The following is a 72,089-nucleotide window of genomic DNA, read 5'->3' as shown; positions in this document are numbered from 1 at the left end:
TATTCAAACATCTTGTAAAATGTTTGCTAACTATATATGTGTGTATATTTTTCTTTAGTTAAGTGTATAATGCTATTAATATCTGTGTGGACGTGTGACATAGAAATATTTGTTGCTAGCTCAATATATTTATTTAACAATTCACATCATACAATAACCGTAAGTAAGATGAATGAGAGAAAAACATATGTTATCCAATTGAATAACAACTTAAAAATAATCAAAGTATTCATATTTTAGTGTATTTGAAATGAATATATTACGTCAATTTTTTTTTATATATAAAAATGAAGTATTAAATTATCCTGGATTAATACAAAATTTTGTATATATGATCTAAGAGATATGAACTTTCAATCTAACGGTTAGATTTACAAAATTCACATTTAATATAAAGTTATTAAGCAGTGTAATACTTAGTAAAAGTTACATCGGTATAATTATAACCTCCTCATTATATAATTGTGCTATATATTATTATATGATTTTTATGATCATGTGTAATTTTATAATGTTCATCATTGAAGATAATTACACTTCACAAATTTTAAGGATCTTAGATAATATATTTCTCACTATTCTTATACTCAATCATTTTATGAGAAATTTAGAAGACATATTTGGATTCATAATACAATTCAATTTTTTTAATAAGTTGAAAACCCCTTTTAAATATTCTTCACAATTTCCACAATTTTCTTTTCTTTCTTTTCAAAAACCTCCATGAACATAGTCATGAAGAAAAAGAGTAGTCATGAAAAGGAAAGAGGTTGTCTTTTGTAAAAAAAAATCTCTTCTTAACTTCTATAACTTCAATTTATTTATTTATTAATTTATTTTTTAAATTACTTTTTTTATTATCAAAATTGTTCTTAATAAAGTGAAAAGGAAGGGAATTAATTTAATAATTTAAAAATAATATCCCAATAACTTTTAATATATTTTAAATCTAACAACCAATACATTAGACATATTTTTATTAAAAATCATTCCTGAATAAATATTAGATTAAATAATCTAAAGTTGCTAGGAAAAAAAATATGGGACGAAAATTTAATTCATTTTCAATTGGCATTTGAGCTTAAAGCTTTTCTTGTTGGGTTCCCCATGTACGTCAAATATGGTCTGATTGTTAACCATGTAGTTGTCTGTTTTATATTTTAAGAATGATTTTAAATTGATAATAATAGAAAAACTTCATAATAACAAAATGATTCTGTATTTTATATTTAATAACACTTTTAACTGTTGATGAAAACAATACTGTATCGCCTTAAAAATATAATAGTATATAAATATTTCAAACTCTTGTCTGTCAACCCTAATTAAACAGTAAAACACCTTCTTATTACTTGAATATTTAATTTTATTTATTTATAAGAATTACTGACAATAAAATTTAAACTTAAAATCACATACATATTGACAATAATTAATTTTTTAAAAAAATTAATATTTTTTTAAAAAATAAACTAAATCAAACACCCGTTGCATATCTACAAATGTGATTGAAAATAATAGTTGTTGAAAAAATTGTATACCTTTTAATTTCTTTCAAAAAAACATAGATGTTATTCTAACAATAAATTGATCTGAACTTCGTCTGTATCTCATATCTTAATTATTATATTCTCAAGTCAGAAAATATAGCTGTTTACGCAAGTAATAAGGACCAAACTCTGACGGTCATAGGCTTCTTCCTATTTATATAAATACCATTAATTTATTGGTACATACAATAGATACCACTTAATTAATTAAATAACTTAGTGGTAGTAGTACCGGATGAGTTTTTTAATAAAAAATAAAATATTTTATATATAGATTTTGAATGAAATAATTATATTTTTAATGAACTTTTAAAAATATAAAAAGTAACCTTTAATTATAGACCTTAAAAAATTATATAAATATTAATGTAAAATAATTTATTCTGAAGAGGCTCAAAACAAGGCTTTATTGGCCTCATGATTGACACTACTAGAAAAGTGTTATTCTTTTACAAATTTTCTTGCAAAAAAATATTCGTAGAAAGTTTTTGCGAATTTTCCTGCAAAAAAATATTTGCAGAAATTTTTTGCGAATTTTTCTGCAAAAAAATAGTCGCATAAATTTTTTACGAATTTTTCTGCAAAAAATAATTTACAGATATTTCTTACAAATTTTGCTACAATTTTAATAATCATGGAGAAAAAAATTTCCATGGTAAAAATTTGCAAAAAATATTGTAAGAATTTTATTTTGTTTCTTGCAGATTTTCTTGCAAAAACAAATTTGCAAGTAATGTTTACTAAATGGTAGAAAAATTTTGTAGGTAACTTTTCCTGCGAATTTTCCTGCAAATTTTTATTCGCAGGAAAAATAAAAAAAAATATTTAAATTCATAAGTTTAATATTTTAAAAAATCTTCAAGTCCCACATCGATTGAAAATAAAACAATTAAAGAGTATATAAGTTGGAGTAACACTTACCTTACAAGTTGAATTGTATGGTTGAGTGTTAGGCTTATAATCTACAATCTTAGAATTTAAAAGATTATGTATGAGGCATGAAAATAAAAGATTATGAATTCTTAAAATATAGAATTTATAGTAATTTTTTTTATTTTTTTTCATAAAAAATATTCCTGCAGAATTTCTTGTGGAAAAATTCGCAGGAAAGTTTCCTGCGAATTTTCTTGCGAATTTTTTTTTTGCAGGAAAATTTCTTGCAAACTTTTTTTTGCAGGAAAATTTCCTGTAAATTTTTTTTTACAGGAAACTTTACTGCGAATTTTTTCGCAAGAAAATTTCCTGCAAATTTTAAAATTCGCAAAAATATATTATCCACGAAGGTATTACCTGCAAATAGAATCTCGCAGAAAAATTTGCAGGAACAACGTTTCCTGCAAATTTTTATGAAAAATTCGCAGGAAAAGTCGCATGTAATAAGAGAAATTCTAGTAATGTGGGCCAACCTTGATCCAAGTTTCCTATGATCAGGAAAACACTTGTAATTTATCGATTGAAACTGTTAGTTGAAGATTAAATAAATTTCTTTTTTTTTATAAACATATCTAATCTATTGCAGTAAAGACTAATTTTTATTGTGATTATTGCTAACTCAAAGTTTGTAGCATATAACATGAATTAAATACGAGATTTTTCATTAAATAGATCGTTTATTGTTTTCAAGGAAATAGTTTAAGCATTGTTGGAACACAGAATGTATTTTTTTTCCAAGTTTTAGTTCTAATAACATCCATTTGATCAAATTAATTAATTAAGGTTGAATTATGAGGTTGTTTAACATACAAGAATCTCTATGTATTCTTCCATAAATATCATACAATCGGAATCATGGATATAATAATATAAATGCTTAAATGAATTGAATGAGCAACGCATATGTTTGCAACGATCATCATATCCTTAAATTTGAAAATGAGTCATTGACTACAATACACAAAGATCGCAATGTAGTACAGAAATAATAAACTAGACTAAAATTATCCTAATTATGTAAGAATAAGAGAAAGAAACTAAGCTAAGAAAGAAAAAATTGGCCTAGAAACCATACGCAGTCATCTCGTGCACAGAAGCTATCACTACAATAAAATGGACTTTTAGTGGCACTTAATATGATTTTTAGTGGCAATAAAAATTACTACAAATCTTTTACCGGCATTTCACACATTAGCCATTGTATGTAGTGTCGCTAAAATATTTACCGGCAATTATCCTATATGCCGGTAAAGACCCTCATAATGGTCGAGAAAAGTGTACAACTTTTTTGTGTCATTTGTTACTGGCATTTAAAATTGCCACTAAAAGTTTAAGAAAATATTTATAATACTCTTTAATTATCTCATTTCTAGTCGATGTAGGACTTGTAAGATGAGTACAAATACTCTTTAATTACCTTATTTCTAATTGATGTGAGACTTAGAAGATGAAGGTTATCTTTTAAGTATATATTTTTTAAATTTTTTAATTATCTTATCTCCTAAATACCAACTTAGAATAGTAAGTTATAGGCCTAACTCAACCTTATAAAATATACTTGTAAGGTGAGAGTTATCATTCACTTATATACTCTTTAATTATTTTATTTCTAGTCGATGTGAGACTTAAGTTTTTTCTAACAAATAATTGTCGCTAATAGTAAATTTTGATGTGATGTAAATACATTTTTAGTGGCTATTATATAATAGTCATTAATATTTTTATTAAATAATAAAATAGAGACAATTAATTTATTGCCAGTAAATAATTGTCAGTAATACTAAATTTTGTTGTAGTGTATGGATGCAGGCATTGGATGCAAGGGAGTGCGTAAGTATCAAGTTTTTGACCCCTATGAATGAGCATGCCTCATTTATTTATAGAGGATAGGGAAGAATGGTTATTTTTCCATTAGTTCGACGTGGGATGTATAATCGTTCCACAGTCCACACTACGCAACGTAGGTAACCCCTCTTAACCGTTATTAACTTCGAACAACTGCCTACTATGTGACGCCCCTCCCCCCCCCCCTCTCCTTAAGTCTCCCTTTTTCTCTTTTTCCTTCACTCTCTCAATCTTTCTAAACTCTCTTTTCTTTTCTTCTCAAGGCTGAGCATTTAGTGAAGGAAGAATGTAACACCCCAGTTTTCATACTTTTTATGGAGGGTAATTTAGTAATTTTCATAAAATTTATTAAAGGTAATTTAGTAGCCTAGAACGGGTCGTTCCCAAATTGGAACAGGTTGTTCCCAAACTGGAACGAGCCATTCCAAACCACCAAAATGGCCTATAACCCTAGTTGGGAACAGGTCGTTCCAAAGTTGGAAACGGGCCGTTCCAAATATGGTCTTTGTGTGTTAAATCCCAACTCCAGACGGGTCGTTCTGGTTTATGAATGAGTCGTTCTAGATGTGTTGTTAACACATGATGAAAGGATCCAGAGCGGGCAGTTCCAGATTCGAAACGGGTCGTTTTGGCCACTTCTGAAATCTATAAGACAAAGGAGAACCAAGAGAAGGAGATCAACCAGATTTCGCTCTAGCTTCGTCTTCTACTTATCCAGGTAAGGGGGGAGTGAGAAACCTCGCTCGGGGGTGTGAGAATAATTGTTGGGTAGTAGGATTGACCCCCAATCTCTTACTTGATGCATGCTTCTAGGAACAGACAAAATATAAATGTTTTTTGTTTTGTCTTCTGATTTTTCTGTTGTGTTCCATGTTGGATGTAATGTGTAAATATGTAATTAATTTTGGGAATAAATATGTTTTGATATGAATTATAGTGTTCTGTGGGTCCCTGAGAGAACCCTATGGGAAACAGGTAAAATATGAATGTTTTTTGTTTTGCTTTTTGAATGCTCTGTTGCGTTCCTTGTGTGATGTAGAGTGTAAATATGTATTTGATTTCAAAATTAGATATGTTTTGATATAAATTAGAATGCTCTATGGGTTCCTATGCGAAACCCTATGAGGAACAATTATGAGTATGACTATGTAAAATATGAACAAATGACATGAGACACGATGTGAATGAGAATGTGAAACGTGATGAAATGAGATAAGCTATGACTATGAGAATGTGAAATGTGATGATATGAGACATGAAATTCTATGACAAGTGAAATGTTGAGTCAATGAAATAGTGAATGTGTGACATGCATCATGTGCATATATGATCTATTCCAGGTGTGCCGCTTAGGCCGCATACCAGTGATGTAACAAGTAACAAGGTGTACCTTAGGGTCACTAGTGATGTAACAAGCTAACAAGGTGTACCTTAGGGTCACCAGTAATGTAACAAGCTATGTGATGAAATGACTTATTCCAGGTGTGCCGCTTAGGCCGCATACCAGTGATGTAACAAGCTATGTGATGAAATGATGAGAAATGTGAAACTTTCGTATGGCTCCACATGCATGCATTTATGAGTCGATTCCATGACATCATTGCATGATAAATGAGTGTGCATGTGATATTGATTGTGTATGTGTATTGTTTACATGTGACTTATGTTTGTTGTGTGTGTGTGCTATCTAACCTTTATTTCAACACTTGAAATCGAGTGAGATATTTCTCACTCCCTTGTTGTTCTTTGTATGTGTTTAAATTGTGTTGCAGGTGATCATCAATATGAGAATGTTGGTGATGAGGCTTAGGCTTCAGTTGGTGATGAGGCTTAGGCTTCAGTTGGGCATGCTTTGATAGGATATGTGACATCGGGGCTTAGCTAGGTTTAGCATTGGAGTTTCATTAATGTTATTGTGTTTTGGAAATATTGATGTTTTATTTTGTCATCATTTCCTCATTGGACTATGATCAGCGAAATATGAATGTGAACTCTCTATCTATTATTTTGAAACCTTATTTTTAAGAAAGTTTTATTTACTTAGGAATGTACTTTATATTTATCGTGTATTATGTATGTGGGGTAGAGGGTGTCACAAAGAAGAACTCCAGCTCTGGGGTCGGAAGATAATTTCTCAATCTTCTCCATTCTCCTCTTCTTTTCTTTCTCGGACGTGGTGGAGCCAAGGTTGCGGAGTCAAAACTTCTCCTTCTTCCTTTTCGCAACATCTCGGATTCTTTTCCCCCATGTTTCTCGTCTAGCTGGGAACTACGAAGTTTACAAATGAGGTTAGGGAAGCTTAATTACTTGCTAATTGTAGGGTGTTAACTTCATGTTGTTTGAAGTGGTTTTGATGTAGATGAATTAAGTTGAGTTGTGGAGAAGAAGAAGTTGGGGTTTTGGTGTTGTTTTGAAATTTCTAAATTTTACGAAGATCTATGGTTGCATGTGGAGATTCTAAGTTGTTTCCATTGATTTACTTTGTTATGAATGGTTTGATTATAGTTGTATGTGTTGGGAGTCGTTGAGATTGCAAGATTTGAGGAAAAATTGAAGTGGGATTTCATTTTGAAGTTTTCCAGGTGAGTCACAGGTGTGACAAGTGAGTCACGAGCGTGACCGGCAAGTAACGGGCGTGACCAGCAAGTAACGGGCGTGATCTCCTCGGGTTTCAGAATATTGCTAAGACAGAGCGAGTCATGGGCGTGATCAGTGAGTTACGAGCGTGACCGGTGAGTCATAGGTGTGACTGACTCTATTTGATGATTTTCTTCAAGAATTCCTTATTTTAAAGGCAAAAATGTATATTAAAGTTGTTCAAATTGTAAATTCAAGTTGTTTATATGTTGTAAGTTGATTTTTAGTTGTTTTAAAGTTGTTTATTGAAGTTGTTTATAATTTGTAAAGTTGTATTGTGATGTATGTGGAAAAGTTGTTATGTTGTTAAAGTTGTATAGTTGTATAGAAGTTGCTAAGATGTGTGTTGTCTATTGTTGATGATGTTGTGATATATAAGTTGTTTATGTTGTAAAGTTGCTAGAGTTGCTTATGAAAGTTGATTAAAAGTTATTAGTTGCATTTACTTGTTTTAAAGTTTTCAAGATGACTATTGTTGAAAAAGTTGAATGAATGATGCCTATAGTTATAAAGTTGTATAAAGATGTCTATTGTTGTAACGTTGTACCAAGATGACTATTGTTGTAAAGTTGGGGACATATGGCTAAGATATATGTCCTATGTTAAGATACATAGTACTAAGGTGATAAGTTGAAAGTTGTTTTTAAAGTTGAATCCCTTAGTACTGTGTGGGCGGCATGGAAGTAGTCAATCCATGTCATGGTTAAATGACCAATTTGAGTAAGGTATCTAGTTAGAGATATAATCTTCGACTAGGTATTAGAGGGTGCGTAGTACTTGGAGGGAAGTGGGTGGGCTAACTCCATATGTGGATTGGTGATGTAAGCTAAGGTTGTGGTAGGCCCACACTCAAACCCTTCTGCCTTGACAATAGTACTGGACCTTTGAGTCTGAGTGACACACCTGAGCAATTATCTATTATTGTCTATACTCAGTTTTCTTTAAAGTTCCTAACGATGTCCTATACTTGACCTGGTTAAGATAGGTCAAACGTTGGATTTGATAGGGTTTATGCCACCAAGACTGCTCAACCTCAGTTGTTGGAGATCTCCTAGTTGTATATGTGTGACGATGCATTAGTAGATGTTACTTATGATGTTGCCTATGCGATTGCATTGAAGTTGTATATTATGTTAAGTGTGTAGAAAGCGTTGTTGTTTTTAGTTCATGTTGAAAGGCAAAAAGTTGAATTCTATTGTTGTTTATTGTATGTTGATACTGTTTTATGATGTTTATTACTGTGAGCTTATCCTAGCGTGTTTCCCTTGTGGTTAGGACTATGATGACCATACTTTTGTATGCGAGCAGATCAGGAGTAAATGTTATGTTGTGGCGGGTATAGGCAGGCTTTTGGATGAGACTCAACAAGAGAGCTGAGTTTTTATTTTGTTGTATTGAAGTAGTGGCTGCCAAATATTATGTATATTATATTATGTCACATTTTCAGTTGTATATATGTAGATGTGGGATTTAGTAGTCTATTCTCATGGTGTATATAACTGTTTAATTGTGATGCTTTATTTTATGCATTACGTATGGTAAGAGAAATGTGTTTGTATATATGTTTTCCCTTGATGCTATAGATTGTGTGAGACATGGCAGGTCGTTACATATTACATTTTTTTATTATCGAATAATTTCTTCGAGGCCCTCAGCTTTCACTTCGAGAAACGGTTATTATGCATAAGTCCCCTATGATATATAATCGCTCCGTTGTTTACACAATGTGTGTAACTCCCTTGAACTGCTTGAAACCTCCATTCAACTTATCAAAATAAACTTCTTTTTTAGGCCTTCAGATATAGTTTCGAGAGGTAGTTACCACGTAGGTCCTATGTGATTTCTAATTGTTCTGCATTTCATGGGTACCTCTGGATCATTTTATAACTCCCTACTCACCTATCGAAATTGGTTACTCAGGGCCGTTTATATGGTAAGGTGATTGAAATTGCTCCATGTCTTGTTCCACTTGCATGTCTTATTTGACACGCTTATGACTGCTTTCCCAATTATTGAATCACTTCTTGAGTCTGCTTTTCGACCCTTTGTACAAATTCCTTGCTAACATTTATACAATAAGGTATTTGTTGAATATTTCACATAACTAGTGGTATGATCAAATTAATGTATATAAGTTAATAACAACCTTCACTTTACAAGTAAATTTTGTAATGTTGAGTTAAATTTCACTTTACTTTCATATGATGATATTAGATCATATTAGAACTATTATCTTAGCGAATATTAATTATTACGTGCTATCGGCCATGATCAGACCACCTGTAAATGTTTAATCTTGAAAATTTTTGGGTGAAATGTCTAGTCTTATATCAACTAATAATATGACCAAATTCATTAATATAAGTGAAAAACAATTTTCATTCAATAAATTAATTTTGTAAAATTAAGTTAAATTTCTATTATTTTTAAAGATACCTAACTAATAGGTCAATGCATCGATTAAAAAGCTTACATAATATCTCAATGAAAACTTAACTTCAAATCCATTAAAATAGGGAGCATGAGATTTTCATCTAATAATACAGAATGATGAATTCGTAATCGTAGGTTGCTATGTTGGTATAGCCGTTATGGCTAGCAATATTGGTACGGTCTGAAGCCACAAATAAACTCCATGACTTGTGTTTGCAAGAACTGCATGGCTAGGGCTAGCTATATTGATGATCTCATTCTCATCAATTTCATTTATTATCTCACAATTTCACAAGTCAAGAACAGCGATCTCATATCACGCCGTAAGCAGTGACGACTACTGTAGAATAATCCCTTTCAATTCAATATTATAGACAAAGTTTAATTTCATCAGTTTCAACTTAACTTATTCCATACTCTTTACTAATATTTATTGTATATATAAAATATTAATTTATTACAAATTATTTGATCTTAAATTAATTGAGTTTTAATTATATAAGAAAGAAATGTGTTTATTTAAGATTTAATTATATGAAAACCTGATGTCATTTAATTAATATATATTCGACTTTGTTTTGGTTATTAAACAATTTTATTGCCAATATTTTTTTAACACTATTTAATCACTACAAAAATTTTTACATATAATAATATATATAAAAAAAATGTTATTATAAGTACAAAATATATAAGTATATATTTATTTGACATATACAATATATATTATTATATGATAATTTTTTTATAATAACAATTTTAATAATAAATATTGTGTTACTATAATTAGGATGTATGTCATTATATAAATATTCAAATCCACAGATATAATTGAAAGATTGGATAATTTGCATGAGGGTCTTGAATTCAAACTTCATTATCATAGTTGATTAGTTATATGACAATGATAACAACAAATCCTCCAATATACTATTTTTAACACATTAATATTATTAATTAAAATTTATTAAAAATGACAAAATTATATATAAAAAAAAGTATTAAATAAGACGTAAAATAATAATGAGTCGGCTTAAAGAGATGCTCTTGAATATTAGTCAAGAACCGAAAGATTAGCTAAGTCCAAGAGAAAAGTCCATGAACCGTGTTGGTTAAAGGATTTTTTATTGAGAAATCGGACCTAGATGAAAATGATAGATAGTTACTATATTTCTTTTATTTCCCTAAATTTCAGATGTTGGTATTGATCTGCTGTTAGAATTACTTAGAAAAACATTCTAAATGTTTGGTAAATGATTTTATCATTTTTTTTATGAATCGAAAATATATAAGCCAAGAAAAATGATTTTAGAAATGATATTTTGAAAATAAAGGCTAAAATATGATTAAAGGTCCTAATGGGTGAAGTTAGAAAAGAAGTCCAAGATTTTCAAATATATATATATATATATATATATATATATATATATATATATATATATATATTATCGAAATCACGTTATACAATATGGTGTAAGTGAAAATTTTCCCAGTTATATTTATTTGAAGATTTTTTCGAAAACAATATTTAAAAGTACTTTCGAGTATGCAAGACGCATGCTGAAGACGCTAAATATGAAGATTTTAGATCTTTATCAGGGAAGTAGTTATAAATCGAAGATAGGAAGCTTTTAGTAGATTTTGAAAGTTAAAACTTCCAAGAAACATGACAAAAATCATATATAGGCAAATAATATATGTAGGGTTATTGTAAATTGACCGTTTGAGTCAATTAGACTATAAATAAAAATTCATTATACCAATTTTTATTAGTTTAGACATTCACACATCACATCAGAAACATCACAGGGATGACAAATATACCCGTACCCGCGGGTAATATCCGAACCCGTCCCGACTTTGACGAGAAATACCCAGTTTGACCGGGTACGGGTACAAGTACGGGTAAAACCTGATATATTAAATTGCGTATAGGTACGGATACGGGTACGAGTAAGGTACGAGTATGTACTTACCCGCCCCGTACCCGTACCCGTACCAGTCCTCATTCTCATTTTTAATTTAATACTCACTTTCAATTTAATTATATTAAAAAAATTTAATACTTTTTTGTGTGTGATTATTTATTATAATATAAGATAAAGAAATAACCTAATTATAATTATAATATAATAAAAAATATATCATTTTTTTACAAAAAATAAAAAATAAAAAAATTGACAGGTAAGGGTACGGGTACGGGTATACCCGATACCTGACGGGGACGGGGATGAAAATCTATACCCGACGGGTATGGGGACGAGGACGGGAATGGGTTTAACTCGCGGGGACGGGGACGGGTATCATGAAACACGTACCCGACCCGTCCCGTTGCCATCCCTACACCATATAAGCCTACAACTCATAATGACTATTGGTTCAAAAATCAAAATATATGTATGCACCTAATTTAATTTATTTTGCCTTTACTTTCAATTTATTTTATTTGCACGCTACTAGAAAAGTGTCATTTTCCTGCGAATTTTCCTACAAAAAATATTCGCAGAAATTTTTTACGAATTTTCTTGCAATAATAATGTTGCAAAATCTTTTTACGAATTTATTTGCGAAAAATAATTTACTGATATTTTTTACAAATTTTTTTATGAAAAATAATTTACAAGAAAATTTTTGCAAATTTTGCTACAATTTTAATGATCATAGAAATTTTTTCCCATGGTAAAAATTTGCAGAAAATATTGTAAGAATTTTATTTTGTTTCTTGCAGATTTTCTTGCAAAAATAATTTCGCAAGTAATGTTTACTAAATGGTAGAGAAATTTTGCTGGATTACTTTTCTTGCGAATTTTCTTGCCAATTTTAATCCGCAGGAAAAATAAAAATAAAATTTAAATTTATAAGTTTAATATTTAAAAAAAACTTAAGTCCCACATTGATTGAAAATAAAACAATTAAAGAGTATATAAATTGGGGCAACACTTACCTTACAATTTGATTTGTATGGTTGAGAGTTAGGCTTATAATCTACAATCTTAGAATTTAAAAGATTATGTATCACATGTTAGAGGCATGAAAACAAATATTTCGGATGAATTCATTATGAGCATTTGAAAGTAGAAGAATTATTGATAGAATTTATAGTAATTTCTTTATTTTTTTCGTAAAAAATATTCTTGCAAAAAAATTCCCAGGAAACTTTCCTGCGAACACTACTAGAATTTTTTCTATTACCTAAGGATTTTCCTAGGAATTTTTCATTAAAATTTGTAGGAAATAAGTTTTTTGCGAATTTTTCTACAAATTTATTTTCGCAGCTAATACCTTCGTGGATAATTGTTTCTTGCCAATTTCAAAATTCGCAAAAAAAATTCTTATGATTTTTACTAAAAAAAAATCTATAGAAAACTTTCTTGCAAAAAAAAAATGGCAGCAAACTTTCTTGTGAAAAAAAAATTCTTAAAAAATTTGCAAAAAATATTCTACAAATTTTAAAATCCACAAAATTTTTGCAAGAAATTTTCCACGAAAATTAAAATTTGCAAGTAAATTTCTTGCAAAATTAAAATTTCCCAAGTAAATTTTCTGCAAAATTAAAATTTTGTAGGTAAATTTTCTGCAAAATTTCAAATTCGCAAGTAAATTTCCTAGGAAAAATCGCAAGTAATATTTTATAATGGTTTACACTTCTTCCCCTCCAAATTCCCCCGTACTGGAGGGACTAAAATTAGATGAATGCTCCTTTCCTAAAGATTGAACGAAAGAAGAAAAATCATGAAACTGCCTTCCGTCCGCTCCATTCTTTTCCAACTAAAAACCATGACAATCACGATTTTATTCAACTTAAAGAAAGAAATAATTATACTGACCAAGATCAACACTGCACCAATAAAAACAATTTAATTCAAAATGGGGCCCCAAGCCGTATGGACGAACAATCACAAAGCCTTGTGCCATATTTAAAACTACTGAATTGAAAACAAAATCTGAAAAGCAAATTTAGTAGTGATGTTTTTGCATCAATCAGTAGGGAATCATCATCGGTTCCAACAAAAAATTGGTATACCTAATAGGGCATACCAAATGAGTTGAATAAAACATACAATGTGCATTTCGGCTCAAATTCCAAATAGTGAAAACAAAAATATATAAAATCTATCACATTAGCCACCGAATTCCAATTCATCCAAAATATCTCCAAGCATCATCAAAGTACTGAAAGCAGTAGCATAATGTTATCTTAACCAACTACCTGGAAAAATGAAAGACACCAAACCTCCAAAAGAAATTCAGATCATGGCACAACTTATGGCCATTGGATCACTGACAGCATATCAGAAGACTCGGTGACTGTAGGTGACCCAATGGCCTAACAGCAAATATCTTCTTTTTCTATGCCAACTTTTGTGTGAATAGCAGTAGTCCAATATAATTTCAACCAAGCATCAGAGTTAAAAATAAAAACAAAAATGATTCAATGCAGCTGAATGCTAATTAAGCTCAAACAAAAGCCATGCACAGCATTAATAACTGGAGTATCAACATTGATGATGTACTTGATAATGTGTGTCATCACATTATTAACCAAAATCAAGTAAAGAAACTAAACAATGACAAGAACCTTCTCAAATTTGGATGACCAAAACTTTCCTAAACTCTTTAAGTTTAAACCTATTATCATCATAATCAAAACTAAGCAAAACAATGACAATAACCTTCTCAAAGCAGGATGGCTGAAACTCTTCCAGTCTAATTCCAGTCCATGTTAGTTCCTGATTTATAAACATAAAAGGTCAAAGATCTCATTTAACATCATTATAACAATGTCATCATAAAAAAACCACTAAATTAAATAACACTCACAGTTGGAAAAAAAATAAATACTAAAGATTTAATCTATTGCATTCAAGACACAAATCAAATATGTTAGGACAAGAAACTAAATAGAATAAGAGGTAATACACCTTTTTCAAATATCACCCTCCTCATCACTATCTTCTTCATCATCATCATTGTCAACATTTCCATAGCTACGTTCCAGTGATGGAGGTGGATGAGAAGAAGAGCCAACAAATCCTAAATGTGTCATTAAAGCTACTAAATGTTTCCTTGTCTCATTCAACTCTTGTCTTATTTCTAGCTTATCCTTTTCTTGTCTTTGCAACTCTTGCATCATGGCTAACTTCTCTTCCTCTTGTTTTTGCAATGATTCATTTAATGCCTGAATTTGACCCCTTAAAGTACACACATCCTCATATTTAGTAGAAAATCTTGATGGAATCAACATTTTGCCTAAAGATCCAAGACCAGGGATCCTTCCATTTTTCTTTCCAACTAAATCTACCCATATATCCAAGTCAGAAGGCATAGATGATTGGCTATCAACTCCATCCTCCCTTTGAGATGATAACTCAAATTTCCTCTGTTGAAATTTGTCCTGCCAATGAAATTTGTATAATAAAATTAACTTGAACTAACAAAAAGTCTCCACTTCTCCTTTATCCTTACTCCAATATTCTAAAAAATTAGCAACAAAAAACTTACAAATGTTAATTCTGCATGATGACCCACCCAACTTTATCCTTTTTCCGATGTGTACGAAAATAAAACTCACTTAATGATGGATCCATTCCTTTTTCCTGTTTCTGCATTGATAACAAAAAAAAAAAAAGATTTAGTGACATTAATTTCAAGAACTAAATTATAAAAAAAAACAATAAATTAATAATACCATTCTTTTCCAATGCAAACGGTGAGGAATTGATCCACCGGTATGAAGAGATGCACCATTCACAGATTCACGATTTCTTTTATTTACTTCTGACTTTTTCTTAAAACGTAAGGATCTCCAGTGTTCCTTCAAGTGTGCCCATACATCTTCTCCTATCCAAATTGGTTTTCTCTCTAAATCCTTTCGAACTTCTTGCATTAATTGAGACATTTTAGCTGCACCTCTTTTCTCAAAATTACGTCGCACCATGTCATTATATTCAGGTGGCCATGTAAATTTTGACTACATTGGTTTTGATAAAAATGAAAAAAAATTATTAGGCAAATATTCAAAATGGAATCTTTTTAATAAAAGTTTAAAGTTTGATTACTTGAAGCATATCAAACCACGAATCCCTTTGACCGATAGATAGCTTCTTCCATGATGGTTTTTGCCTCCCCCAAGTTACTTCGTATGATTGAAGCAAGTGCCCCAATTACCAACTTGTGTTGATCAAACCTATGTAAAATAATAAAAAATGATAATTAATTAAAATATCAAACAAAAATTCATATCATATGCCAATAAATTAAAATGACTCACCCATCCCCTTCTAGGAGTATCAAGATTTTGTTTCCATTATTGTCTCCATTAACATGACTAGATGAAGAAGATGGAGTTTCATTAACTGTTGGATATTCGGGCATATGAATGACTTGAACAGAGATAGGTTGAGATTAGGTGGGTTGAGGTGGAGGTGGAGGTGGAGGGGGAGGTGGAGGGGGAGGTCGAGGGGGAGGAGGTGGAGCTTGAAATTGATGTTGGAGGTAGAGGTTGAGAATAAGTGGGTTGAGGTTGATTAGCATAAGCTTGTAGACTAGATGATGGTATAATCAATGGTATATTAGCTTGTATAGGTTTTTTTCCTTTAAACTTTTTTCCTTTAAACTTTTTGGTTGAATGCATAAATCTCTTAGAGTCTGACATCTATTTATTAAGTATTATAACAAGAAAAGTTAGTACACATATAAACTAATTCAAACAAGCACTAAAGTGAAAATTTCAAACAAATTAACATCATCCCTATAAGTAATTGTCAATAGTATGCAATATAATGCTAGAATAACATCATCTAAATTCACATTGTGATACTAGAATAACATCATAAAACCAAACCAATTAAAACAAAAACTATCATTTGCTTTTAATCTTCTTCTTCTTCTTCTTCTTCTTCTTCTTCTTCTTCTTCTTCTTCTTCTTCTTCTTCTTCTTCTTCTTCTTCTTCTTTCTTCTTCTTCTTCTTCTTCTTCTTCTTCTTCTTCTTCTTCTTCTTCTTCTTCTTCTTCTTCTTCTTCTTCTTCTTCTTCTTCTTCTTCTTCTTCTTCTTCTTCTTCTTCTTCTTCTTCTTCTTCTTCTTCTTCTTCTTCTTCTTCTTCTTCTTCTTCTCTTCTTCTTCTTCTTCTTCTTCTTCTTCTTCTTCTTCTTCTTCTTCTTCTTCTTCTTCTTCTTCTTCTTCTTCTTCTTCTTCTTCTTCTTCTTCTTCTTCTTCTTCTTCTTTCTTCTCTTCTTCTTCTCTTCCTCCTCCTTCTCCTCCTCCTCCTCCTCCTCCTCCTCCTCCTCCTCCTCCTCCTCCTCCTCCTCCTCCTGATCTTGCTCTTCCATGAAATCATCTTCATCGTTATTGTTAATGAAATCATTTTCTAGCATTAAACCCAAATCAACTTCTTCACCATCAATCTCATCATCTTGTAAGTTATAAATTGGGTCATCTTCAATTGTTGCATTAACTTGCGATTCAGGAACTTGATAAGCAACTTCTAGAGTGTGTCTAGCATCAACAACTCCCCTTGGCTTTGTTTTGATAACTACCAACCAATCAGTCTTATCTCTTTGTTTATTAGGATAAGGAGAATAATAAACTTGAGTTGCAGCTTTTGGAAAAATATACGGATCAAATTTTCCATACTTTCTCCCTTTTTTAACTTCTACAATCTTATACTAGTTATGTATCCTCATCCCCGCGATTTGAAGGATCAAAACCAATCACAATAAAATAAAACTATTTTTTTTGTTGTTTGACTTGGCCATTCAAATTCTAGAATCTCTGTGAGAACACCATAATAATCATTGGAGGATTCATCATGTCCAACTCCATTGGACACATACCCCACAATTATATGTTGTTTTGCCTTCATTCCAACTTGTAGTGTGAAACTTGTATCCATTCACAAAAATAAATTGGCCAAGACCTTGCTAGTCTTAAAGGCCCACTTGCTAAGTCATACAAATCAGGATTTGAAACCTAAACTGGTCATTCTTTTCTCACCTAGTTACATCCAAAAAAAAAATGAATAAATAATGAAAAACTAGTATTGAAATTATTTTTAAAAAAATAATGCTTACATATTCTTAAAACCATCGTGGAAATCAGCTTCTATTTGTTCATCAATGATATCATCATTGAGATTTCCATATGTAGCTTTCAAACTTTGTACATATATACTACACAAGAGGATATTTATTTAAATTAAATGGCTATTATTAGATAAATTAATTAATATATATGTAGTGTTTGATACTTACTCAATGAATGACTTAACCTCGATACAATTCAAGAGAACATGCAATTGAGCAGCCAACAATTCTTTATCATTAAGCCACCTTTTAGTAAATTTACCAGCTGTTTGTCCAAAAGGTTTAAAGATAGACAAAGTTGGATGTATCTGGCCTTGATGAATTTCCTCATTTGAACAAATAGGAGACACAAAATAATGGGAACTAAAATAAGACGTCTCTTGCAGCAAATATGCTTCACATATAGATCCTTCCACATTTTTTTTGTTCTTCACAGTTTTTTTGATTTTATTTAAAAACCTAAGTGAAAAAAAAATGCAACACCAAATTATTAAGTAAATTAAATACCAATAATGTTGACCAAAAAATCTAATATCAATTATATTTATACCTTTCAAATGGGTACATCCAACGATATTGAACTGGTCCACCCATCCTAGCTTCATAAGGCAAATGAATTGGTAAGTGCTCCATAGAGTCAAAGAATGCAGGTGGAAATATACGCTCCAACTTGCATATGATTACGGGAATGTTTTGTTCCATTTGCAATAAATGATCATCCCGTAACATTGTTGAACATAAGTCTCTAAAGAATTGACTAAGCTTAGTTAAGGGCTTCCATATTGGTTCAGGAAGACCACTCAAAGCTATTGGAAGTAGACATTCCATAAAAATATGACAATCATGACTTTTCATTCCAAATAATCTCATAGATTTTGTATCTACACATCTAGAAATATTGGAAGCATAACCATCAGGCATTCTTAACCCTTTCACCCATTCACACACTTCCTTCTTTTGTTCATTTGATAAACAAAATTTTGCTTTAGGTTTTATATATTTCCCATTAGGTTTTGTTTTCAAAAATAACTCTTTTCTATGACAATGCTCTACTAAGTCTAATCGTGCATTTTCATTGTCTTTAGTTTTCTCTTTATTGTCCATAACAGTATGAAACACATTGTCAAAGACATTTTTTTCTATATGCATAACATCAAGATTATGTCTTAATAAATTGTGTTTCCAATATGACAAATCCCAAAATATGCTTCTTTTGGTCCAATTATGGTATCTTCCATGACCTGGAACTTTGCATACCCTCACTTCAGTAGTCTTAGGAATGTTAAAAATCATTTCCCACACTTGTTCACCACTTAGCCTAGAAGGGGGCTCATCTTTCTCAATTCTATTTTTGTAAAATGCATCCTTATTTCTCCTGAAAGCATGATTGAGAGGTAAAAATTGGCGATGACAATCAAACCAAGACAATTTGTTTCCCTTATCCAGTCTAAAAGCTTTTGTTTTTTTCATGCATACTGGACATGCATATTTTCCAGCTGTACTCCACCCAGACAACATCGCATAAGCAGGAAAATCATTTATTGTCCACATCAATGCAGCTTTCAATTGAAAATTTTGCTTTTTTGAAGCATCATATGTTATCACACCATCATTCCATAATTGTTGCAATTCATCTATCAACGGTTGCAAATACACATCAATTTTGCCTTTTGGATTATGTGGACCTGGAATGATCAAGGTTAGAAACATATATGGAGTCATCATACAAAGTTCTGGAGGTAGGTTATATGGTGTTACAATTATTGGCCAACAAGAATATTGTGTTCCTAGTTGGTTAAAAGGAGTGAATCCATCAGCACATAAGCCAAGTCTAACATTTCGAGGTTCATTGGCAAATTCAGGATACAAATGGTCAAAGTGTTTCCAAGCTTTCCCGTCTGAAGGATGACACAACACACCTTCTTCCCTACGATTTTCATAATGCCATCTCATGTGCTCAGCAGTTTTCACAGAAGCATATAACCTTTGTAGTCTAGGGATGGGTGGCAAATAATGCAATCTTTTTTGGGGAACATCTTTTGAATTTTTCTTGTGTGCATTGCGTGCTTTATATCGAGGCTCTTCACAAAATTTGCATTCCTTCAAAGTACTATCATCTTTGTAATACAACAAGCACCCATTAATGCAACAATCTATTTTTTTACTCGATAAACCGAGCCCTACTACAAGTTTCTTTGTTTCCCTAAAATTAAAAGGAATGACATTCTTAGGGTGGCTTGACTCTTTCATAAACTTCATCACATCATTAAAACAAGCTTGTGACATGTTGTTCTTAGATTTTAAACTCAACATTGTAATAGCTGCAGACAACTCAGATGTATTTTCACATCCTGGCCATAATGGTTGTTGAGCTGAATTCAACATTTCGTAAAATTTGGTAGCTTCCATATTTGGATGTTCCTCTTCATTTTGTTGCTCATGATTAAGACCAGCAGCATCAAATACCATGTCTTGATGTCTATTAACATCTCCATAACCCCATTGTTGACTACTGCTAGAAACTGAATGCATATCAACATCAACGTTTGTACGAGGGATTCTCTCTCCATGGGATGTCCAATACCAATATCTAGGTGTAAATCCTCTTTGAAGAATATGAACATTCACTTCATCTAGGGTTAAATAAGCCTCATTTTTACATGACTTACAAGGACACCTTATTTTTCCTTCACTCAAATAAACTGGTTGTTTACGAGCAATAGCCATAAACTCTTCAAGGCCATTTAAAAACTCAGTTGTATATCCCCTTCGACCAGGAAGAAGCCTATTATACATCCATGCTCGATAAGTGGCCATTTCCATTTTCAGCTTGACTCCAAAATGACTAAGAAACATGAATCAAACAATAAAATTAGACATACAACTTATAAGGAATATAATTGAATATTCCTTATATCTAATAATAATAGTAATTAAAAGCAACTAATAATGGAACAGATTTAGTTAGCTTGACAGCTTAAGATTTAGGTATAATTATATCAACATATTGTAATATAATTAAATCTTCTTCTTGATAAGATGGGAACAGATTTAGTTTATGATATAATTATTAAAAATTAAGATTTAACTTGTACATAAAAATTTCATTTATGATTCATTTGTTACATTACAGTAAGCTGTTACTGTAATATCAAAGATCTAGTAGTCACACTTGCTACAACACCAACCTATCATTTATGATTCATTTGTTACATTACAACTTGTACATAAAAATTTCATTAACACGTTCATTATTAGAAAACATATATACAACAGTCATGGGAACATACAAATACACAAGTGATGGCCACAAGTTAGGCGTGAATTATTCTTACTTTGAATTCAAATGAGTTGTCGTGCACCCAGTAGTGAGTAGAACAAAAGCAGCCCACTGAATCTCACTTAATCTGAAATGTAACAAGAACACAATCCAAAACAGCCTCAAGAACCATGAATTTTGGTGATGTAGCAGACCATATTAGTAAGATTAGTACAGATAGTTATCAAGCAATGGTCTCAAAACTTAAAACTAATGCAAATACAAATAAATAGTGAGAAAGCATCAAAGAAAGGAGATTTTGTCTTAATTCAATCACTCCGTGTCTTATATCTGATCCCTAATAATTGGTTCAGATGTTGTTTGTGTCTTATATCTTATATAACGCATTATGCATACTATTTTTACTTTTTAAATAAAACCTATAACCCTTATAAAAACGTCATTAAATGACAAACATTTAACTTTAGATAAAAGACTATTAACAAAGACGATCTAACTTCTATGCTGACAATATCTGATTGTTACTAAATGACAAATTAACATAAATATATTAGAGGCATGTTTTAAATAGTCGCATCAAAGTTTAAACAATGAAAACCTCATTATTAAAGCTAAAGTATCTCACTATAATTAAAGATAATGCAACGTAAGTGACTAACTCATCTACATGACTACATGTGCCAAGTGAGAGTTTTTAGAAAGTTGAGCATATCAAGATGTTAGACCTAAAAAAATGTTTTAAAATGATACAATTGTTTCTCGTCAGGGATGATAGCTTAAATAACCTAATTAACCATGTACAAAAATTTAGAAGTGTATGTACAATATATATTAATTAAAGACATTGAGTTTGGTATCTGGGTGGGGGAAAATGTGATGGTGATCCATGTGAAAGCATATTTTGTTTTGTATCTATTAATTTGTGAAGATAAGGACAAGGTTTTTGATGATAGGGAGGTGGTGTTTCGGTCCCTAGCAAGGTTCAGTGAATAGATTCCCATGCCCGCATGCTGTGTTTCAGGTTTTTCGTCGACAACTTTTTAGTACTTCCACTTCCAATTTCCAAGACAAGTTCAACAAAATTTGAAAATCAAATAAGATTTCTCAGCGTTAACAGGTGAAAAGAAGGTGAGTGTATTTGTTTGGAAAAAAAAAATAGACAATAAATAAAATGAAAATATATATTAAAAAAACACAGAAATAGAGACATCAGGTAGCTAGGAAAGTAGAAATAAGGACAATGGGACATTTGGTAAGACAAGTAGTTTGCATTTTCCTAGAACAGAATCCTCTGCATAAAACTTGGAAGTCAGCAAGAAAGCTTAAAAAAATAAAATAGAAAACTTCCTCACATCAGATCTGGAGTCTACAACAATTCCTAGAACAGAATCCTCTGCATGTAGAACATACTGAGTAAAACAAAATAAATCAGAATACAGAAGAAAACAGAATAGCATTGTTCTGTTCCTAGAGGAATAAACATTAAAATCCTACCTTGTATATAACAAGTAGGTAACTTACATAACAATTCAATGCTGAAAAAAATAAATAAATTTTATATGCATTAGGAGATAAGTTTTCTGGAATAATGCAAACTGCTAACAGTCAAAAATCAACATATTAATAGCATTTACTTATAGCAATTTGACAGTAAATTCATATGGCAGTGAGAAAGAAGCATATTAACCACTAACAGTCAAAAATCAGCATTGTCATTTCAGTCAAGAACAGTAAGTAATCAAAGAGCAGAAATTCCTACTTCTAGAACTATATTGAACCTTACAACAAACTATATTGCAACACAATAAAATCCTGACCAAGAAAAACTTGGTTATAATAATGCAATGATAACTGAATGCAGGGCTTCTTTTTGTTTTGTGAAGAAAACAAGTAACAAAATGGTTAAAAATTGCACCCTTCTCTATTTTCTCCAATAAAGAGTAGTGCAAGTGTGTCAACACTAGATGTTTGTAATTAGACCAAGCTTCTTTAAAAATATAAATTAAACCAATATTAGCCAGATAATCTTAATTATATGTGTAGTATTATATATCTAATTGCTTTCGGGTTTTTTGCCTATTCAAGCAAGGTATAATTTATTCCAATTGTTGGCATAAATTTCAGAGCTTAGACATTACCATTTGGTAGGAACTCAACTGGTTATGATCCTCTTCCAAAATCTATATTGATTATGAACTACCTCAAGAATCTAGATAGGTTGAGGCAGCACTTGCAGAAATTTTTTGTTTTGATTGATCCCAAGAGTTAGTGACACTATTAATTTTAAAATGCAAAATCTTATCATTATTCCTATTTTATGTAGTAGCAATTGGCGGTGTTTTTGTGTATGACTTATTGGCATCTTGATCTAGGTATCACTGAACTATCTATTCTACCTGTAAGTCAATTTTTCACAAGCAGGTTACTACTTTAACTGAGCCTAACGTCTCCGTTCTGGTATAAACCTATTTCATCTTTTCAGAGCTTTTAGGCAACAATGCTAATGACATCCTTAATTCCTTATTTTTCCTACTTTTGCTGCATTTGGCATCAATTATAGTGATCAGTTATTTGTTACATTAAAATAAGAAAGTCGAATGTGTGGTAGGAACATTTTAACACCCAGTCATTTGCATTTATTTTCTTAACATAACCCGTGCGTTCAACAGGGCTATTTTAACCATTGTTGCTAGAATAACAGATCGATCTATTTCATCTAATTGAGAATCCGACACTAAACCAATTTAGCTATCTTTGAACGCTAAATTTGCAGAAAACTGGTGTAAATCAAATCCTAGCTAGCTCTTAACAAACAAAAATGTGGTTTAAAATAAGGTATGCAATCAATAAACGAGACACATATCCAACCAACATCTTACCTCCAGCCAACATCTGCTTTTACATTTTTCAGATTACAAGCATTGTCTTCTATCTCATTGAGTTGGTACTTCAAATCTACATTCAAAAGCACACAAAATGAAGTGTTGTGCGGTGAGAAAAATTAGAAAAAGGAGAGAAAGCAAAAACCCTAACAGATGTTATGCGGAACGAGAAAAGGAGAGAAATGTTGTGGATGTGGAACAGTGGAGGTGATGAGGAAAAGCTGAGAGAAGTGTTACAGTGAGCGGTGTGCGGAGGTTACGTTTACGGAGGTGCGGAGGTTACGGAGGTGACTTACTTGAGAAGTGTCGTGCGGCGGTGATGAAGAAAAATAGTGTTGCGGAGGTGAACAGTGAAGGAAGACGAAAATATGTTTACGTTTACGGAGGAGTCAAAAATATTTTCAATTTTTAAATTAATAAAAATAATCATAAATAAGAAAATTGGCAGGAAATACTACTCAAAAAAAAACAAATTACTTGCAAATTTATATTTAAAACAAAATTCGTAGGAAAATAAAAAAATTCCTGCAAATTTTTTTAGAAATTTTTATTTGCAACAAAAAATTTATATAATTAATATTTTTGTAGTAAAATTTGCAAGAATTTTTTGCAAATTTAAAATTATAAAAATATTTGCAATAATTTATTAGAGATTTATATTTGCAAGAATTTTTACAATAATTTCCTACAAATATTTTTTCGCATGAAAATTCTTGGGTAAATGGCATATTTCTAGTAGTGGAATTTTTTTTGCAGGAAACTTTCTTGCGAATTTTTTTCGTAAGAAATTTTGCAGAAAAATTTCTTGGGAATTTTAAAATTCGTAAAAATATATTATTCACAAAGGTATTACATGCAGATAAAATTTTACAGAAAAATTTGTAGGAATGTTTCTTGCGAATTTTTCATAAAAATTATAGTAGAGGCATTATGACTTATCATCCCCTTCTTTTACATTTTCTACAATGTACGTTTCAAGCAATTCTGACTTTTCATTACCTTATGTTTTACATTCAAGCAATTTATACTTGCAATTTAAGTTTCATGCAATTTTGATTTCTCAACTCCTCTTGTTTAAATTCATTCATAGATGCAGCAAATTCCAGAAGTGAGACCTTGGATAATGAGATGACTGATTTTTTTTTGAAAAAAAATGATTGCTATTACAGCTGATCCTATTGCTTTTAAATGGTTAGTCATAAATGATTGCTATTATAATTGAACTTATTGCTTTAAATGATTGCTATTATAATTTATCCTATCTTAATTTTGATTTGCATCTCGTGAATCTATATTTTGTGTGATTTGTATGTGCTTTGTGAATATTAATTGTGTTGTATGTGTAGAAAATTGCACTTGAATTGAATTGTTTGAAAATTTATAAGTGTTTGTAGCTTTTATAACAAATTCTTGATTTATTGAGCAAAGTGAAGATTGAGGTTAATTGTATTCATATATGAAATTGATGTGAGATTTGAGTAATTAATGGTATAATAGATAAATTTTAGGCCTTAACCTATGATTTTACGGATTGTTTGGAGTTTTGGGATTTGGGTTTCATAATGTGCAATTTTCGCACATTCTACAGGATTTCCATGAATTGGTGTCACTTCAAATACAAATTTATGGTGCCAGCATGATAATTCGTAATGCTCTATATTCCCTTGGTGTTAGGTGTCAAATAGGCCTCGTTGGGCACCAATTGGTATTATTTTGCATAAGTTTCTTGGTGGGAATGGCCTTGGCCACATCGAGCAAAAGTTGTAGAGAGGTTTTTAACCTCTCTGTACAAGACTCAAAAAATGACTCTCTGAGCATGATGGAGTCAAAATTAGGTTTTGTAATCTTCATACGAGTTGTAGTCTTGAATGTTAGTTTTTCAATGATGTTAGAGTCACAAAAAAAAGGTTAGAACTCATATTATGATCAAATTCGTGATTGCCAATCAAGTTGTCATTTTAGGCTAAAATGTTGTGGTTTTTTAAATTTTAAGTGTAGATGGTAAAATCAACTCTTGAGATCATCATAAAATTTGTAGATAATTGTCTTAGATTTCTAACAAAATTAAGATCAACTTGATAGTATAGATATAGCTCTAGATATCATGTTTAGACCGTAAGAGATCATAAAAGATAAAGTTATGAAAAAATAGTTTGCAAGAGGTGATAGTAAATTGTTTTACCTTGAAAGTGTTTGATCTTGGAAGGTTTGAGGTACTTACATTAATGTTTAAGAAAGAGGAATTGTGGGAGGGAATAATTATAAATAAATTATGATGTGAGTTAATTGTTAGTAACTTGGTGATAGAGATGCCTAAGAAATTAATGTGTGATACCAATAGTGTTGCAAGAGTAATAATTAAGTTATTAATTTAAACAATTAGTTTGGCATTAGTCTCCTGGTGACTATGGTTGAAGTATTAACATAAGATTCAATTATTTTATAATGACTCTATTTGAGGTGTTGTTAGAGGATGTTGTGGACAATATTACATTTGAGTTATGGATCTATGACACTTGTACGCTACAACATGTTGTGCTTGTGTGTGGACCATGCAATGGTCACATAATGTGAAATCTAAGTTGATGCTTAGTCAAATAAAGTCTAGGCATGATTTCCTGGTAGTGATTTGAATAAGATATGTGATGTGTACTCATGATGATGGTATAACATGAATTATGCATTAAGTTCTGTGTGACATGCATCATAAGCATAAGAATTTTGTGTAAAGGGTATGATACAAAATGCAATTCCAGAGATGGTCCCATTTGTGTAAGTTAGGGGATTCATGACCTTAGAGGTAGCTAGGTTTATGATCCTTTAGTTTCATCCATTTGTTTGCATGGAGTGTGACTTACGTGGCCCTGTTGTCTCAACGTGCCCTAATGTAGCTCCTCCTAGTGTGAAGTGATATGATGGCTTGACCTGACATGTTCTCGTAGGTTACTCTAAGTGTGACTTTGGATAGGGATAAAATGTTTTACTAGTGCCATATGCATATAGACTAGTGAAGTCCGCATCCATTGCATTTGTGTGAATCATGATTTGTTATTATGTTGACTTATTCTTAAGTTGTAATTGTTGCCAATGCTATGTTGATTTAGCTATTACATGTGTTATGTATTTGTGGTGTGACTATCTGGCTTAATCTCACACCAATAGTTATAGTGAGATGTTTCTCAGTCCTTTTTCTTTTATTCTTGTATATCTTGTGTGTGTTTTGCAAGTGAGGGTCATCTTGATGATGATGTGAAAGATGAGGTTTATACTTTATGTTTGTAATGATGGGTTGAGCTCTAATAAGATGTAACATTGGAGTTCATAGTTAATATTTATTTTGTAATTTGAGACTGTTATCTTAGGACTTATGTTAGTTCTTTTACTTGTAATGACTTTGTTTTGGCCACATGTTTCATTATTTTATTAGTTTGGTTCATGTGTTCTAAATGTGACTTTCTCTACCCTTAGAAGTCTTATGATGAATTATTTTCCTTGTTTGAAGTTATTTCAAACCTTTAATCATTCTTCCTATATGTTTACTTGCATAATGGTATATGGGATACAGGTTGTCATAGTTTAACCTCCCTTAGCGGCGGAAGCTAACTTTTTAGTCCATGAGTATCTAATAGTGGCCCATAGAGCTTAACGATACTTTGGGTACTTCCATCACTGCTCTCCCATTAGCTCACTCACGATTGCGGCACTCACCTCCCCTAAAGGTCCTATTACAAGGAGTATGTCAAAAATAATGCGAGAAGAATGGACTCATGATGAAGATAGAAGGCCTAAGCTTTCTTTAAGCTTTATAGTGTGTTTGGATGAATCATTTTAATGAAGTAATTCATTTTTTTTAAGGAAATTAAAATACTTCATCATAAAATTTGTTGTTTGGATAAGTTATTTTAAAAGAATTTTAAATTCTCATATTTTTATGGAGTATTTCAATTAACTAAAATAATAAAATCTGAAATTCCAACAAAAAGTAAAGAAATTAAAATTACACTTTCTCACTCACGTGGAGCGCTCAGACTCCTCCTCATTCGCAACCATCTCTCTCTCATTTGCGACCCAACTTTCTTGCTCTTTCCTGGTTGGCAACTAGAATCTCTCTTGTGACCCAAGCTCTCTTTCGATTCTCGCTTACTCTCTTGCAATTCACACTATTTCTTCACCTCTGGTTTGTCTCTCTTTTCTTTTAGATCTAAGGTTCCATTTGATTTCTTATTGAATTTGTTATCGAACTAGGGTTTTGTTTTCAATTTTCATGTTTTATTTTATGTATGATTTCATTGACTTCATATATTGATTGATTTTAATTAGCTTTTTCCCTTATAATTTGGACGATTGTTTATCGATTAATTTCTTTTAGTTGGTTGTTTGGTTGTGATTTTGATTCGGTTTTGCTTGTTGAACTAATTATACTTTGTTGTGATTGTATAATTGAGTCTTTTTTCTCTTTTTGTTATCATGCAATTGAGGTTTTTTTTTGCATTTTTTTTCTTGACTTGTGCTTTCAATTGTTATGTAATTTGTCCACAAATTTGAGTTCATCCATATTTTTTGTACTGATTAAAGAGTTGATAAAACTAGTAGTGGCATCAACTTGTTAGTTTATCATGTTGTATTTTTTTTGCATGTGTTGCTAGAATGAGTTATTATTAGCTAACTTTATGGGGTAAAATGGTTATTGTTGTAATTAGCTAAGTTTAAGGAGTAGATTTATTATTGTTGTAATTATAAATTCCTATAATGTTGTGATATTCCACATCTTAGGCAACTATGCTTTTTCCCTTATTTCTTTATATAGATTTGTCAAGTTTTAATCATCTTAAATTATTAATATTTTCATTTTTCCTCATAATTAGAGGCGCGTAATGAAATTAAATCAAGTGAATAAAGTTATAACTTAATCATTTTGTTTATATTTTGAAAGTTGAAATGAAGCAAATAAATTTTGAATTTGTTTTAATGTTTTGATTTAATTTCACGTCATTACTTTTTATTCATTTATGTTTTACTTTGTTATTAAATATTCAAAAGGGCCTATAAAGTGGAAACAAACAACATTATTACATAAATGTTGCAACAAAACATCATCTTCAAGCAAAGAATGAGAGGTATAATTAGTAGCACCATTGCTAAGCAAAGCTAAAGAAAACTAGAAGTTGATTAGTGATTGTCGCCACCGGCCCGGAGCGGGCTTCCGGCATTCGCGAGGGATGGTTGGACTCGTTTATTTGTTTGAAAAATGTGGATTGCTAGAATGACTTATTCTCGAACTGAGACCTTATCAAACGAACAATTTTATTAAAAGGCTCACCAATCCATGTTTTTCCCAAGCGGGACCCTTCATGGATTAGCGGTTTTCATAAAAGGAGGGTTCGTGGAGTCGCCACCAATGTTTTACTCAAAACATTGGAAAAAGAAGTTTAAGGCAATCGATTCAAAAATCGACTTCGGCCATGACAACCAGAGTCGGGTAAGGGAGTCGGTTACGCGTGGGGAAGGTGTTAGCACCCCACAGCGCCCCTTTCGGGTTCCCTATGACAGATTATTTCTAAAATAACAGTGTAAAATTACTAAATTACCCCTATTTATTCTAAGCAATTATTAACTATCTACATGATGACAGTTTAAATATGCATACAGAAAGCAGTAAAAGGAAGGACTTAAGAAGAAACCTTTGAAGCGTGCTTTTATATTCAAATAAAACTGGGAAGCTTTTTGGCGTTCCCTCGCTCTACAAGCCTGCTCACTCCCTCCTAGAAAATTTTAACTATAGAAATCCGGAGGATTTCCCTTCTACTAAGTCTGATCCTCAAGCAAAATGGCTCGGGGCTCAAGAACTTCGCCGGATCGACTCCCAGAGAGATTTCTAGGGCAGAACACTGCTCAAAAACCCCAGAATACTCAAGGAAGGAGTCAAAACTGTGTGTAGAAGTGTCTTAGGACGTCCAAATGGCCCTATATTTATAGGAATGGAGCTCAGTACGGCCCCTGGGTTCAATACGGTCCGTACTGCATTTTTACACTTCAGTACGGCCCGTATTGAATTCAGTACGGCCGTATTGAAGCGCCGACACTTGCCGACACTTCAATGCGGCCGTATTGATTCAATACAGCCCGTATTGAAGTGCACAACAACCAATACGGCCGTATTGGTTTCAATACGGGCCGTATTGGTTCCAGTACGGGCCGTATTGAGTACAAAATGTGCAGTACGGCCGTACTGAACTCCAAGGAGGCCGTATTGAGCTCTAAACCTCCCACTTTCTTATTTTTTGCTACTCTAAGACCTCTAAACCTACAAATAGTCATCCTATGGTCTTCTGGGAGTCCTTCTGGCTGACTTTCCTTTGATCTTCGAGAGTCTTCGAGTCTTATTTCCGTCCCGGACAATTTTAGGGGTCTACAGCTGCCCCCCCTTTACTTAGTCGGACGGCCTTTTGGTGTACCGGCTGACAAGTAAAGGAGTTGACCCAATTGTCCGGGTGATGTGCCAACCTTCTGACTTGTAATGTCTTCCGGTGGAAAATTGTTGAGTAGCCTCTCCAGGTTGATGCATACCTCGGCGCTTCTGACATCCTAGGTATCTGAGTTTACCCTCTCCAGGGTCAACTTCACTCGATGCCCGAGCCGGAAGTTGAACACCAACGCACCTCTGATGACGCTGATGGTTGAGTACCGTCTCTCCAGACCTTGAGTATTGTCTCTCCAGACCTTGAGTATTGTCTCTCCAGACCTTGAGTACTGTCTCTCCAGACTTTGTTTGAGTACTGTCTCTCCAGACTTTGTTTGAGTACTGTCTCTCCAGATACAACTTCACTCGACGCCCGAGCCGGAAGTTGCATACCTCCATGTTTTCTGAACACTTCGGTACTTGAGTTTGCCCTCTCCAGGGTTAGCTTCACTAGACGCCCTAGCCGGAAGCTGCGAGTACGGTCTCTCCAGATACAACTTCACTCGACGCCCGAGCCGGAAGTTGCATACCTCCATGTTTTCTGAACACTTCGGTACTTGAGTTTTCCCTCTCCAGGGTTAGCTTCACTAGACGCCCTAGCCGGAAGCTGCGAGTACGGTCTCTCCAGATACAACTTCACTCGACGCCCGAGCCGGAAGTTGCATACCTCCATGTTTTCTGAACACTTCGGTACTTGAGTTTGCCCTCTCCAGGGTTAGCTTCACTAGACGCCCTAGCCGGAAGCTGCGAGTACGGTCTCTCCAGATACAACTTCACTCGACGCCCGAGCCGGAAGTTGCATACCTCCATGTTTTCTGAACACTTCGGTACTTGAGTTTTCCCTCTCCAGGGTTAGCTTCACTAGACGCCCTAGCCGGAAGCTGCGAGTACGGTCTCTCCAGATACAACTTCACTCGACGCCCGAGCCGGAAGTTGCATACCTCCATGTTTTCTGAACACTTCGGTACTTGAGTTTGCCCTCTCCAGGGTTAGCTTCACTAGACGCCCTAGCCGGAAGCTGCGAGTACGGTCTCTCCAGATACAACTTCACTCGACGCCCGAGCCGGAAGTTGCATACCTCCATGTTTTCTGAACACTTCGGTACTTGAGTTTGCCCTCTCCAGGGTCTGCGTCCGCGTCTTCTGATCACTTCGGCAATGCGAGTTTACCCTCTCCAGGGTTCTGTGATGGTTTTGTCTCCACATTCCACTATGCTGCTTCGACAGTTTTTTCTGATTTTGTGCCGCTGAGGGCTGGATAACGCAGGGATCCGTCTAGGGGATGTGCAGTCATTCATAGGTTCTTGTGCCCCAACTTGCTTTGCTTAGTTGGTACCCATGGGGAATTTCTGACTCCTTGGGGTGTAGACACAGATGCTCTTCCTCTCTGAGTTGAGCGATGCCTTATGTTTGGCTGACGTCCTTTGACGTTGGTGGAGTATCCCGGTTGTCCTTATTCGGGTATCTCTTTTTTGATTTTCTGATTTGTGCTGCCTCTGTGTAGGCTGTTATCCGCTGGGGATTCTGGATGTTGATTTTGTCTCCACAGTCCACGATGCTGCTTCGACGATTGTTTTTGATTTTTGTGCCACTGAGGGCTGGATAACGCAGGGATCCGTCTAGGGGATGCGCAGTCATTCACAGGTTCCTGTGCCCCAACTTGCATTGCATTGTTGGTACCCTTGGGGAATTTCTGACTCCTTGGGGTATAGACACAGATGCTCTTTCTCTCTGAGTTGAGCGATGCCTTATGTTTGGCTGACGTCCTTTGACATTGGTGGAGTATCCCGGTTATCCTTATTCGGGTGACTCTTTTTGATTTTTAGGATTTTTATTGCCTCTGTGTAGGCTGTTATCCGCTGGGGATTTTTGTCATTCATTTCTTGACTGGCCTCTTCTGTTAGGCAGATAATCTTGATGTTTAGTGCTTGGCTGGATGCCGCATTCCGCTTGGGGAATAGTTATTGATCTTTTTGATTTTTTTCTCTTTTTGAAGGGGTGCCTCTTGAGTAGGCGAATTATCTTGAGGTTCGGTGTTTGGCTGGATGCCGAATTCCGCCTGGGGAATATTTATTGATATTTTTGAATTTTTCTCCTTTTGCAGGGATGCCTCTGAGTAGGCGATTGGGGATTTGGGGATCTTATTGTATCCCAGAGTATTATTTAGGAAGCCTCTGCAGGCTTAGCCTCACTCAACACTTGAGTTGGAGAGCTATCTTCACTGAGGAAGTTTAAGTCCTTTGACTTGGATATTCTGCTAGGGAGATCGTACTTCCATTGGGAATTTTGTCGATCTTGCTTTGATAGCTCTCGCTGGGGATTTGTTCTGAGCGCGAGCTGAGGTTTCTCTGGGGAGTATTATTTCTGCGAGCCTCTCCAGGCTCAATTATTCTGAAAGAGTATTATTTCAGCAAGCCTCTCCAGGCTCAATTATTCTGAGAGTATTATTTCGGCGAGCCTCTCCAGGCTCAGTTATTCTGAAAGATATGAAATCTTTGTCTTTTTTTGTCGTCTTTTGACTTTTTCTGTATGTTTGCCTTTTTTGTCATTTTTTGGCTTTTTTTGTATTTTTGCCTTTTCTGTTGTTTTTCGGCTTTTTCTGTACAGAAATGTCTCAGTTATTATGAGAGAGTATTATTTCGGCGAGCCTCTCCAGGCTCAATTATTCTGAGAGTATTCTTTCGGCAAGCCTCTCCAGGCTCAATTATTCTGAGAGTATTCTTTCGGCAAGCCTCTCCAGGCTCAGTTATTCTGAGAGTATTCTTTCGGCGAGCCTCTCCAGGCTCAGTTATTCTGTATGACGCTGTTGATTTTCTGAATCTTTGCATTTTGTTTGCCGCTGTCATACACAAGCAATTTTTTTCTATTTTTTCTATTTTATGCAATTGCCTCATGACGAGGTCTTTGAAAATTTCTTTATGGCCAATACGGCCGTATCCATTTCAGTATGCCCGTATTGAATTGAAAATTTGTTCATAACCCTAATTTTGGTACGGGTGTACTGAACATGGTACGGGCGCATTGTTTTTCTGAAATTTATATTTTTTTATTTTTTTTGTTTTTTTCAATAAACAGAGAATAAGTGATCTTCCAGTACACCTATCATCTGTATGCATGTATGCAGTATGATGCACCTAATTCTATTTGATTCTTTTTTCAAAAGAATTAACCGATGCGTTTTTGGATTTTGCCATTCCTCCAGACGGACTGTGCTCTGCCGATTGCTGTTACCGAGGAATGATGCATATTATGTTTGAGATTTGGTGTCATCAACCAAATGATCCTTCCCTTTCTTTAGAAGATGTGTCAACCTTCCTATTGACCACTATATCTCCATGTTTCCACTAGATTATTCAAAAATCGTTGGGGCAAGAGAGAAAAGAAGGAAAGGGTATATTTTTCAAAAGTTTGTGTTTTAGAGGGGATTATTTATTTTTTTTGAAAAATGGTTTTTGTAAGAATGGCTTGGCCAATGGTAGGCTTAAGTGTTTAGGCTTGTTTGATTAAACACTTATGAGGTTAAGCACATCTTTGTTATTAATGATTGTGCTTTGACAACTTGGATAACTTCCCTTGAACCTTTCTTTTTGAATTCGGTTCATGGTACCATCATGGATTTCTTTTTTTTTTTGATTGTCCTTATTTTTGCCTAAAACACCCTTTTGTGGCGTTTTAGCGGACCTTTGTTTTTGTTTATTTTTGTAACCCTAACTTTTGCCTAGGTCACCCTTTCGTGGGATTCCTAGCGGGTCTTTTGCTCTTATTTTTGCGCAGTCCCCTTTTTGGGTTTCCTGCCGAGCTTCTTCTATTTTGAAAGATTTCTTTTTACCCATGATGGCACTTGTCGAGGCCAAGGGAGGGTGCTCCAAGTTGTCACACACACCTCCACATAAAAATGATGTGGGTTTATTATCATTAAGATGATTTTAACCTCATTCATGTTTATTCAAACAGGGTTAAAAATAATGTGGTTCAGAATTTTATTGCAAGCAAGAAAAGAAGCAATGAAGAATGATTTTATTATAATCTAGAGGAAACATGTGCCCTATCGACACTCGGGGGTCGGGCTGTTCCCGAGGAGTAATCTCTAATAGTCATCAGGTCTATACATCCCTATCGGAAGGAGAAGAGCACTTGATGACGACGACCGGCCTTGATGCTTGTGAACCGGCCTTCCTAAAGATCTGGCTTAAAGAACGTCGAGAAGGATCTTGATTCCTCTTCGTTCTTTGATCTTTAACAGGGTTGTATCCTAACCCTTGTTTCCCCGGATTATCCTTGATAATGGGTAGCTCCGGGATTCCTTGGGAGTCCTTGCCTAATCCTTGTCCTGGCAAGTATCCGTTCTTTGTGAGCATATGAGCTACCTTCTTCATTTCTCGGGGAAATGTTTCAACATTGGCAATTTCCAATGCTTGGAAGGCGGTTTCTAAAGCTTCCTCTGCTGCATCCACGTAAGGTATAGCCGCTGGCTTGCTGATGAGTATGTCATCTTCAGCTTGTACAGTCACCAGTTTGTCACCTACTATGAACTTGACTTTCTGGTGGAGCGTAGAGGGTACAGCTTTTGCATCATGAATCCAAGGTCGGCCAAGGAGACAGCTGTATACCGGAGTAATGTCCATCACTTGGAATTCGACATTAAAGATAGTGGGTCCAATTTGGATTGGGAGATTGATCTCTCCCACCACTCTTCTCTTAGAACCGTCGAAGGCTCGAACGATCACGTTGCTCGGGCGCATTTGGACTCCCTTGATTACCACTTGATCAAGAGTTCTTTTAGGCATCACGTTCAAGGAAGATCCATTATCTACCAAGACTTTAGCGATGTGATACTCCTTGCACTTTACAGAGATGTGCAAGGGCTTGTTGTGGTTTGGTCCCTCAGCGGGGATCTCTTCATCGGTGAAAGAGAGGTGATCATTAGTCGTAATGTGACTAACAATCCCCTCAAACTTGTCTTGGGAGATAGTGTGCGACACATATGCCTCGTTCAAGACTTTCAACAGAGCTTGCCGATGCGGTTCGGAGCTTAGGATCAACGACAACAGCGTAATCTTTGCTGGCGTCCTATGAAGTTGATCCACGATGGAGTACTCGCTCTGTCGGATATACTTTAACAGCTCATCAGTCTCCTCCTCGGATTCTTTTTCCTCGGTTTTCTTTTCTTCTTTTTCTTTATTCTTGGGGGTTTTATCATGAAGATCTTTGGGAGTGTAGATCCTGCCACTCCTAGTCATGCCCCCAAGTCCAGCGATGTTGGAAATATCGCTGTCGGCAGAAGAATGGATGTCGTATATCCATGGCACAGCCTTATTCGATTTGTAGGGAAAAGGCCTTGGAGCGATGATCCTTAACGGTGTTGGACCTTCCCCTTTGTTCGTCTTGGTTACCAACAATGGAGTTGACGTGCGCTCGCTTGGCGCGGTTGTTGGCTTACACTTGATAACGAATGGCGTGCGATCCATCTTGAACATACGCATCGATTATTTCTTTCTTTTATTAATATTTATTAACGGAATACTAGGAGAGATGTATGAATGACTCCTAGATCTCTCCATGATCTAGATGCATGATATGAGATGATGTAGATGAATATGCATGCATAGTGTTTATTTAACTAAGCATTATCATGTTTTTAGGATGTTCCTAGGATGATGCATGATATTGCTTGGTTTGGATAAATATTTTTTTTTCTTTTTTTTTTTTTTTTGGGTATTTTTTTTTTTTTTTTTTTTTTTTTGTATTTTTTGGGTGAAAAGGGAAACTACCTACATGAATGTGATGAGGGTAGATGTTAACACCATGCACTAGAAGATCCTTATTTCTATTTATTTTTATTTTACTAGGGATGTTGTATGTTTAAAGAATGCAATGTATGCTCATACAATGTCACATAAACAATGCACACACAATTCACTCATCCACGAACAGTCACGAGCGAATTACGAGGTAGGGGTCTCCTGCAGAAAAGTGCATATTCAAGGAGGATCTAACTGTTCTCACTTGGTCAAAGGCCCCCAAGGTGCCCCCATTATAGGGACCCAATTCCTCTCGTCGTAGGTTGATGGAAAGTTCCAACGCACCGTCGGACTCAAGTTCATGGTTATCACCTTGAGTGATGTTTTCCGACAACGGTCTCATAGGCTCCTATAAACCCATCAACCGGCCGTACTAACATCCACTCCCTATGGATTACCACTCATGCCCCCGGGTATAGAGGGAACTGTTGTGTGCAAAGGTTTGTGTACAGTTTGTATTTCAAACAATTGCGGAATTTAAACATACAACAGTTATTTAAAGCCACAAAATAAATCATATTATCATACAATCAAGGGGTAATAAAGTAATTTTAACTATTATTTGTTAAAAATAATTTGTCACTAAATGGGACTGACTCTCGAGGCTTCCCCAGTGGAGTCGCCATCTGTCGCCACCGGCCCGGAGCGGGCTTCCGGCATTCGCGAGGGATGGTTGGACTCGTTTATTTGTTTGAAAAATGTGGATTGCTAGAATGACTTATTCTCGAACTGAGACCTTATCAAACGAACAATTTTATTAAAAGGCTCACCAATCCATGTTTTTCCCAAGCGGGACCCTTCATGGATTAGCGGTTTTCATAAAAGGAGGGTTCGTGGAGTCGCCACCAATGTTTTACTCAAAACATTGGAAAAAGAAGTTTAAGGCAATCGATTCAAAAATCGACTTCGGCCATGACAACCAGAGTCGGGTAAGGGAGTCGGTTACGCGTGGGGAAGGTGTTAGCACCCCACAGCGCCCCTTTCGGGTTCCCTATGACAGATTATTTCTAAAATAACAGTGTAAAATTACTAAATTACCCCTATTTATTCTAAGCAATTATTAACTATCTACATGATGACAGTTTAAATATGCATACAGAAAGTAGTAAAAGGAAGGACTTAAGAAGAAACCTTTGAAGCGTGCTTTTATATTCAAATAAAACTGGGAAGCTTTTTGGTGTTCCCTCGCTCTACAAGCCTGCTCACTCCCTCCTAGAAAATTTTAACTATAGAAATCCGGAGGATTTCCCTTCTACTAAGTCCGATCCTCAAGCAAAATGGCTCGGGGCTCAAGAACTTCGCCGGATCGACTCCCAGAGAGATTTCTAGGGCAGAACACTGCTCAAAAACCCCAGAATACTCAAGGAAGGAGTCAAAACTGTGTGTAGAAGTGTCTTAGGACGTCCAAATGTCCCTATATTTATAGGAATGGAGCTCAGTACGGCCCCTGGGTTCAATACGGTCCGTACTGCATTTTTACACTTCAGTACGGCCCGTATTGAATTCAGTACGGCCGTATTGAAGCGCCGACACTTGCCGACACTTCAATGCGGCCGTATTGATTCAATACAGCCCGTATTGAAGTGCACAACAACCAATACGGCCGTATTGGTTTCAATACGGGCCGTATTGGTTCCAGTACGGGCCGTATTGAGTACAAAATGTGCAGTACGGCCGTACTGAACTCCAAGGAGGCCGTATTGAGCTCTAAACCTCCCACTTTCTTATTTTTTGCTACTCTAAGACCTCTAAACCTACAAATAGTCATCCTATGGTCTTCTGGGAGTCCTTCTGGCTGACTTTCCTTTGATCTTCGAGAGTCTTCGAGTCTTATTTCCGTCCCGGACAATTTTAGGGGTCTACAGTGATACCCCAAATAAAGTATAATTAACTTGGACTGCACTTTAAATGTTTGTTAATTTGTTGGATCAGTTGCTAATAGATTGTTGTTATGTACGAGACATATTTTGAGTTATTGACTACAGTCTTATGAGTAAAGACATTTTGACCTTCAAATCAAATCAAATTGAAACAAATAAGAGAGAATTTGTATATTATGCTTGCCATTAATTTACAGGTTTACATTACAAAGCACAAATTTGGATATTGAAACTTGAGTGCTTAATATATGTTGATTTGTTTCTTTTGGGGTTTGATTTAAAGGTTTACATGAATTGTTAGCTAATTAAACTAGAGTGTTAGAATTAGGGTTTGTTTGAATCTCATTTTGCATATGAGAGTGTTGAATTTGGGTGTTTGATATGTGTTGATTTGTTTCTTTTGAACTCACGTTAACTTTGTGAAATTCATTTTCCCTTAGTTAAAGATGGTCTAGTCTAGTTATTCGTTATGTGTTTGATAGTGCAACATTTTTGTGTATATAAAGGATATTTAGTGATTAGTACTTATTATTTTACATAACATAAACTATTAGTATAATATTAATCCGTTGTGTTTTGTCTTATGCTATTATATGAAAATGCCATTAACTTTGAACTTGCACAACATTACTTTATTGGTACAAAATTATAATGATATATTATTGGTTTCCCACGCCATGATAGTAGTAATCCCTCATAGTAAAAAAATAATTGTAGTTTTTTCCTTTTAATTAAGGACTACAAAAAAATAAGTTAAATTTAAGATTGTCAAGATGTCATAACCTGCAATAGGTAACATGACCAATTTCCTATGTGGTAGGCAAAGTTTTAGACCTCGATTGCAATCATGTTGTTGAAAACGGCAATCACAACCAAATGCAATTGCAACCAAATAAACAGGTCAAGTAACAAATAAACAGATGCTAAGAGGAGATTCAATGAATTAACATGGAAAACATCTAAAAACACTATTCTAAGATGAACTATTACAAGCCTTAAGCTTGCCAATGTTAATTAGTTGTGTTTTGTCTTATGCTATATATGATGTCTTAGTTACATAAATTTGGGTTTCCTTATGTGCTAACCAACAAGATAAAGAAATCTCATGTCACACTTACTCCATGCCAATTAGATAAAGATCTATTGCTTTATTAGCCTATTCTTTTTTAATAGCTACTTTAAAAATATACGTATTTACTTCTAATACAAAAATGGATTGGATAAGATAAAGATCTATTACTATATTAGCCAGTTCTTTTTTAATGACTACTACAAAATATAAGTTATTCCTAATACAAAAATGAATTGGGCCAAAAATATCTGTAAAATATTATGTGTGGAGGTTGAGGTGGCTAACGTAGTAGAATGAATATCCTTGTTTTGTTTCTTTGTTTTTATTATCATCATATCATTTATTAATTACCTATCATTGCTAATGTTGCATATTAAACTAAAATGAATTTATACATAGTAGAAACTTGGCATATATAATATATTTGAAAATATTTTATATTCCGTTTTAATTATTTTTAGTTTTTCTCTCTTATATTAGTTGCACAAAGTGTAGATTGAGAAGAAATGGATGTTAGCATAGTTAATACCAGAATTACTTCAAGAAAATGTAAAAAAAAAAAAAAGTTTAAGGAGATAATCATATTTGTTGTTGCTTGGGTAGTTTCCTTAAGCGTCTTTATAGAGGGGAAAAAAGATTGCATTGAATAGTTAAGGCTCAATAAGAATACATTTTTCGAGCTTTGTATAATTTTACAAGAAAGAGAGAGATTAGTAAGAACAAGAAATGTTCCAATAATTGAAGCAGTGACAATGTTTTTACATATCCTTACTCACACCTTCAAGTATAGAGTTGTGCACTTTAGTTACTGTAGATCTAAAGAAACAATAAGCAAGAAATTTAATAATGTCTTGAGAACTGTAATGAAAGTAAGTCAAAACTATTTGAAATTTCATACCTATCTAGAAGGTTCAAGTGAAAATAAATGGAGATGGTTTGAGTCAAGTTTATAAATTGTAAGGCTAGTTAAACTTACAATAAATCTTTTTGAAAAACTATATATATGAATAAACTTGTGTTATTTGTAGAAATGTGTTGGAGCACTTGATGAGACACATATTCTAGTAATAATTTCTCCTTAAGTAGATCTAAATATTGTAATAGAAAGGGAGATGTCTCTACAAATGTGTTAGGAGCTTGTGATCCAAATTTAAGGTTTATTTATGTGTTACTTGGGTGGAAAGGGTTAGTAGGAGAGTCTCATTTATTATTAAATGCTTTATATTATCAAAATAAACTTGAAATTCCAACTTGTAATATATTTTGTAAATAGTATTTTATTTAATTTTATCTAATTCTAAGTTGTGATTTTCATTTTTAAAAGTTGTAAGTAAGCACTTTCTTGTGAATTTAGGATATATTAATAGTCCAAGATTCTTAACACTATATCAAAGGACTAGGTATCATTTGAATGAGTGGATTGGAAACACCCCTGAAAATTTCAAGGAGTTATTTAATCTTCATAATTCAAGTGCATGAAATGTAATAGAAAGGTCTTTCGGAGTATTGAAAAAAAGATGGAGTATACTAAGAACTCCATTTTCTTATATAAAGACACAAATAAGAATTCTTAATGCTTGTTTTGTGTTACACAATTTTATAAGAGATGAGCAACAAATTGGTAAACTTTTAGAGGTTCAAGACTTAGAGCTCTTATCTATTATTGATGAAGAACTAACCAATCAGTTGAGAGAAAGAGTTCAAAATAATGTCATTATTGCAACTATTCAAGTTATTGAGGAGTGGATAAGATTTTGAGATACATTAGCAATGAATATGTTTGTTAACTACCAAGTTAGAAAAAATAGTGCTTAGGGAGAGTTCTTTTTTTTTTATGTAATTTGCTATTGGAAAAAGACTTTTTTATGTACTTGATGGACTTTTATGTACTAGATTGAAGAAAACTTTGCTTGAAATATTGGCTTTTGGTAACTTTCATTTGTTTACAAAAAAAATATTTACATTATCAAGAATTGTGCATTGGATTGATCAAGTTAACTTTGTGAGTTGTATGCGACATTTTTTATGTATAGGTTAATAGGTGGTATTAACTTCAATGGAGTCATCCAAAGGGAACTTGAAGGAAAAATGAAAGATGACAAAAAGAAAAAACAAGGAAACATAAAGTTATTTCACATGGGATTTGGAAATGGAATGTGTATTGGATGATGTATTAAGAGATCAAAGAAGTTTGGGCAACGGGAGTGATGAAGCTTGGAAAAGGGTAGCACACAATGTTGCAACTATAGTGTTATCTACCAACTTCAAAATTCAAGTCACTTGGGAGAATGTAAAAAATCATATCAAACATTGGAGATCATGGTATGGAGTTGTTAGTGACATCCTCAATCAAAGTGGAATCGATTGGGATGGCACAAAATGTGACATTCATTCTACCCTAACACATATAGTAATAAAATGAAGAATAAATTATCAAAATCCAGGGTAAAATGGTTCACAAATGAAACCTCCAAATAATCGCCTAATCAAAAAAATCAAAAATTAAAAATAATAGTTTGCAATTGTACTTAAATAGAGGAACATGAAGCCCAAATATAATAAAAATTATCAAATAAAATCTCTCATCCCAATGTCACACTATCAAAGCAATCTCTCAACTCAACTGTCGGCACCTTGAGTGCCACTCACATCCAGATCTTACTCACCTAAAAACAACCACAAAATATACGGTGAGAAAAGAAGACATTCATATACAAATAATAATAGGAAAATCGAAAAATAGACCCTCAATTAAATAAATATACTTAATTAAATATCGGTCAATCATACTTCATACGATCAATTCTAAGTTTATACAATTTCCATTACCACATCACAGTTTAAGTATGCACCATGTCACACATCCAACACCATGTCACGCACACACCCATGTCGATGCATCACACATCCAACATTGTGTCATGCACATGCCTAAGCCAATGCATCACACATCCAGCAGCATGTTACACACACACTTGTGTCGATGTATCACAAATCCAGCATTGTGTCACGTACACACTCATGCCAATGCATCATACATCCAACACTGTAACAACCCAATTTTCACTGGGCCAAGAGCCCAATTAAGGTGGTTTAGTAGCCCGGAACGGGACGATCCAAATTACTAAATAGACCTACTTTTGGTAGCTCGGAACGGGTCATTCTGGATTTGGAACGAGCCGTTCCAAACCATTAAATTTGCCTATGATTCTTAGTTGGGAATGGGACGTTCCGGTTTTCAGAAATGACCTTTTCATCTAATTAAGAACGGGCCGTTCCAGAGTTGAGAACGGGTCATTCCAAAATATGACCGTTGTAAGTATTAAATGCACCCCAGAACAGGCCGTTCTGAATGTGATTTTTACTCGTGATAAGGGTCCAGAATGGGCCGTTCTGGATTTGGAACGGGCCGTTCTGAATTTGGAACGGGTCGTTCTGGACACATCAGATCCTATAAATAGAGCACTTTGGCACCCCCAAAAGTACACTTTTCACTTCTCTCTTCTTTTCTTCTTTGCTCTCTTTTTTTCCTTCTATACTCTTTGAAGACCGAGAGGCACTCAGAGGAGGAGACCAAGGAGAACTCTGTTTTAGTTTCAGCTACTGTTTATCCAGGTACGGGAGAAAAGGAGATTATTTGTATGCAAAGTTACATAAGGGAATTGGGTAGAAGTGGAAGCTCGTAGGATTATGAGTAATTTTATAATTATTTCTGTTTGGATAATTATTGGTCTTATGTGATTCTGTATGTATTTAGGATCATGAATATATATTTAATTTGTAAAGATGATGGTCTGGGACAGAGAACGAAATTGTAGAAAAGTGCCTGTGAGTTAGGTTTTGGAAAAATTGGATTATTTTTGTTTGAGGAATTGATGATCCCATTAGATTCTATATGTGTTGAGGATTAGAAATATATATTTAATTTGTAAGAATGATGATCTGGGAGAGAAAACGAAATTGTAGAAAAGTGCCTGTGAGTTAGGTTTTAGAAAAATTGGGGGTTTTATTATTTGAGTTAAGATTCTATCTATTAAATTGGTGATTAATTGGGTTTTATATTAATTTATAAATATTATTGTTATAGATGTGTATTCATGGTGAATTGCTTGATGGGTATGTGAATCATTGTATTGTGTGAACTTATCTGTATGTAATATGAAATTTGAGTTATGAAATGAGATGTGTGGAATGTGAATGAGGTGTGATTGTGGATCCTCATACTGATGACTAGGGGTGAGCATGGCCCTAGGCTGGTAAAAGGGTAGCGTGACCTTGGCACAGTGTTATGTCAGGGGTGAGCACGGCCCTAGGCTGCTAAAAGGGTAGCGTGACCTTAGCATAACATTATGTCAGGGGTGAGCACGACCCTAGGCTGAAGGGTAGCGTGACCTTGACATAGTAAGATTTTGTGATGATTGTGATTGTTATGTGACTGTGGTTCCTCACATTATCACCAAGGGTGGCACGACCTTGGGCAAGAGATGCTACAGGCGTGACGTTGGCATAGTGTAGGATGTGTGATTTCTCATACTTATGTCGGGGGTGGCACAACCTTGGGCAAGAGATGCTATAGGCGTGACCTTGGCATAGTGTAGGATGTGTGCTTTCTCATGCTTATGTTGGGGGTGGCACGACCTTGGGCAAGAGATACTACAGGCGTGACCTTGGCATAGGGTTGATTACATGATTTGTGATGATTGGTGTGATTGCGACTTGTGACGTGATGATGATGCACGATTGATAGAGTTATGATATATTGAAATGTTTATGAATATTTTATTAAGTATCGAGTTATAATGAGATGACATGTTGTGTGTTTGTATGTGCTTTACATATAGATGTTTTCTTTTCTCACTGTACAAATTGTGGATGTTTTAGGTGAGGAAGATCCGGCTATGAGTGGCATCTAGAATGCCAACAGTTGAATTGTGGGTATGCTCTGATATTATGACATCGAGGCATAGGATTTATAGGACATGAATTTTTATATGGATTTGGAGTTGTACCTTGTCTTTCGAAAACAATTTGTAAACTCTTATGTTTCATTTTCTAATTTATTTATTTCCAATTATCTTGGATATTGAGGAATATTTATGAAGGTTTTTATGTGAACCCTTTTACCTATGTTGAAAATAAATTTTATTTCCTTAGTCTATTTACATTATTACAATATATGTGTTGGGGTAGTAAGGGTGTCACATTTAGTGGTATCAGAGCAGGTCTACTATGCTTGTTTGGTAGATGAATGATGGAATGAATTGATTGTGGAACTTATTGATATGCTAGTATGATAATTGATTATGTTTGTTGTTATTGTGTACTCTAAATGTTTTGCTTTAGGATGAGGATAATGATGATGATGATGATGTGTCCCTGGTGTTGTTAGTGTTGTGTTTACACTTATCACTAGTACAAAAGGGGTCTTTTACGTCGGAAAAAGGCTCTGACGTTAATACGGGAGACGTAAATTTACGTCGCCTCTGAGAGACGATGTAAATTTACGTCGGATATGTCTATGCCCGACGTAAATTTACATCGGATATGCCTATGCCCGACGTAAAAAAGGGCCTGATATTTTACGTCGGACCACACCATGTCTGACGTAAAATATGGCATTTTTTTTATAATTTTTTATATTTTTGATATACCCAATATAAAACCTGCATATATAAATCAGGCAGTCCAAAATACAAATTCAAATTATATTTCAAAATATTTCAAAATTGAATGATAAAAAGAAAATAATATATAAATCTTAAAAAACATAAATTATGACAATGTAAATCCTATTATCCTAAGAAAGCTATAAAACATATGTTTGTCAATCCTATCAAACTAAAAACATAATATCTAACTAACTAAACTTAGAAATCTAACTATTGTATACTTTGAAGAAAAAAAGTTGCCCATTGTTCTCTTATCTTGATGATCTCATCTTCGGGCAATGGAGATGGATCTTGAAAGACCTGAAACATTAATTTAAGTGTCATTAATATGCAATGTTAATTATCGTAAAGGTAAATATACTTAAATAAATTTTGATATGAATTACCTGCACCTAAGAATCAATAATACCCGCAGAAACTATGGCTCTCATCCAATACATGATGTAATAGCCACATTCAAACGAGTCTTGTTGCTTATTACACTAAAATGAGAAATAAATAACTATTATTTCCAAAGTCAATAAATTTAAATATTATTGCCTGTATTAATTAATTTGCTAACCTTAGGGTATATGAAGTGCAATGTCTTTGATGATCTGCTTCTTCCACTTAAAATATTAGCTCCAGACACGATTCTAATTAATTGAAATGAAAACATATGTTAGCGAATATATATAATTACAGTTTTAAAACATAATGAAAAATTTTAGTTACCCTTGTAATTGACATTTAATTTCGTGGCTTGGTTTTCGATGTAGTGAACAAAACCACACCACGGTGTATTCCTTAGGAATGATTACCATTAACTGCCAATGGGACCTACATTGTATGACAAACAAATTAGTTATAAAATTACCATGATTAAAAGACCAATTAAAAAACTAACCCTTCAATGTATGGAGCCATGTATATATCTCTTCCTGATTCACTCATCCATGTTTGCATATATTGTTGGATGTGGACCTGAGTGTTTCCTGATTTTTGGATGGATTGAAGCTCAATAAATCCATATACTTGTGCTTGTGTTTGCTCCACACTCAATTTTTCCATGTACCTAACACAAATAATTATTATAAGTTAAATGTAATTATTATAAATTTAGACTCATAAAAGAAAATATAACTTACATGGCCCACAACTGTATGATAGATATATTTAACATGGAGACTGCAATCTTTTTCTGTCCGTGAGGATCCCACCAGAGCGCCTTCTACTTCTAATAGGCCATGAACTAGATCAGAATTATTCTCAACGAGTCCATAAGACGTGATCCCATTTTTTTCATCAGGTCCAGGTAGAGACCAAAGATCTTGAGCGACCGATCCGGCAGAACAACTCAAAAGATAAAGAAGTATCGTTAATTTCTTCATACTCGTTCCAAGTTCGAAGTACCATTTGTACAAATAAGAATCCCCCCGTTAATAATAATTACATTTAACTTATAATAATTATTTATGTTAGGTACATGGACAAATTGAGTGTGGAGCAAGCACAGGCACAAGTATATGGATTTATTGAGCCTCAATCCATCCAAAAATCAGGAAACACTCAGGTCCACATCCAACAATATATGCAAACATGGATGAGTGAATCAGGAAGAGATATATACATGGCTCCATACATTGAAGGGTTAGTTTTTTAATTGGTCTTTTAATCATGGTAATTTTATAACTAATTTGTTTGTCATACAATGTAGGTCCCATTGGTAGTTAATGGTAATCATTCCTAAGGAATACACCGTGGTGTGGTTTTGTTCACTACATCGAAAACCAAGCCACGAAATTAAATGTCAATTACAAGGGTAACTAAAATTTTTCATTATGTTTTAAAACTGTAATTATATATATTCGCTAACATATGTTTTTATTTCAATTAATTAGAATCATGTCTGGAGATCAGGAGGGGATATGTATAGTGGAACATCAGAGCTATCAACTCCAAAAACTCTAATGTCCCACTACAATTGAATTGGATTCTTCTTTAATTGTGGTAATATGGTTAGAAGCTTAGATATGGGATCATTCTTAGCTTCTGCGATATTAGCATGATCAACATGAGGTTCTCTCATGACCTCCTTACCACGATTGATAAAATCCTAAAGAAATAATCAAAATTAGTTAAACAATAATAGAATTATAAAAATATAAAAGAGCAATAATAGAATTACCTTTGCTCGTGCTGAAAGCGGCATGACCAAATGTTTTGGCCAAGCTAAGAATGTGCCGGTTGCCTGCCCCACTAGTTGAACCTTTGAATTGGGCAAAGGCACTGGAGCAGCAACATCTTGAACTTGGTCAACCACAACCCATGTCTAGTCTGGCTGTAGAGGGACACCATGGATGGTTGAGCCACCCTCAAGTTCTCGGCCAATAGCCACTAACCGTGGGGGGTCATCCTCAACATATAACTCACACTAGTTTGGTACATCAGTGTGAGTCTGTTCCGCTGAGGGATCTGGAGCAGCACAACTCCCTTTAGTGCTGACTTGAACACCATCATGAGCAACTGCAGTCTGTTGCTGAGAACGAGCCAAAAGTTCAAATTTCTGTTCAAACTCTTCTTGAATGTTCTTTAATTTCTCTTCAAACTGCATCTCCATTCTCTGCATAGCCTCTTGACTGCAAGAGTCAATAGTTCTCCTCGATGATCATGCACCAAAGAAATCTCGGTGGCTCCAAGAACCACCAACACCACGCACACGGCCTGCGTGCTCTGGCCTTCCTATGGCCGTTGTGAGGATATCATCCCGACCATGGGAAACAAATGACCCCTGGGTGGTCTGCTCAACTAAACCCTCCTGCAACATATTAACAATAAGTATACCCTAAACTACACTTATGAATTAAATGAGTTGAAATGAAGAGTCTTAGTTTGTATATTTTTACTTACTATTTTATCAACAACGACCCTTGTAGACTCAGAAGTTATTTGCCCATCTGATTTTTTCCGGGCTGCTATCCACATCTCATGGTGAGGAGGTGACTCCACACGGTCAGCAGACTCAACCCCTGCTGCCTCTGCCCTAGCCTTCATCATTTTCTTTTTTTAATTCATATCCCCCTCTTGACAATAGATAGGGTGCATCATTCTTGCTCTGTCGTTCTTGGGAAGCTATTCTTTTGGCCTGCAATAATACAAAAAAGAAAATGAGATTAATTAAAATAATGATTAAGTATTTGTGTAAATGTAAGAGTTATCAATAACTAACCTACCAAGAAAGGTCCAATCGAGTGGCACGAAATTGCATCCACTCCTCATCAGTGATCTGGTACTTTAGACAGGGAGTCTCATTTTGCCGCTCTCCAAATACATACTCCCGTGTCAAGAAAGTCTTGAAGTCTCTCCACCTGGTGGCAAGGGTAGATAACATCTTCCTCCTCATGACCTTAGTGTTGGGAATGTCAAAATTTTGTTATGAAAATAACAACAAATAATAAATAATGTATTTAAGTTATATAATATTGAAGGGATATGAAAATATATACCTGAATATCCTGCCACATGAGGTTCTTGTCAGCCTCCTGAACATCATCCCATGATGGAATGATAATAGAAACATGCCGTCGAGCTAGGACTCCCAAATAGCTCTTAAACTTGGCAGCATTTGGGCCTGACGCCTTGCCAGAACGAGGATCCACCTCAACCGGTGTCCTCTCCTTGGCAATGTGTCCAACTGTCAACCTAGACAATCGGGTGACAGATCTACCTTCCCTCCTTCCACTTCCACTGCCAGACCCCGAATCCTCCATAATCCTGAAAAAATTAAACTCTCATTATTAAAACAACGAATTAACTGAATAAACAAATAAAGTAAAAAAGATAATAATAATATAGCAACAAAACAACTAATAAAAAACATATAAAGCTAATTCCATTAAACAAAAAAGTCCATCTTTAATGCATCTGGAACGGCCCGTACTGAAACCAGAACGGGCCGTTCCAAATCAACAATTTACAAAACAAAAAATTTCAGCAGAACGGCCCGTACTGCTTGCAGAACGGCCCATTCCAGATGAACAAATAACAGAAAATAAATAAAAAATTTGTGTAGACAAGAAACTAACCTCAAACGTGTAATGTGCAGACTCTTAGAGACTTAAAAACGTGCAATGTGGAAACAAAGGCACTTGGAGACTTAGAGAATAAGAGAAGAAGTAATAGATTTCGTAAACAATGGGACGCGCGGGAATGAGAAATGGAACGTTGGCATTTTAGGGGGGAAATTTACGTCGGACATGGGGGGTTCGACGTAAATTAGCCAATCTACATCGGCTACAGAAATGCTCCGACATAGATTGGCTAATTTACGTTAGACCACCCTTTGTTCGATGTAAATTAGTCTTTCTATATTTACGAAACTGCCACCGCATTTTTACAACGTCGGGTTTTCTAGTTTTCGACGTAAATTAGGTGACGTAGTAGCCCTTTTTTGCACTAGTGTATATTGTTTTCTCATAATTTGGCTGAAAGACATGATATAGCTTAGTTGATGCTATTCATGATTGCTTATATGTTTTTATACTTCTTACTTATGTAAGAAGTAGTGGTTGAGTGGTATCGCTCGTATTGTGAGCATATGTGCCAGTAGTAGTGGACGAAGCCTTGTTAATCAACTAGAAATTATTGGGACCTTAGATTTGGGTGAGACATTGATTTGCCGAGAGTTTACGGTTAATGGAATTTTCTGGAATCTATAGTTGTAGCAATTGAATCCAAGGAGGTTGTATCTGAGAATTGGAGTTTTGGTATCCTTGATGAGAGATTGAAATGTTGGTAATTCCCTTGAGTGTTGGTGCTGGCATGTTAACCGTTTATGGTTTAGGTAGAATGTGAGTTTTATTTTCTAAGTCTGTTGTACTAAATATGTGAGTTATTTTGGTTTAGGATTGTAGTGGGAAGCTTGAATGTGAAGTTGAGGTGTGAGTTTGGAAGGGTTGAGGTATTTTTGTGGCCTTAGATATATTGATACACTATTGCTGTTTGGTGTAGAGGATATTTTCGCTGCAGTTTTGTTGTGCCAGTATGAGTACCGTATTGACAGATTTAGATTTTATGGTCTTCACAAAAGTTGTATCCTTGGACGTTATCTTTCCAATGGAACTGGAATCAGGTAAAATGGAGGTCTAGAACTCCAGTTATAGGTACTTTGGTGATCAAAGGTCTATCTGTAAGCGCCAAATATATCTGCTGCGGTTTTTGAAATTTTTAGCTAAGAAGATGATCTTTTAGAATCTTATGTCTTCATAAGAGTTGTAGCTTATTCTCTTAGATTTCTTTTCAGATAGGTTTGAGATCATTTGGATGAGTAGAACTCTCTAGGTATCATTTTCTTTGATCGTTGTTGAAGGGATATGTATGGTGTCATGATATTTTTGAATCGTTAGGGAATGCAAGAATAAAAATTGATTTTTGTCATGATTCTGAGATGTCATGTGGATTAAGAGGTTGTTTAAGGTTGTATGATGTTATGTGGTAAAGTTGGTTCATGTACATGCTATATGGAGTAAATGGTGATTGATTCGTACATGCTTAGGAATGATATATATCGATTGTTTGAAGTGGGTATTCTAATATGATTTGATATGCATGTATGTTGATATGAGGATAGATGACCTTATGGATCAATTAGCGGGTGTTTAGTAAGGTTGACTTTTAGGTCTGATATCATCAAATTAGAGTTGAGAGTGAGGATTTATCCTAGACAGTTTTAGGCTAAATTATCTAAGTATGATTCTGAGATGTCATGTGGATTGAGAGGTTGTTTAAGGTTGTATGATGTTATGTGGTAAAGTTGGTTCATGTACATGCTATATGGAGTAAATGGTGATTGATTCGTACATGCTTAGGAATGATATATATCGATTGTTTGAAGTGGGTATTCTAATATGATTTGATATGCATGTATGTTGATATGAGGATAGATGACCTTATGGATCAATTAGCGGGTGTTTAGTAAGGTTGACTTTTAGGTCTGATATCATCAAATTAAAGTTGAGAGTGAGGATTTATCCTAGACAGTTTTAGGCTAAATTATCTAAGTATGATTTTTGATTGTATAAGACGAGTTTTCTAAGTTCTGTAATTTCTAGCAGAGGTATAACGTGTTAGAAAAGAATGGCACAATCCAAGAGGGGGGTGAATTGGATTCTATGACACTTTAAAAATTTCAGAGTATTTAGGATCTTTATTTCACTTAAACTTTTCTAAGACTGAATCTTCAATGAAGCTTCTTTAAAGACTTGTTATAGAAGAATGAATTCTATATGCTTTCTTGATTACAAAATAATGAGGTTCAAAGTTAACACTAATATGTAATGCTTTTATTCAGTTTAAACCAACATTACTCATGCACACATGCTAATCAAGAATCATCTTCTTTAATGTACAATCAAGATATTACACAAAGTAAAAGATAAGGGTAAGAAAGATTGCACAAGTCTTTTATCCTGGTTCAGCCACTCCACATGTGACCTACATCCAGTCCTCAATCAGAACCTGATCAAGATTTGTTCCACTATCTTAATGAAGAAGGTTTACAAGCACACCACACATGCATATACTTCTACATTCAAGATAACCACTTTCTTGACCTCAAGAAAGCACCCCTTGTAGAAACCCACTACAAGAATTCCTTACCACTTGAGAAACCCTCTCAAGATTTACAAGTATTCACAAAGAATTAAGGAACGAATTCACCTGGAATTTAGAAGCAAATCTTAATCTTCCCCTTTCAAGAATGTGATGATGATGATGATCTTTTTTCAATGTTTTTCACAAACATTTTTCTTCTTGGATTCACAAAGAAAACTCTCCAAGATTGTCACAAAGACTCTACAAAAACGCTTTTCTAAATTTGATTCTCAGTTCTAACTCTGTTCTGAAGTTTCAAAATGTTCAAACTATTTATAAAAGTTTCAGAACCAGATAATCGATTATTTTAAAGAATAATCGATTATTTTTTTCTTTAGGTTTTCTAGAAACCAACCAAGAACAATATAATCGATTATTTTGCTGGATAATCGATTATTCCATAGAGTTATTTCTGGGATAATCGATTATTGCAGCAAGGCATCCCATTTTGCCTGTTGCTGGAATAATCGATTATATTTAATGATAATCGATTATTTTGAGTTAGTTTTCAAAACTTCATTTTATGTCTCAAAATAACTTTTTAGTCCCTTTAACTCATCATCATACACTCTCAAATTAGTTTAGATATAGATTTAGCTCATGCACACAGCACTCACAACAAATAAACTCATTCAAAACAATTTATACACTAATTCCTATTACATAGCACTTTCTTTGACTTTGTTTTTGCCTTCTAAGTTGTTGTTTGTTGTTGTCCTTGACACACATTTGTGATCATCAAAACTCTTTAAGCTTCAAAGGTGATCTCATCAAGTTCAGGCTCCCCTAAGCTCAACATAATGTAGATCTACCTAAGGTAGAAGTTGTGCTTAAGTGGGAGATACCAAAAGTCAGTTAGTGAGGTTAAGAGTTTTCTTAGATTAGCTCATTGTTGTTGGATATTTATTGAGTAACTTTCTAAGATAGCATTACCTTTGAACAGATTGACTAAGAAGAGTGTTGTTTTTGTGTGAGATAGTAAGTGTGAGAGTAGTTCCCAAATTCTTAAGGAAAGATCGACTAGTGCACTAGTGTGAGCATTGGTCGATCTTAGTAAGCCTTTTGTGGTATAGGTTGATGTTTCTAAGATAGGTTTGGGTGGAGTGTTGATGCAAGAAGGAAAGGTAGTAGCTTGTGATTCTAGGCAATTGAAAACTCATTAGAGGAATTACCTTACCTATGATTTTAAGTTAGCGGTTGTAATATTTAGAGACACTACCTATATGATTCTAAGCTTGAGGTATTTATTGATCAGTAGAGCCTTAATTATCTGTTGACTGAAGGAGTTAAATTATGAGACAAAAAAGATAGTTTAAATTTCTGGACGACTAATATTTCAAACTTAGTTGTTATCTGAGTAAAGCCATTATGGTGACTAATGTTTTGAGTAGGAAACCTCTACATCTATCCTCCCTTATGATTAGAGAGATGAATCTTTTTGGCTCAAATTAGAGATTTAAGTTTGGCTTATAAGGTTATCCTTAGTAGTGTGAGACTAAGTATGACTTGAGTAACAAATGGATTGTTGAAGGAAATTGGAGACGCATAATTAGTTAATTCATTTTGGTGACAAGATATGAGGCTATAGGATAAGGTGATGGATAAAAGTTTGACTTGCGTGTAGATGGAGTGGTGAAATTAGAGATCTGATATGTATACCTAGTGAACTTACACTTAGATGCTTAATCTTTAGAGATGATCATAGAAGTAAAACCAATATTGTGGCAGATGCCTTGATTATGATGACCTCTGATATATCATTTTTGATGATTTAAGGGTTGGATTTGAATGAAGAATTTAGAGACTTATGCTTGGTGTGTGAGATTATCCTTAGGAGTATTGAATTGATTATGTTAAAAGTGACTAGTGAATTAATGGATGAGATTAGAGAAGCCTAGGAGTTAGATCATTTCTTAGGGAACCAAGTGGAGAAGATTGGTAGAAGTATAGATAACCATTTTTTAGTAGAAATCAACGTTGTTTTGAGGTGCAAGAACAAACTTGGGTGCTTAGTAACCTTGAATTAAGAAAGATGATTTTAGAGGAAGGACATAAGAGTACTCTTAATATTCATTTAGGAGCTACTGAGATGTATCGGGACCTTAGGAGGATGTATTAGAGTGGTGCAGCGGAAACATGGTGGCCTAAGATAAAGAGAGGAGTAGAGGAATTTGTATACTCGTGTTTAGTATGCTAGAAGTCTTTAGGAATTTTTGTAGCACTTAGACGTCCCATTTTGGAAGTGAGATGGTGAGTGGATAAACCTTAGTTGTAGGTTTGCCTGAGACGCTTAAGAGATTGATTCTCTTTGGGTTATAGTGGATAGACTCGCCAAGTTTACTTGTCTTACCCTTGTTGATAATAGACATTCCTGGGTGAAATTGATAGAGTTGTACATCTATAAGGTAATGAGGTTGCATAGGAATTAGAAAGCAAGATGCGAGGAGTCTACCTTTGCAAAAATTTTGGGGACGAAATTTCATAAAGGGGGGGGAGAATTGTAACAGCCCAATTTTCACTAGTCCAAGAGCCCAATTAAGGTGATTTAGTAGCCCAGAACGGGCCGTTCCAAATTACTAAATAGACCTACTTTTGGTAGCTCGGAATGGGTCGTTCTGGATTTGGAACGGGCCGTTCCAAACCATTAAATTTGCATATGATTCTTAGTTGGGAACGAGACGTTCCGGTTTAAAAATGGCCTTTTCATCTAATTGAGAACGGGTCGTTCCAAAATGTGACCGTTGTAAGTATTAAATGCACCCCAGAACGGGCCGTTCTGGATGTGATTTTTACTCGTGATTTAAGGGTCCAGAACGGGCCGTTTCGGATTTGGAACGGGTCGTTCCGGATTTGGAACGGGTCGTTCCGGATTTGGAACGGGCCGTTCCAGAGACATCTGATCTTATAAATAGAGCACTCTGGCACCCCAAAATCACACTTTTCACTTCTCTCTTCTTTTCTTCTTTGTTCTCTGTTTTTCCTTCTACACTTTTTGAAGACCGAGAGACACTCAGAGGAGGAGACCAAGGAGATCTCTGTTTTAGTTTTAGCTACTGTTTATCCAGGTACGGGAGAAAAAGAGATTATTTGTTTGCAAAGTTACATGAGGGAATTTGTGATACCCTTACTACCCCAACACAAATAGCGTAATAATGTAAGTAAATTAAGGAAATAAATTTTTCAACACTGGTAAAAGGGTTCACATAAAAACCTTCACAAATGTTCTTCAATATCCAAAATGATTGAAAATGAACATTGAAATAATAAAACGTAAGAGTTTACAAATTGTTTTTAAAGTAATATGTACAACTCCAAATCCATATAAAAATTCATGTCCTATAAATCCTCTGCCCCAATGTCACAATATCAGAGCATACCCACAATTTAACCGTTAGCATTATAGATGTCACTCATAGCCGGATCTTCCTCACCTAAAACATCCACAAATCGTACGGTGAGAAAAGAAAACATCTATATATAGCACATAAGAAAACACACCATATTATCTCATTATAACTTAATATTCATAAATATTTCAACATATCGTATTTCAATCAATCATGCATCGTCATCACGTCATAATTCTTAATCACACCAATCATCACAAATCTTGCACTTCACACTATGCCAAGGTCATGCTACCCATTTAACAATCAAAGGCCGTGCTCACCCCTGATATAACACTGTGCCAAGGTCACAATTCCCCTGTAGCATATCTAGCCCCAAGGTCGTGCTCACCCCCGACATGTTATTCAAGGTCATGATACCCACGTAACAATCCAAGGTCGTGCTCATCCCTGATATAACACTGTGCCAAGGTCACGTTACCCCTAACCCAGGGCCGTGCTTGTCGCCACCGGCCCGAAACGGGCTTTCGGCATTCGCGAAGGATGGTTGGACTCGTTTATTTGTTTAAAAATATGGATTGCTAGAATGATGTATTCTCAAACTGAGACCTTGTCAAACGAGCAATTTTATTAAATGATTCACCAATCCATGTTAATCCCAAGCGGGACCCTCCATGGATTAGTGGTTTTCGCAAAAAGGAGGGGTTCGTGGAGTCGCCACCAATGTTTTACTCAAAACATTGGAAAAAGGGATAAGGCAATTGATTTTTACAAATCAACTTTGGCCATTACAACCAGAGTTGGGTAAGGGAGTCGGTTACGCGTGGGGAAGGTGTTAGCACCCCACAGCGCCCCTTTCGGGTTCCCTATGACAGATTATTTTCTAAAATGATAGCGTAAAATTACTAAATTACCCCTATTTATTCTAAGCAATTATTAACTATCTACATGATGACAGTTTAAATATGCACACAGAAAGCAGTAAAAGGAAGGATTTAAGAAGAAACCTCTTGAAGCGTGCTTTTATATATTGAGTGAAACTGGGAAGCTTTTTGGCGTTCCCTCGCTCTACAAGCTCGCTCGCTCCTTCCTAAAAACTTTTAACTATGGAAATCCGGAGGATTTCCCTTCGACTAGGTTCGATCCTCAAGCAAAATGGCTCGGGGCTCAAGAACTTTGTCGGATCAACTCTCCGAGTGATTTCTAGGGCAGAACACTGCTCAAAAACCCCAGAATACTCAAGGAGAGGGTTAAAACTCTCTGAAAAAGTGTGGAATGACGTCCAATTGACGTCATATTTATAGGGAATAGGCGCAATACGGCCTACAGGAGCAATACGGCCGTATTGAAATTTTTGAACTTCAATACGGTCGTATTGAGTTCAATATGGCCGTATTGAAATTCAGAAATTTCAATGCGCCCGTATTGAGTTCACTGCGGCTGTATTGAAGCTTCAATACGGCCGTATTGGTTTCAGTACGGCCGTATTGAAGTTTCAGAAACTTCAATACGCCGTATTGAGTTCACTGCGGCCGTATTGAAGCTTCAATACGGCCGTATTAAGTTCAGTACGGCCGTATTGGGCTTCATTCCCTCCACTTCCTTATTTTGAGCTATTCTAAGACCTCTAGACCTACAGAGAACCCTCCTAGGGCCTTCCAGGAGTCCTTCTGGCTGATCTTCCTTCAGTCTTCGAGAGTCTTCAAGCTTTATTTCCGACCCTGACAATTTTAGGGGTCTACAGCTGCCCCCCCTTTACTTAGTCGGACGGCCTTTTGGTGTACCGGCTGACAAGTAAAGGAGTTGACTCAATTGTCCGGGTGATGCGCCGACCTTCTGACTTGTAGCGTCTTCCGGTGGAAAATTGTCGAGTAGCCTCTCCAGGTTTTGCTTTGCTTGCTGCCCAAGCTGGAAGCTGTGAGTACCGCCTCTCCAGGCTTAGCTTCACCCTTTGTTCGAGCCGGAAGCTAAGTATCCTTGTGACAACGGTAGTAGTGTGAGTTTCGCCTCTCCAGGCTTAGTCTCGCTCTTTGTTCGAGCCGGAAACTAAGCACCTTCGCGACGACGGTGAGCAGTGTGAGTTTCGCCTCTCCAGGCCTTGCTTTGCTTGTTGCCCAAGCTGGAAGCTGTAAGTACCGCCTCTCCGGGCTTAGCTTCACTCTTTGTTCGAGCCGGAAGCTAAGTACCTTTGTGACAACGGTAGGCGGTGAGTACCCTCTTTCCAGAGATAGCTTCGCTCATTGCTCGAGCCGGAAGCTGCATACCTCCGTGTTTGTGACGACGGGGTAGCGTGAATATCTCCTTTTCAGGGATTTGTGATGATTTTGTCTCCACAGTCCACGATGCTGCTTCGACGGTTGTTTTTTGATTTTGTGCCACTGAGGGCTGGATAACGCAGGGATCCGTCTAGGGGATGTGCAGTCATTCACAGGTTCCTGTGCCCCAACTTGCATTGCATTGTTGGTACCCTTGGGGAATTTCTGACTCCTTGGGGTATAGACACAAAGATGCTCTTTCTGATGTGAGCGGTGCCTTATGATTGGCTGACGTCCTTTCGACGTTGGTGGAGTATCCCGGTTATCCTTGTTCGGGTAACTCTTTTTGATTTTCTGATTTTTTGCTGCCTCTGTGTAGGCTGTTATCCGCTGGGGATTCTGGATGTTGATTTTGTCTCCACAGTCCACGATGCTGCTTCGACGATTGTTTTTTATTTTTGTGCCACTGAGGGCTGGATAACGCAGGGATCCGTCTAGGGGATGTGCAGTCATTCACAGGTTCCTGTGCCCCAACTTGCATTGCATTGTTGGTACCCTTGGGGAATTTCTGACTCCTTGGGGTATAGACACAGATGCTCTTTCTCTCTGAGTTGAGCAATGCCTTATGTTTGGCTGATGTCCTTTTGACGTAGGTGGAGTATCCCGGTTATCCTTATTCGGGTAACTCTTTTTAATTTTTGGATTTTGTTGCCTCTGTGTAGGCTGTTATCCGCCAGGGGATTTTGTCATTGGTTGTGATTGGCCTCTTCTGTTAGGCAGATCATCTTGATGTTCAATGATAGGCTGAGAGCCGGATTCCGTTTGGGGAATGATTATTGATCTTTTCGATTTTTTTCTCTTTTTTGAAAGAGTGCCTCTGAATAGGCGAATTATCTTGATGTTTGATGATTGGCTGAGAGTCAGATTCCACTTGGGGAATGATTATTGATCTTTTTATGATTTTTCCGTTTGAAGGAGTGCCTCTTATGTAGGCGATTGGGGAATGGGGGATCTTATGTATCCCAGAGTATTATTTAGGAAGCCTCTACAGGCTTAGCCTCACTCGACACTTGAGTTGGAGAGCTATCTTCACTGAGGAAGTTTAAGTCCTTTGACTTGGATATTCTGCTTGGGAGATCGTACTTCCATTGGGGATTTTGACGATCTTGCTTTATAGCTCTTGCTGGGGATTTTGAATCCAAGAGCATGAGTTGAGGTTCCCTCTGGGGAGTATTATTTCTGCGAGCCTCTCCAGGCTCATTTATTCTTTGATGTGGAGGATGAGGAGTATTTTGGTAAGCCTCTCCAGGCTCAGTTATTCTGTACAAACTGTTTGTTGGATTTTCTGTATCCTTGCTTTTTTTATTTTCGGCTTTTTCTGTATTTTGCCTTTTCTTCTGATTTGGCTTTTTCTGTATTTTGCCTTTTTTATGTTTTTGGCTTTTGCTGTACAGAAATTAAAAGTGCCAAAGAAATTAAATTCAGTTATTATGAGAGAGTATTATTTCGGCAAGCCTCTCCAGGCTCAGTTATTTTGTAGGAGTATTATTTCGGCAAGCCTCTCCAGGCTCAGTTATTCTGAGAGTATTCTTTCGGCAAGCCTCTCCAGGCTCAGTTATTCTGTGAGTATTCTTTCGGCAAGCCTCTCCAGGCTCAGTTATTCTGAGAGTATTCTTTCGGCAAGCCTCTCCAGGCTCAGTTATTCTGTGAGTATTCTTTCGGCAAGCCTCTCCAGGCTCAGTTATTCTGTATGATGCTGTTGATTTTCTGAATCTTTGTATTTTGCTTGCTGCTGTCATACACAAGCAATTTTCTATTTTTCTATTTTATGTAATTGCCTCATGATAAGGTCTTTGAATGTACAACTAATGTGTGTGTGATGCACAAATGCAATACACTTTTTTATTTTTGTTCATTTATTTAGAAAAGTGAGTGGCTCTCTCTATCCTTTTCTTCTTGGAGGACTTTCTGTCATTGACGCGAGGGAGTATTTTTGTGAGCCTTTATGCAGGAGATTATGGATTTTACAAGAACCCCTCCAATTTTCTTTTATTGACCGATTATTAATGGAATTTCGTACAATTTTATGAAAAACCAATTCAGAGGCATAATCACATGGTCAAGAAAGAAAAGAAACAAATGGATATTTTTATTGATATTCACAAGTGTTTTTACAGAAAGGTTTACAAAGGGATTTTCTGAAGAATGGCTGGCCGAGGTGGGCTATACATTTTTGGCTTAAACAATTATATCTGTGATTGCTGCTCTTCCCGTTTCCCTAGTTGTTTCGGGTGAGATGCCTGAGCCAGGAGTGTAGATACTGCAAGACGCTTGCTTCTAGAAGATTATCACTTGGACCGCCTTTCGGTTTTCGGTTCAAGTGATCGTTGCTTGCTTTACTTTTTGCATCTTATTCTTTTGCCCCTAATTTTTGCCTAGGACATGTCCTAGCGGGGATAATTTTGCCTTTGTTTTGCCTAGTACCCTTGTACTGGCGGGCTTTTTGTTTTGCCCTAACTTTTGCCTAGGATGCCCTTTTTGGGTTTTCATCCTAGCGGGCTGATGCAAGCAACGTCTTCAAGCATAATACTTCTTTACCACGTCAGCGTTGACTGGGTATCGAAGTTCTTCTCCGTCCATGTCTGTGAGAATCAATGCTCCTCCGGAGAAGGCTCGCTTCACCACGTATGGTCCTTCGTAATTTGGGGCCCACTTTCCGATTTTGTCCTTTTGAGCTGGTAGCAATTTCTTCATCACCAGCTCTCCCTCATGGTAGATTCGAGGATGGACTTTCTTGTCAAAAGCCTTTTTGATCTTCCTTTGGTAGGCTTGACCATGGCATATGGCGTTCAGTCGTTTTTCTTCGATAAGGTTCAATTGGTCGTGTCGACTTTGAACCCATTCTGCCTCGAAAAGTTTTGCTTCCATGATTACTCTCAGAGACGGTATCTCGACTTCAACCGGCAGAACTGCCTCCATTCCATAAACAAGGGAGAATGGAGTAGCTCCTGTGGATGTACGTACTGAAGTCCTATAACCATGGAGAGCGAAGGGTAGCATCTCATGCCAGTCTTTGAATGAGACAACCATCTTTTGTACTATCTTCTTGATATTCTTATTGGCTGCCTCGACCGCCCCATTCATCTTTGGTCGATATGGGGAAGAGTTATGGTGCTGAATTTTGAACTCTTTGCACAGTTCTTCCACCATCTTATTGTTCAAATTGGATCCATTATCAGTGATGATTTTGTCGGGAATACCGTATCTGCATATGATATTCTTTCTGATGAAGGATGTTACCACCTTTCGGGTCACATGAGCATACGATGCCGCTTCTACCCATTTGGTGAAATAGTCAATGGCCACAAGGATGAACCTATGTCCATTGGATGCCTTTGGCTCGATGGGTCCAATAACATCCATGCCCCATATTGCAAATGGCCATGGTGAAGCCAACACATTGAGTGGCGTTGGTGGGACATGAATGTTGTCGGCGTATGCTTGACACTTGTGGCATTTCCGGACGTATTGGTAACAATCCCTTTCAATGGTCGACCAATAATATCCTGCTCTGAGGATTTTCTTAGCCATTGCAGGCCCGGGAATATGGGTACCGAAAACCCCCTCATGTATTTCTTTGATTACATTTTGAGCTTCGACTTGGTCTATGCACCTCAACAAGACCGAGTCATAATTCTTTTTGTAGAGGGTTTCTCCAATCAACAGAAATCCCATGGCCCTTCTTCGGATATGCTTTTTATCATTATCGCTGGCCATATCAGGATATTCCCCTTTTGACAGATATTGTTTGATGTCATGGAACCATGGATGATCGTCAACAGCTTCATCTATCAGTAGGCAGAACGCTTGCTTATCGTGCTGCCGGATATTGATGATGGGCATTTCATGCTCCTTATCCAAGGCGAACATCGATGATAGTGTGGCAAGGGCGTCAGCGAACTGATTTTCCTCCCTTGGGATATATTCAAAGACGACATTTTGAAAGAATTGTATCAGGTCTTTGATATGCTCAACATATGGTATCAGCTTAGGATTTCGGACTTCCCATTCACCTCGCAGTTGGTGAATGACTAAAGCTGAATCTCCAAATACTTTGAGCTTTAGGATACCATTGTTGATTGCTGCTTGGATTCCTAACGCGCAAGCCTCGTATTCGGCCATGTTATTTGTACAGTCAAAGTTGAGTCTTGCCGTTAAGGGGATATGCTTTCCTTGTGGGGAGATTAATACTGTTCCAATCCCCTGTCCAAGCATGTTGGAGGCTCCATCGAAATACATGGTCCACGTATCATCCTTAGGATCTTCATGTTGTAAATGCATTATATCCTCATCGGGGAAATCATCCTGAAGGGATTGATAGTCATTGGTCGGCCCGTGTGCTAGGTAATCAGCTAGGGTACTACCCTTGATGGCCTTTTGTGTGACATGTATGATGTCAAATTCTGATAATTGCACTTGCCATCGGGCAATCTTCCCAGTGATTATCGGTTTGTCGAACACGTACTTAATTGGGTCCATTTTGGAAACCAACCAAGTAGTATGCCTAATCATATACTGCCTGAGCCGTTGTGTTGCCCATGCTAACGCACAACACGTCTTTTCTAGTGGCGTGTAGCGGGTTTCATAATCAAGGAACTTTTTGCTCAGGTAGTAGATGGCTTGTTCTTTCTTCTTTGTTTCATCTTGTTGTCCTAGCACAGCTCCCATGGACTCATCAAGCACCGTTAGATAGAGGATTAATGGTCTTCCCTCGACGGGTGGCACCAACACTGGTGGATTGGCCAAACACTGTTTGATCTTATCGAAAGCTTGTTGACAATTCTCATCCCAAACTTCGGAATGATTCTTGCGCAACAGCTTGAATATTGGTTTGCACGTGTCAGTCAACTGTGCGATGAACCTTGCGACGTAGTTCACCCTGCCGAGGAATCCTCTAATTTCTTTCTCAGTTTTAGGAGGAGGCATTTCCATTATTGCCTTTACTTTATCGGGGTCCACCTCTATGCCTTTTTCACTGACGATGAACCCGAGAAGCTTACCTGACCGAACTCCGAAAGTACACTTAGCCGGGTTTAGCTTAAGCTGATACTTACGAAGCCGATTGAATAATTTTCTCAAATATTGGATGTGGTCCATCTCGTCTTTTGACTTTGCGATCATGTCATCCACGTATACTTCAATTTCTTTGTGGATCATATCGTGGAATAGCGTCACCATAGCTCGTTGGTAGGTGGCACCCGCATTTTTAAGTCCAAAAGGCATCACCCTGTAGCAGAAAGTTCCCCAGGGTGTAATGAAAGAAGTTTTCTCGCGGTCTTCTATATTCATCTTAATTTGATTATACCCCGAGTATCCATCCATAAAGGAATAGAGTGTGTTTGTGGCGGTGTGATCCACGAGTGTATCAATATGTGGCAAGGGAAAATCGTCCTTTGGACTGGCACGATTCAGATCCCTATAGTCAACACACACTCTAACCTTTCCATTCTTTTTGATAACTGGCACAATGTTAGCCAGCCATTCGGGATATTGGGATACAACCAAGAATCCCGCGTCCAATTGTTTTTCTACCTCCTCCTTAATTTTTAAGGACCATTCGGGCTTGATTCGTCGAAGCTTTTGCTTAATGGGTCGAAACCCCTCTTTTAAGGGCAACTTGTGTTCGACGATGTTGGAGTCTAAACCGGGCATATCATGGTACGACCATGCAAATACGTCTTTGTATTCCCTCAATAATTGAATCAATTGTGTTTTTATTCCATCACTGATACGGGTCCCAATGTTGACTTCTTTCAATTCTTGATCCTGCCCCAAATTCACGGTCTCCAATTTTTCTTGATTCGGTTGGAGTAGACGAGCTTCTTGATCTAGCAGTCTTTGCAGATCCGGAGAGATGGTCTCCTCATCACTGTCCAACTCAACCCATTCACCCTCGGCTTTCGGATCCCGGTCAGAGCGAGCAATCACAGACATAATTATTTATTGGTTCTGTTTAGGTTTAGAGTTTATTAATATTAATGAGAGAGAGAGAATAGAACAAAATGAGAGAATAATGTGTGAAAAAATGCCTCTTTATTGATATATGAGTGTACAAAACCCTTTATTTACATGAAAAGGTCCTCATGATCTCGGGTACTGATCATGAGTCCCTAAAAGAAAAAATGTGGAGGGGCCCTATCATGGCTTGCCCTTCTTTCTACTCCTGCTGCGGTAGAGGATTCTTGCTCACGTCGGGCGCCGTCGAATCGAAAGTGACCCACCCAGCATCGATAAGGTCTTGGACCTTATACTTGAGAGCTCTGCAGTTCTCCGTTGAATGTCCCGGTGCCCCCAAATGGTATAGACATTTGTCTTGTGGATTGTACCAATCGGGGTAAGGTGGATTCACTTTCTTTGGTGGAATGTAAGCTATAAGACGCGCCTCTACTAGCTTCGGCAGGAGATCGCTATAAGTGGTCGGAAGTTTGTCAAACTTCTTCACAGAGTTGTATTGCGATTTGCCTGACTTCGAAGTGGAAGAAGATGGAGAAATGGTTACAGCGTTGACTCCTCCTTCTTTCTTCTTCCCGAAGGCCTTCTTAGCTTCATATGGTTGGGAAGGCTTAGCCAGCTTCCCACTTTTAAGTCCTTGTTCCACCCTTTCTCCAATGGTGATGATGTCCGAGAAGAGTGTCGTTGTGTTCCCTATCATTTTATCGTAATAGGGACCAGTCAACGAGTTGATGAATAAGGACACCGTCTCCTTATCCGACAGCGGGGGCTCTATCTGTGCCGCCAACTCCCTCCAACGTTGGGCGTACGCCTTGAAGGATTCATCATTCTTTTTACTCAAGGCTTGAAGATCTGACCTATCGGGTGTTAGGTCGATGTTATACTTATAGCGCTTGAGAAAGGCGTCGGCCAACTGTCTCCACGTGCACACTTGATTTCCATCCAGCTGCATATACCAATTGAGTGCAGTTTCGGCTAAGCTCTCTTGAAAGCAGTGGATCAAGAGCTTTTCATTTGTGGCATATGCAGCCATCTTGCGACAGTACATGGTGAGATGACTTTTGGGGCAAGTCGATCCCACGTACTTTGGGAAATCCGGCACTTTAAATTTAGGAGGGAATTGAATGTCCCTCACTAAACACATGTCAGCGGCATCTTTGATGTCAAAATCATGCCCCTCCATAGCCCTCAACCGATCCTCTAGGGCGTGGAATTGTTCTTTTGAAACCTCGGGCTCTTTAATCATAATTCCAGCCCCAAGGGGTACAGTGTGTGGAGGATCTTTTTCATGCTCTTCCTCCTCTCCCTCATGATGGGACCCATGTTCACTGTGATGAGATCCATGGACGTTGTGGTGACGCATGAGTTCCATCATTTGCGCCATTTGCTCTTTAAGCTGTGAAAGCTCGGTTGTGAGCTTCTTGTTTTGCTCCTCCAATGCTTCCATTTTCTTGATTCTCTGTGCGCGCGTAAGGACAGAGAGATGACCAGCCACTTTCTAAAATGAATGTTTAGTTAGTTTATTTTATGGAATGAATACACTCTTTAACATGAGCTTGATAAACCTCCATCTTTAAGGCGCTGCCTTTTTAAGACGGAAGTTTACCACCCTTCTTTATCTATGATCTCTCCCCAACGGAGAATCTCTATAGTCATGGGTCTCTTTCACTCATGTCAAGAGGTATTGGTGACCCTAAAATGTATGTTTTTATGAGGATGCATGGTCTCTTATTGGTAATGATGCACATGCCCCTTACTTTTATATTTTCACACATTGGTTTTTTCTCTCATGTCATGACATTTTCATGCATGGGGATTTATTCTTAGACCTTATTACGAGGTTATTTATTAATGCACAAACAATTGCACATAAGCATTTACACAAACAATTCACTCATCCACGAACAGTCACGAACGAATCACGAGGTAGGGGTCTCCTGCAGAAAAGTGCATATTCAAGGAGGATCTAACTGTTCTCACTTGGTCAAAGGCCCCCAAGGTGCCCCCATTATAGGGACCCAATTCCTCTCGTCGTAAGTCGATGGAAAGTTCCAACGCACTGTCGGACTCGAGTTCATGGTTATCACCTTGAGTGATGTTTTTCCGACAACGGTCTCGTAGGCTCCTATAGACCCATTCAACCGGCCGTACTAACATCCACTCCCTATGGATTACCACTCATGCCCCCGGGTATAGAGGGAACTGTTGTGTGCAAAGGTTTGTGTGCAATTTATTTCAAACAATTGCGGAAATTTAAACAAACAACAGTTATTTAAAGCCAAATATATAAAGCATGTTATCATACAAGCAAGGGGTAATGAAGTAATTTTTAACTATTATTTGTTAAAAACAATCTGTCACTAAATGGGACTGACTCTCGAGGCTTCCCCAGCGGAGTCGCCATCTGTCGCCACCGGCCCGAAACGGGCTTTCGGCATTCGCGAAGGATGGTTGGACTCGTTTATTTGTTTAAAAATATGGATTGCTAGAATGACGTATTCTCAAACTGAGACCTTGTCAAACGAGCAATTTTATTAAATGATTCACCAATCCATGTTAATCCCAAGCGGGACCCTCCATGGATTAGTGGTTTTCGCAAAAAGGAGGGGTTTGTGGAGTCGCCACCAATGTTTTACTCAAAACATTGGAAAAAGGGATAAGGCAATTGATTTTTACAAATCAACTTTGGCCATTACAACCAGAGTTGGGTAAGGGAGTCGGTTACGCGTGGGGAAGGTGTTAGCACCCCACAGCGCCCCTTTCGGGTTCCCTATGACAGATTATTTTCTAAAATGATAGCGTAAAATTACTAAATTACCCCTATTTATTCTAAGCAATTATTAACTATCTACATGATGACAGTTTAAATATGCACACAGAAAGCAGTAAAAGGAAGGATTTAAGAAGAAACCTCTTGAAGCGTGCTTTTATATATTGAGTGAAACTGGGAAGCTTTTTGGCGTTCCCTCGCTCTACAAGCTCGCTCGCTCCTTCCTAAAAACTTTTAACTATGGAAATCCGGAGGATTTCCCTTCGACTAGGTTCGATCCTCAAGCAAAATGGCTTGGGGCTCAAGAACTTTGTCGGATCAACTCTCCGAGTGATTTCTAGGGCAGAACACTGCTCAAAAACCCCAGAATACTCAAGGAGAGGGTTAAAACTCTCTGAAAAAGTGTGGAATGACGTCCAATTGACGTCATATTTATAGGGAATAGGCGCAATACGGCCTACAGGAGCAATACGGCCGTATTGAAATTTTTGAACTTCAATACGGTCGTATTGAGTTCAATACGGCCGTATTGAAATTCAGAAATTTCAATGCGCCCGTATTGAGTTCACTGCGGCTGTATTGAAGCTTCAATACGGCCGTATTGGTTTCAGTACGGCCGTATTGAAGTTTCAGAAACTTCAATACGCCGTATTGAGTTCACTGCGGCCGTATTGAAGCTTCAATACGGCCGTATTAAGTTCAGTACGGTCGTATTGGGCTTCATTCCCTCCACTTCCTTATTTTGAGCTATTCTAAGACCTCTAGACCTACAGAGAACCCTCCTAGGGCCTTCCAGGAGTCCTTCTGGCTGATCTTCCTTCAGTCTTCGAGAGTCTTCAAGCTTTATTTCCGACCCGGACAATTTTAGGGGTCTACAGTGCTCACCCCTGACATGTTAACCAAGGTCACAATACCCATGTAACAATCCCGGGTCGTGCTCACCCCTGATATAACACTGTGCCAAGGTCACGTTACCCCTAACTTAGGGTCGTGCTCACCCCTGACATGTTAACCAAGGTCACGATACCCATGTAACAATCTCGGGTTGTGCTCACCCCTGATATAACACTGTGCCAAGGTCACGTTACCCCTAACCCAAGGTCGTGCTCACCCCTGACATGTTAACCAAGGTCACGATACCCATGTAACAATCCCGGGCCGTGCTCACCCCTAGTCATAGGTGTGAAGAACCACAATCACATCTCATTCACATTCCATACAACATCTCATAGTTCAATTCCATAGACACATCAGATAAGTCCAAAATAGTGGGTTTCATACACCTCAAGCAATTCACATCTAAATCATCAATTTTTATCAAGTAATATAACAATAACATTCATAAATTAATATAATAATCAATTTAATATAATTTTAACATAAACAGTAAACCCCAATTGTTCCAAAACCTAGCTCACAGGCACTTTTCTACAATTTCTTCTCTCTCCCAAATCATCATTCTTACAAATTATTAGCATATTTCTAATCCCCAATTCTTATACAGTCTAATGGGATCATCAATTTCTCAAACAGAAATAATTATAAAATTACCCCTAATCCTACAGGATTCCTCCTCTACCCAATTTCTTCATGTAACTCTACACATAAATAATTCCCCTTTCCCCCGTACCTTGATATGTAGAAGCTGGACCTACACAAGATCTGGTTGGTCTCCCTCGCTAGGTTCCCCTCGGTCTAAAGCAGAAAGTAGAGGGAAAGAAGAGAGAGCAGAAGAAAAGAAATAAGAAAATGAGAGGTGTGCCTTTTGGGAGTGGCAGAGAGCTCAATTTATAGGCATCAGGCTTCACCAGAATGACCCATTCTGGACTTTTAAATCATGACTAAATATCACATCCAGAATGGCCGGTTCTGGGGTGCATTTAATACTCACAACGGTCATATTTTGGAATGGCTCGTTCTCAACTTTGGAACGGCCCGTTCTCAATTAGGTGAAAAGGCCATTTTTGAAAACCGGAACGTCCCGTTCCCAACTAAGAATCGTAGGCAAATTTAATGGTTTGGAACGGCCCGTTCCAAATCCAGAACGGCCCGTTCCGGGCTACTAAACCACCTTAATTGGGCTCTCGGCTCATTGAAAATTGGGTTGTTACAGAATTGGGTAGAAGAGGAAGCTCGTAGGATTATGAGTAATTTTATAATTATTTCTGTTTGGATAATTATTGGTCTTATGTGATTTTGTATGTATTTAGGATCATGAATATATATTTAATTTGTAAAAATGATGGTCTGGGACAGAGAACAAAATTGTAGAAAAGTGCCTGTGAGTTAGGTTTTGGAAAAATTGGATTATTTGTGTTTGAGGAATTGATGATCCCATTAGATTCTGTATGTGTTGAGGATTATAAATATATATTTAATTTGTAAGAATGATGATCTGGGAGAGAAAATGAAATTGTAGAAAAGTGCCTGTGAGTTAGGTTTTGGAAAAATTGGGGGTTTTATTATTTGAGTTAAGATTCTATCTATTAAATTGGTGATTAATTGGGTTTTATATTAATTTATAAATATTATTGTTATAGATGTGTATTCATGGTGAATTGCTTGATGGGTATGTGAATCATTGTATTGTGTGGACTTATCTGTATGTAATATGAAATTTGAGTTATGAAATGAGATGTGTGGAATGTGAATGAGATGTGATTGTGGATCCTCATACTGATGACCAGGGGTGAGCACGGCCCTAGGCTGGTAAAAGGGTAGCGTGACCTTGGCACAGTGTTATGTCAGGGGTGAGTACAGCCCTAGGCTGCTAAAAGGGTAGTGTGACCTTGGCATAGCGTTATGTCAAGGGTGAGCATGACCCTAGGCTGAAGGGTAGCGTGACCTTGACATAGTAAGATTTTGTGATGATTGTGATTGTTATGTGATTGTGGTTCCTCACATTATGACCAGGAGTGGCACGACCTTGGGCAAGAGATGCTACAGGCGTGACCTTGGCATAGTGTAGGATGTGTGATTTCTCATGCTTATGTCGGGGGTGGCACGACCTTGGGCAAGAGATGCTACAGGCGTGACCTTGGCATAGGGTGGGATGTGTGAGACAATTAATACTTATGTCGGGGGTGGCACGACCTTGGGCAAGAGATGCTATAGGCGTGACCTTGGCATAGGGTTGATTGCATGATTTGTGATGATTGGTGTGATTGCGAATTGTGACGTGATGATGATGCATGATTGATAGAGTTATGATATATTGAAATGTTTATGAATATTTTATTAAGTATCGAGTTATAATGAGATGACATGTTGTGTGTTTGTATGTGTTTTACATATAGATGTTTTTTTTCTCACCGTACAAATTGTGGATGTTTTAGGTGAGGAAGATCCGGCTATGAGTGGCATCTAGAATGCCAACAGTTGAATTGTGGGTATGCTCTGATATTATGACATCGGGGTAGAGGATTTATAGGACATGAATTTTTATATGGATTTGGAGTTGTACCATGTCTTTCGAAAACAATTTGTAAACTCTTATGTTTCATTTTCTAATTTATTTATTTCCAATTATCTTGGATATTGAGGAATATTTATGAAGGTTTTTATGTGAACTTTTTTACCTATGTTGAAAATAAATTTTATTTTCTTAGTCTATTTACATTATTACAATATATGTGTTGGGGTAGTAAAGGTGTCACAAACACCATGTCACGCACACGCTCATGTCGATGTATCACACATCCAGCATCGTGTCATGCACACACTTGTCAATGCATCACACATCCAGCACCATGTCACACACACGTCTGTGTCAATGTATCACACTTCCAGCACCGTGTTGTGCACACGCCCATGCCAATGCATCACACATCCAACACCATGTCACGCATTCATGCAACCAATGCAACATACACAAATTCTCATGCGCCCCAATTTATAATTCATTCATCACATACCATTTATATATATATATATATATATATATATATATATATATATACCAACACATACTTAAATACCAACATAACAGTTAATCAACACATCTTATACATTACAAAACACCTCCGATCTGTTCCTGGTGAAATTACAATTTTGTCTGACGCTAAGCTCTACTTGAGAGCTCCAATCTTGCTTGCGCCTAGTGTTAGGAAATCTCGCCCGATGCTAAGGCCTAGCAAAGAATATCCCAAGGAATTACGCCTGGAGAAATTATGTTTTCATCCAACGCAAACCTTTTGGGTTCCACCTTCATCTCCATGAAGATGCACCCGACGTGAGGAATTAACCCTAGCACCAACGTGATATTCTACAATTCTAGAAACACGAACAAAGCATCTCATAATTCACCCGCTAACATACAACCACCATTTTCACATGAAAACACATTATACCACATCAATTTCATAAAAAGCATACATCAATTAACAAAATCACAATCTTTCATGAATAGTAACCTACAAACACATTTTAATTAATCCAATCCCTCATCCAAAATAGCAATTACAGTAATTAACACTATAAAAACCAATATAAATCCATACAAAAATTATGATGCAATTGGAGATTATTCATGAGCATTCCTACTCAGAGCTGATTGTTTTTTCTCTCCTTTTCTCTTACTCCTTCAAAATGTCAAAATGAGATTGACGAGGATTAACTCCATTGACCCCTTCTTAACATTCCCTCGAATTGGGTCAACCCAACCCATTTCACTTCCTCAATAATAATAAAATATTTCTGATCCAAAATATAATAATATAATTATGATATCAAAATATCCTATAAAATCAACCTTTTAAATTTATAATAAAATATATAATTAATTTAATTATAAAAATATAAGGGGGTTGTATCTCATCTCGGCTCCTAAATTATCCTTTAAAACATATAAATAATTATTTAAAATGTTAATAAAAATACTTATTTAATACGTACAAAATAATTATTTAAAACGTACAAAATGATATTCTCCTATAATAATAAAAATAATTCTGACCAAATTTCATATAATAATAATAATAGTATTTTTGAAAAATGGGGTGTTACACAAAACACATGATTATAGTTGACAATGAAAATGCTTGTAATGAGTATGTCAATGTAAGTAATCTTATTTTATCATTATTTAAAGCAATGTAAATATTGTTTTTTTTTTATTATTGACTAGTTTATTTTTTGTTTTCAAGACCCATAAAGAAGTAAGAAAATTCTTATTCAAGGTGATTGCAAACTGAGATGATATAGTGAACTTGTGTGCTAAAGATAGAGTCATTGTACATGGAATTGAGACTACTATGGATGCTGATAAGGTCATGAGCGGAGAAATAAATGAAAGGGAATTAGGTTTAGAGTGTGTTGATGATACCATATATTCAGATGAACTAGGCTTTATTACATAAAAAAGGGGACAATCTTCAACTTCTATTAGCACACAATCTCAGAGGAGAAAGACAGGAGAAAAATATGGAATAACTAATTCGTTGAAAGAAGTGGCTAAATCTTTAAAGTGACTTGTTCAAACATTTGATTTTGTAGTTGATGAAGATACTTTTATTCAAGAAGTGTTAGCTGAGCCAACTTTGATACCAAACCTTAATCAACATTAATGGGTCAAAGCTGTTAAATAGTTATATGACACTCCAAAATAGTTAACTATTGTGAAAGTCCTTCCAATTGAGAAAAAAGAAGCTTATGTTTTAACACATTTCTTAGATGTAACTTTTTTTTCATAACTTCTTAATTTTAATTAATTTTTATTGTTGCAAGTTATCTTTCTAACTTTTTCATGTATTTTGTACATTTCAGGTTTGGACCTTTTATGTATTCAAGCAATACTTAGATGTTTGTTAGAGCCTTATTCGAGTCAAGCTCTGAAACTCCGCAAGAGACAATCTCTTAAGCCAATAAAAATACTGATATCATTGATAATTGCATAATACATCTATTTATCGAGCTAGAGCTAACAGCCTTTTAATCTTATGTCTTTAAAAGATATAAATTAACTAATCCTAGAATAATCTTATCTATTAATAAGATAACGTAACAAACTAACAACTAGATAAAATGCTATTATTTATTAACGATAAAATCTACTGTCCATGATGGTGCACTTTGAAGTCTAGCTTTTGTTGTCTTATCTCCAGGGGTCATAACATTACCCCTCCCATGGAAAAGGACCTTGTCCGCAAGGGCCTGCTTGGTATAGATGTCGACCAACACATCCCAAGATTCCCAAGTGGCCTCTTCGCGTAGCTTTCTCCTAAACTACAAAACAACAACCAATTACTTGTAAGTTGCCTAAAAACATGATTCAAAAACAAAATGTGATTGCCTAACAATTTAGATATGTTTTGAGTTAAAAACAAGGTCTAAAGCAAGGAAAATTGATATAAGTTCTTCAAACTAGGCCATAAACTTAATGAAATCATAGCACTTATCAATGAATTAGAATAAACAATTGGTTATTTTTGACAATCAGCCTCTTAGACAAACTATATCATTTATAAGGCAAAAAAAATTTAATATAGATCATTTTATGATGCCTGATAACCAAATCATATTTGTTTATTATATTCCTTAATAGATCAAAAAGA

General features: G+C 35.9%; 2 protein-coding genes and 2 long non-coding RNA genes across 4 annotated transcripts; 1 reads left to right on the top strand and 3 right to left on the bottom strand.

The window, feature by feature from the left end:
* Positions 1 to 12,859: 12,859 nt before the first annotated feature.
* On the bottom strand, positions 12,860 to 14,928 carry LOC145957027 (uncharacterized). Its single transcript, XM_083073261.1, has 3 exons — positions 14,901 to 14,928; positions 14,321 to 14,793; positions 12,860 to 14,128 (listed from the first exon to the last, which is right to left on the bottom strand). Exon 2 carries the CDS (start codon positions 14,722 to 14,724, stop codon positions 14,326 to 14,328), a length of 399 nt encoding a protein of 132 aa, XP_082929387.1. The 5' UTR covers positions 14,725 to 14,793; positions 14,901 to 14,928; the 3' UTR covers positions 12,860 to 14,128; positions 14,321 to 14,325.
* Positions 14,929 to 14,934: 6 nt separating this feature from the next.
* LOC145957028 (uncharacterized) lies at positions 14,935 to 15,518 on the bottom strand. The gene is made up of 3 exons (XR_014433463.1): positions 15,458 to 15,518; positions 15,088 to 15,369; positions 14,935 to 15,001 (listed from the first exon to the last, which is right to left on the bottom strand). It is a non-coding gene; the product is annotated as an uncharacterized LOC145957028 (long non-coding RNA).
* Positions 15,519 to 17,566: 2,048 nt separating this feature from the next.
* On the bottom strand, positions 17,567 to 21,070 carry LOC145956724 (uncharacterized). Its single transcript, XM_083072312.1, has 2 exons — positions 18,032 to 21,070; positions 17,567 to 17,940 (listed from the first exon to the last, which is right to left on the bottom strand). Exons 1-2 carry the CDS (start codon positions 20,335 to 20,337, stop codon positions 17,646 to 17,648), a joined length of 2,601 nt encoding a protein of 866 aa, XP_082928438.1. The 5' UTR covers positions 20,338 to 21,070; the 3' UTR covers positions 17,567 to 17,645.
* A 5,473-nt stretch (positions 21,071 to 26,543) lies between these two features.
* Positions 26,544 to 43,938, top strand: LOC145957026 (uncharacterized). The gene is made up of 2 exons (XR_014433461.1): positions 26,544 to 27,820; positions 43,737 to 43,938. It is a non-coding gene; the product is annotated as an uncharacterized LOC145957026 (long non-coding RNA).
* The last annotated feature ends 28,151 nt before the right edge of the window (positions 43,939 to 72,089 follow it).

Source organism: Cajanus cajan, chromosome 4, assembly GCF_000230855.2.
Source record: "Cajanus cajan strain Asha chromosome 4, NIPB_CcT2T_4, whole genome shotgun sequence".
Classification (NCBI taxonomy): domain Eukaryota; kingdom Viridiplantae; phylum Streptophyta; class Magnoliopsida; order Fabales; family Fabaceae; genus Cajanus; species Cajanus cajan.
Note: the sequence above shows the minus strand (reverse complement) of the source record. Positions and strands in the feature narration are given on the sequence as shown.

Excerpts from the sequence above, each read along its gene's own strand:
- LOC145957027 (XM_083073261.1), bottom strand. The coding sequence starts at position 14,724 with ATGCCTTCTGACTTGGATATATGGGTAGATTTAGTTGGAAAGAAAAAT.
- LOC145956724 (XM_083072312.1), bottom strand. The coding sequence starts at position 20,337 with ATGTTTCTTAGTCATTTTGGAGTCAAGCTGAAAATGGAAATGGCCACT. Across the intron at positions 17,941-18,031 it reads TGGATGTACCCATTTGAAAG|GTTTTTAAATAAAATCAAAA; the intron begins GTATAAATATAA and ends TTTTTCACTTAG.